This window comes from Phoca vitulina, unplaced genomic scaffold (genome assembly GCF_004348235.1).
Source record: "Phoca vitulina isolate PV1807 unplaced genomic scaffold, GSC_HSeal_1.0 scaffold3, whole genome shotgun sequence".
Classification (NCBI taxonomy): Eukaryota; Metazoa; Chordata; class Mammalia; order Carnivora; family Phocidae; genus Phoca; species Phoca vitulina.
In genome coordinates, this window is record NW_022589706.1 from 75,733,364 (window position 1) to 75,805,452 (window position 72,089).

Genomic DNA, 72,089 nt, shown 5'->3' on the forward strand with positions numbered 1-72,089 from the left:
CTGCTTAAAAATAAAACAGGGTCCATTATCAACGTATTTGATTCAAGCTTTTTCAATGTTTACAGGCCTAAAATATAATAGGTCTTATTGCTTGTCTTTGGGAAAACATACAATCTAGCAAAGAAACTATTTATGACTTGTATTTATAACAATGTTGGCTCATGAGAAAGTAAAGCAATTAAAAACCAATCAAAAAAATATCACAAGGCCCAAAACTGCAAAATTTGCAAAGGAGCACTATAGAACAGTTACAGAACTGATGATGATTCATGTATGTGGATTAGAACAGTCTGGATGGGGAAGGGGTAGAGAATAAGTGCCACTGCTAAAGAACAGAAAACAATTTCCTTTACCCAAACCCAAAAAACTCCAGTATACAAAGGTAAGACTACAATTTACACAGGGGACTATAAAGGCAAAAATGACTAGGAAAGCAGGCAGGCAGTCCTCCAACAGAGCACACATTCATACAATGGATCACTAGACCATGAACAAAAATAATGTTCTATGTGCGCAATGACAGCTAAAAATGTCCAAAATTACTAAATGAGAAAACGCCAGCAAAATGATTTGTGTCCAAAGTTACACACACATGCACACACATATATCTGGTGTGTGCACAGAATATTCAGACATTTACAACAGATGTGAGTGGTACCCTGAAAAAGAAGAGTGGGACTGAACAAGAAAGGAAATTTTTACCTTCTACCTTTCTGTAGTGAAAATAAAATAAGCATGCATTATGTTTGATCAAACATTAAAGGAAAAAACATTATCAGTATTTTGGGAAGGTAGCTATAGGACTGCTGTCTATAAAACCACACCAATGTAGACACAATCACATTTAAAATGCTTCACCATACTCAGTATGTTAAATGGAAGTTGTAATTTTTAAAAAGTACAATCACATAACCAAAAAAGAACTACCAAATTTCTCTTGGACAATCTTACAGACTTCAGTAATATAGAGTAAAAATTACATCTTGCAAAAGCTGTAATTCGCATTTGAGGGTTTAGTCCAGTCTTCCTATATAGTGTGATCTGTTCATTCAATGTTAAACAGCCTCATTTTATATGTACCTTCAGATTAATTCCTAGTAATAGAGACGCAAGGAGTTCTATTTCAATAATAAAAACTGTAGAACTTTATGGATTTTTAAGACGTCTGCTTTTAAAAGTTTACAGCAGGAGCTTTTTATTCTATTCACTCTATTTTCTGCTGTATGCCCATTACCTAGAACGTAATAAAAAGAAGTATTCAATACATATTTTTTGGGGGGTATGAAAGGTAGGAACAGAACCTCTGTGAAAAACTATGAGGCATTACAAGTTCTGAATTAAAAGAAAATGGGACAAGATTAAAAGGTGAAAATTGGGGGCACCTAGGTGGCTCAGTCGTTAAGCATCTGCCTCCGGCTCAGGTCATGATCCCGGGGTCCTGGGATCGAGCCCCACATAGGGCTCCCTGCTCGGTGGGAAGCCTGCTTCTCCCTCTCCCACTCCCCCTGCTTGTGTTCCCTCTCTCGCTCTGTCAAATAAATAAAATTAAAAAATAAAGTGAAAATTTGTTCCTCTGAATTAAAAAAAACCATAGTACCACATGTGACCACATGACTGCAATTTCATTTCTGGCTTCTAGCAATGGAATACTAACAGCAACATTAAAGTCTAAACTACTCAAAGTACTAGGAAGGCTGCCTGATGTCTACTTTGGAATTCACAGTAAGCAGGATACCACACAGTATTAAAGATGTTACAGTTTAGGACTGAAATTTTGACATCAAGTCCAATAGTTGTGAGGAGATGAGGCATAGAGAAATAACAAACCTAGTTGTTTCAGGGAAGGATGGGCAAAGGAGCTGGTCTTGGCTCCTGAGGAAAACTACCTAAGAGTAGTGTTTCTCAAATTATATGTGAAGGACCAGTTTTAACCCTTAAATTGCACTCTGTCAAAAACATACTTTTGTAAAATATGTTTTCAAAAATTACTAGAAAAATTACTGATCATATACTTTAATGCGACAGTAATATCAAACTGCTATAGAATGTAGACATTCTCAATTTCTACACTGGTCCACAGAGATAACAATGACCTAGCATTTTGTTTTCTAATGTCAATCTGACCTAAAATCTTGCATTCGTCTAGAGTCTGACTCTGAGTGAGAAAATTTAGTTGTTCCCCACACCCCCACTAAATAATGAAGACAACCCCTAACAATTAGAGATAAAAAGTAGCATAGAGACTTGACATTAACTCATTTTAATTTTAAAATATAAAACATTGCATTATCATACTACCTTAGAAAATTAAAATTATCCTTTTAAATGCAAGCTACAGAATTTAAGAATGTTGACTCCTATCAACTTGAAAATTTTGCTTTATTTTACCATTTATTTTAGAAGATAACAGGATATAGACACTTAAAAGTTGTATATGAAAATATCTGCTTGACTTATATTTATGTAACTCATGTATCTGTAAACTCCTGTTATCTTTGTTTCCATGTTCTCAAAACTCCCCCAAATGATTAATTTAGTTGATTGCTAACAGGATGAGCCTAGGGGGCCTATTTTAAGTTCCATTACCAAAGGAAGTAAAATGAAAATAAAATGCCTGGCCTATAAAATGACTACAATCTGATGTGATTTACTATAGTCTGTAAGATAGGCTCTACACTATTGAGAGAGTATAATGTGATTTATAGGGTCTCTGGAACCAAATCCATTTTGCAACTTACAAGCTGTAAAGTGACTTACATCCTCACTGCTTCTGTTTCATCTATAAAATGGGGATAATAGCACCTACATCAAAGGATAATTGTGCAAGTTAAAGTGCATGTAAAGTGCCTGGAACACTGCCTGCCACATAATAAGTACTATGTAAGTATTGTAATTATTTAATTCTTACACAGTATGTCTCAAATCCTTCTCTATAACTGGATTAACAATTAAATTGGTTAAATATGTCACATCCCTATAATTAATTACAATTCTTCTATTAAAAGATTTTAATTCTCTATTATGAAAATATATTTATTTATAATCTCCTATTGGACAGGGAGAAAAAAAGTAAGATAGAAAATCATGTACAGTCTAATCTTATATTTAGAAAAGATGCTAATGAAGTTATGAAAAGTTGCAAGTCACTGTAATACTTATGTGGCATCTGCCAAAAGTGACTCAGTAATTTATCATTCTCTCCACCCACTGGGAAAAGACTTAAAATAAAACTGATTATGATTCTAAAATGGTAATAATAAGGATAATCAAATGCATATTATAAATCAGGTTTTTAAAAAAATTTAGAAATGTGTGCATTTAATTAATTATTCCTCCCTCCACTCCTGAAAGCCGATGCTTCTTAAAATGGACTACATCTTAGAATTAAGGAAATAGAGCACTGATTTCTAATAGATATATTACTCCAATCCCACCCATTGCCAACACACCACCACCACCACCACCACTTCCAAGCAGCTCTTGTAGTGCTCACAACTACACATATCAACAGACAATAAATCACCTTATCCAACCACCCAAGCTTAAAAAGCAGGTATCAGGTACAGTCTATTGAGATTATCAACACAAAAGATTCAGTATTTCTAGAATACTGAACAAGAGGTGTTTGTGGTATTGAGAGTACTCAGATGATAGCCTGTGGCACCCTTTAAACGGTTTTAAAATTCTTCAATGAAATCAATACTATTAATTTCATGTTTACTTTATATAGGATTTTTGTCAAACTTATCAGTCTTTAAATTAATTCATAATCACCATTTAAAGACAAATTTTCCTCTTATCTAATGATTTTCATTCTATCTATAAGTCCAGCTTACCCTTTTGTCTATAATAGCCATATTTCATTTTCTCTCATCTGAAACACACAATTATTATGTACAAAGTTTTTCACATGTGCTTTCAAATGCCTACAAAGAGTAGATCAAGTTTTCAAATTTACATAAAACCATACTATACCAATTTACCAATATAAATATGTCTTCATACCTATTTATTCCATTCTATTTAGACAGTAACACTAACAAATTCTTAATGAATATGCCCCCACCACCTGAACTCTTTCCCTATGCTATTATCATGTTGACACTTACAAAAGAACATCTCAATTCAGCAACCAAGTTTTACAACTACCATTCCTACCAATCAAATGGTAACGCACCAAGATAACAACTCTCTGGAGTTTTACCACATTAAGAGTACATTATTTACCTAAGACCGAAGGACTGTGCCTTCCTGTATAAAAAACAAAGATAGCCACATCAATTTAATTCCATATATATGGTGCTACCTATTCAATTTATTAAAATTTGTAATAAACATAATAATCAAACTAGTGCTCCAAACTTATGCTGTTCATGTGGAAGACACTACAAGAAGACACAATAGAGACTGCCTGGCAATAAGAGGTACAAATTCCTTCTACAGAGATGGAGAAATAAAAGGACAAATCTAGTTGTCTAAAAGACAATTCACTGTACACATTTTATTTACAGTTTTGTACACTGTCTTATTAATACGAATGGGACCGCTTTTCTACTTGAGCCATTTTTTAACCAAAGCAAAATAACCTAAGTAATACAAAGTGTTAAAATACAGCATAAAGATACAAAAACAGACATACTAATTCTAATTAGGAATGTAATTATGATGTTACATTTTTTATAATCCACAATTATGTTTAGGAAATCACACAAACATAGATCACTGATTTGAATGAAATGCATAAATTTGTAGCAAAGCTTTGTAGTTACAAAAAAACAAAAATATTACCAAAGAATGCACAAAATTAATGTTTATTCCACCTTTGTGTCATATTCCTGGATCCTTCACCAATGTTACATGAGGAAAAAAACAAAAGCAAAACAAATGAAAAACTGAAATCAGAATCACTAATGTTATCAAGTAGGGAAACAAATAAATTAAAATCTAGCAGCCATCAGCAAGAGTACAGCAAAGACAATGCTGTAAAAGGAAACAAAGAAAATTGCTAGAAAACTGTATGCTTCATACTCTTCCAAACCAGCAAAATATGCTCCTGCATACAATGGAACATAAACAGAATTTTTTTCCTGTAAGGTATAGAAATGCAAGTTCTTTTTTGAATATTGTGGATGGGTAAGATGTGTTTGTAATGGTAATTCTACTAAGCTATTACAGAGTGGGCCAGGAACACATTTATGGATTCTGGGGATGATGTGTACTGTAATTCTTTGATTGGGATAGTGGACACTCTAGCCAAAATTAAAAAAAAAAAAAAAAAAAAACCATGAACACAGAAGTACAAGACAAAGGCGAATGAGACTTCTCTTATATCTTAGCAACATTTAGATGGAAATCAAATTTAAATGCAGTCCACTCTGCTTTTGAAGAGGCTTTGGTTCAGCTCCCAAATCTCGATTGCTTGACGCAGTCTCCTATGAGAATACTCAGAAGGTGTCTTCTTAAACAACAAACCTATTTTTAGTGGTGGAGCCGCTCTTAGTAGCTGTGTCTGCATGGGACTGATAACCAATCACTATCTTTGGAGGAAGTCCTAACCTTTCCTTGTATACCCTCCTAGAAGAAGAAAAAGAAAAACAGTAGCCATTAATTTTTATTCACACACACCAAATTTGATATTACTTTACATTAAAAACAAAGTCCAGAGAGTGAAACACCCTTTTCCTTTTAGCAAAATTTACTCTTCATTTTTCACAACAATCTCAGTTAATCACTTAACCAATATTTAGACTCTACTATGTTATCAGGTACTGTGTAATTACTAATAAATCAATAATAAGCAAAGCATGGACAGTCCCTGGGTGTTTAGAGTATTTGATTATTTATAAACAAATAATCACAAATACATATACTGGAGCTGTATCACATGCATTAACTCATTTATACAAAATTAATTGTCTACATGTCTACTTTAATTTTCTGATACAAAATGCTACAATTATATTTTACATATAAATCATAATAAATATTGTCTATTACTGCAAATTATTTACTGTAATTATTACTTTATATTTTCAGAGTAATTTAGAACATACATGATTTCTGCTTTATATACTAGCTCTGCAACCTAATTTTCAAATAACATTTGACTCTATTTTAAGAACAAACTATGATGACTGCCAAAGTGGGTAAGTACAGGGGCTGTGATATTGTATAACAAGGATGACCTAATCTTGTCTGTGAAATCAGAGAAATCTCCCCTTTAAAAGTCATGAGGTTAAAAGTAAAATGCTGAGAGAAAGAAGCACATCTGAAGGCTGGGGAACAAAATAAGGCTGTGTGGCTACAGCTCATAAGGAAAAGGAGTATGAGCAAAAAGGATGACAAAGTAAAATTGGGGACAGATCATAGCATCACAGGTAAAGTAGGAATCCAGACATTTATTCTCAAGAAAAAATAGCAACACTTCAAAAATAAACACCAAAATAAAGAGATATACATTTATACATATTGGAGCTAAATTCTCCAATATGATACCAGGACAGTTTTATCCATACTCCACCTTCCAGAAGATTCTACTACCTTCCTTCAAATAGTTTCTAAAAATAATTTTATGATAACTAAAACAACTATTATCAGATTTATATTATGATACAATGTATTCCCTTCCATTATACTTAACCATTAAAAATGCCAGAAAGCCAGAGCACTGAGCCATGTAACTTGGAAGGGTTAAAAAAAAAAAGAAAGAAACCCTCCCTTGAAAAACTGAAGTCAAATATTTCACAAAGATTTCAATAATTTTTAATACTGACACAAATACAAGATTTTCAGAGGAAAGAAATTCACACTTATTTTTAAACTGTTTTCAAATATGAAATCCCCACAACTAATAAGTTTTGATGCTGACAGAAAGATTAGAATACGACCACAAATCAACAGTCAACTTTTCTTTTCTTTTAGAGAAAACCTCTGTAGCATGAAACCTGGAGAATCTCCATACCTTTTAGTCCAGAAAGGACTAAAGGGGAATTCATAATGTTTGAAAAAAATCACAAAGGGCAAACCAAACATTTTGTTACCGATAAGCAATACTTAATTTTAACACAAAATTTAAAGTCAAATTTTACTAATTTAAATGTAATAAAAAGAAAATCCCAGTTAACAATGACCAATGTATGGGGTGGGAGGGGGGCGGGAATGATAGGCAATTTTTGCAAGGAGTAATATTCACACACACAAAAATTTAAAAACATACACATGTGGGTTTTAAAAATATGTACAGAACTAAGACACATGTCACTGAAAATTTTATGTACAGTGTACACACATGTGCACAGAATACACATATACTATTTGCCAACACTCATTGAATTACTAAGAGTATTATAATATTAATGTTATGATTTTAAAGTAGAAAAAAGACAATATTGTCATATGATAAATGAATAAAATGCTACATGCCAAAATAGAGTGCTCTGGTGATTATATACTCCATTGTGAGGAAAAAGAAATTTTTTTTTTTTTTTTTTAAGGAAAAAGAAATTTTACAGAAATTAAAAAAAAAAAAGAAAATGAAAACCAACAGAACAGTTAAGGATTATAAGTTTTCATGAAAACATTACAAGGAAAATAATGATCTACAAATCCAAGTATTTTTAAAGCTATAAATAACAGTACTTCTGCTTTTAGTTATCTTAATATTTTATTTTCTTATCTTAATATTTTAAAGGAAGTATACAAACAGCAAAACTTACCCTATATGTGTAACAGCCTCTCTGTTTTCACATTCAGTAGTCCATATTGCTATCTTATCACCTTTAGTTCTAACATTAACAACAGCTCCACATACATCATCACTGTAGTCATCAAAAGATTCTCCAATAAGGCACAGCAGCTTTAAAAAAAAAAAAATCAATCCCAAATTACATGAAATAAATTATACACTGCTTATCGAACTACAAATGTCTCTTATATTTGTATATATACAAAACTGAAACAGTTTTTAAATCAAAAGTTGACTTTTTGAATGTCTAAATTATATTTATGTATATAGTTCTTTGTCCTGACTTTTTAAAAATTCATTTGTTTCTTTGCTATCAAGAACATTAACAGTTGTTTTAGCATTTTTAGCAAATGGGGCAATTGATGTCAGGGCAAATATAAAAGGCAAATCATCTTAATATTCATCTGTTCTGCTGCTGCTTCTACTTGCCAGCAAACAAATATTAATGGAATAACTGAATAGTTGCTCATGCTGCCTCTTGTTCTTGCTGTTTTTCATGAACACAATTTTTCTTTATTGTGGCAAATACACATAAATTTTACCCATTTTGACCATTAAAAAAATTATTTTTGAGTATAGACAACACATGCCATTAAATCACTTTAACCATTTTTAAGGGTATGGTTCAGTGGCATTAAGTATATTGACAACATTGTATAACTATCACAACCATCCATCTCCAGAACTTTTGTCATCTTACAAAACTGAAATAACTTTTTAAAGTGGAATTCTAAAATGTATTTACTGATAACCTCCCCCAAAGCAAAATTAAGTCTCTTCATTTAAAAACAAAAAAAACAAAAAAACCCCAAACAACATTCATTCAAATACTAACTGCTTAACTTAGTAAGTGCTAACTATAAATGAGACACTGTGACAAGTGCTAAGAATCCAAAAGAGACTATTATCCCTACTTCTGATAGCTTGGGGTTTAGAACTTCTCACTAGAGAAAATGACAGTTACCTCATATTTAATATAGGTTTTATAAAGCCAAAAGTTCCAGGTTATATCACAATACATAAGGTAAATAATATCAAGCTACAATTTCATTGTTTGTTCACTGATCTAAAAAATTTAGTATACAAAGTAATACTCTAAGAGGGCTGTAAAAACTTACATCATACAAAACGCGAGGTCCTGTAATTTTTAAGTTAATGAAATGACCGGGATGAGCTCTCTCATGGAAGATGAGAGTCAACTGCCAATCACTTTTTATCTGATTTGTACTATGATATGGGGTTTCACTGTACCAGTATGTAAAATATAGGGTATTCACATGATAGAACAAAATTGCTGGCTTAGATTTTATAGGGTGGGCATCCTTATCTCTTGAATTAAGTAACCGATGTAGAATGTAATCCAAATTAAGTTTTAGTATTCCAAAACTGCTTTATAATTTTAAAACCTTACTGTCTCTAGCCAAAAGCGATCCAGGTCACTTCGTCTCTGCTGCTTGTTCAATGTAATTAGCCATCGTCCTCCTCGTTTGTTTTTCTCATCTTCCCACATAGGCTCAATACCATCCTACAAGGTTAGTAGATAATAATATTAGACAAAATTGTTACTTTAATTGGGGAGATCACTAGAAAGAGGAAGCAACAACTCTATCAACTTCTTATTTTATTCTCCATAAAGCTGTTATTGATGTAGTGGGGAAAAAAGCAGGCAGGACTTAAAGCCAGAGGCATGGGACTGCAGAATTAGAGTCCTGACAGATATTTATTAGCTATCAAACCTTGGGTTTCCTTTAATTTGAGGTTCTTAAACACTGAGAAACGGATACCCTTGAGAAGCTACATACATTTTGATATCTAGAAAATATATGCAAAAATTATGCAATTTTAGAGTTAATGAATGCCCCACCCCCTACCACTTGACAAACCGATTTATAAATATACATATCCCAAAGACCAATGCATCCCAGGTTAAGAATTCCTGACACACTCTAGACCTCAGTCTACTCAAATGTATAAGAGAGACTGGACTGGATGATCAAAGCTCTCTTCAAAAATCAATCACAGTGTGTGCCCATAGAGTAAGACTCTCAATTTCAATTATTTATACCAATAGGGTAAAATTTGTTTATGCTAAAGCCCAGTAAAACTAATTTAATTATTCTCCAAACCTCAGAGCATTAACTATTCCTAAGTTTCTGACAAGATTTCTTAATGTGTAACTGAACGGTCCAGTCTTATAATAAATATATGAAATCACCAGTTAAGCATACCTTAAAAAGTGAGTAGTCACAGCCTGGCATTAAATTACTAGACAACTGGATGTGGTTGTACAGACTAGGTAAAAGAAAAGGACAATTATAAACATAGAATATGTAATGCAGAGTTTAGGTACTTACATATATATTTAGAGAATATGATAAAAATAAAAAGATAAAAGTTCATGTTTACTTGTTTGTCTACTGAGTCAATTTCTGTAAGAGACCAAACAGGTATCTTAATAATGGTCAGTTCAAGAATCAGCATTTGATAGGATTTTTAAGAAAGTATTTTTAATGATTTTATTCTGACAAAAGTATATTTTGATATATTAGTTAACTCAGTGCATACATATGTATATATAAGAAACTGATAATAGGAGGTATGAGGCGGCTTTAAGTACATGAAAGAATTCATGAGGCTAATGAGCAGTTTTAAACACACAAAAAAACAAATCAAGGGAAAGTCAGGACTGCATGACTAAAAGACAACACTAATATCCTTGAAGGCATCCTAGAACAGACCAATGGGTCTCAAATACTGCAGTCATTACTAGTCAGTCAGCATAGCAATCATTTGGAAAGCCTTGGAAAAAACAAACCAGCAAGCAAACAAAAACCACCCCAGGCCCTACTCCTTGTGATTTCAATCCCTTTATAGATAGGGTGGAACCCTGGAATCTGTATTTCTAAACTTTCCCCCAAATATCAATGTAACAGAATAACACTTGGGATGACTTAGATATTCACTAGCCTGAAGGTAGAAGGCTAAATCATTTGATCTCCTAAAGTTTCTTCTTGCAAAATTATTATAAAATTGGCAACAGAGTAAGAATGCTTTGCCTGTCTCCAATATTAGTTGCAGAAACAGATCTTTACTACATCTGTAGACCATAGCCAATGCTATTAACCTTAGTCAGATTCTCTTGATGCTATTTTAACCCAGTCTAGAAATATTTCAAGTAGAGTTTTAAGAAAGATTCTGGATCACATTCCACAGGATGACATACAAATCCAATTTAGGGGAAGGTAGCCTAAGGCTGAATAAGATCTGTAGAGTTACTCAATGGTCACTCTTTCCAAACTACATTATCACTGGCAGCTTCCACTAGGCAACAAAAGAGGCCTGGATAGTAACAGTAACTACAGAATTAGCACTACCACTTTATGAAATTCACGGACAGGGTGGAAATGCTTTCTTCAATTGCATTCAAGGTAGAAATAACCAATGCTTCTTTATGCTGTCTCCTTTCTCCTTCATGATGCTCTAAGGTCTATTAAGCTTATAGTAATGAGAATTTGTAATGACACATTTAAATAGAATCAGAGCACTACAGACAAGACTGGATAAATCCCAAAGGGCTCAAAAGCTGTTTACTACTAAATCTGCCAGGAAAAAAGAAATTAAGAAATGCTTAGGTATTTAGAGAAAGCTACAGAACTCCTGCATATGTCTAAGTGTAAAAGTCCACTATGCAACGACACTGCTTACACATAACTAAAGTATGGGGCCATGTTCTAATTAGAGGCCCACTTAGAAACCCAATTATGTAAACTGGTGAAAAGCCAAACAAACCAGATAAATGCAGATCTGGTTCAGTGGGGGAAATGGTTCAAGACTCTTGCTCTTCCTCCTCCATAGGAGACTGGAGACTTTTTGGTTTAGAGGACTCAAACAAATACAAAGAAGAAAATCACTTGATGTTTTGATGAAGGGCAAAACAGAGCAACACTAGTCTAACTAGACAAATAAGCCTATGAATTACTGGGGATTTAAATACAGTTACATTACTTTAAAAAAAGATAATGATTTCAGTATAAAGTGACCACTCTTAAAGTGCATAGCTTAAAATTTAAGAGTTTTCTCTAATTATTCTATGCTTTTTTGTTTTCCATGATTCAAATGCATACTAAATGCCTATTACGGACAAAGCACTGCAAAGATACAGAAGAATACTGTTTCTGCCCTGGAAGAAGTATACATATATGAATCTTCTGACAATCTGTTCTTTTGTGTGGGCAAAATAAACTCAGGGGTTATGTTAATACATAAGAGTTGCATCACTGATTCAACATATATAGGATCCAAAAATATACTAGACGTACAAATTAGAATTTTTAGGTAACTGCTAATTAATTTACACCTCTTAAAAATGTTTTAACAAGTTTTATCTTTGAAATGAAAATTATTTTTCAAATAAATTACATATTAACTTTTTTTTTGAGAATCACTACTACAAAACGTCTTGAAAACAGTTTTGACCCCCAAATCTTAACTTTTTGCTAAATCTGAAACAAAATCTCAAAGAGTATCTTTAAGTTGATCAACTACCATCACAGATACTTGGACAAACCTTTCAGCCTTTGAAAAATCTCAGAATCCCTATCACAGGAAATCCCAGGTGTTACACCAAAAAGAATTTGCACAAATGGGAACCTAACAAAGCTCTGGAGTATTAGGCAAATGTATCTAGGCAACCAAGAAAAGGGATAGATTCCAACAAATTGTCAAAAGTTCTAGAAGCAAGAAAGGACTCTCAAGGGAAGGATCTCTTAGGACAAGGAATATAGAATATACACAGGGCTAAAGGATGACAAGACTGAAGCTTTCTAAATGATGAGATATAATCAATTCAAACAGTTGTGAGGAGACGGACAAACAAAAAGGTAGGTCTATAGATGCACATTTATTAGTTGTTCACCTTAGCCTTCATTTTGTGAATGTGACTCAAAATGAAAAATTACACAATTAATAAAACAAACATCCTAAAATGGTTACTTACGCCCAAAAGTCTTCAACAGTATCAAACTTAGAGATCAGCCGAAGGTTTGCTTGCCAAGTTTTGCTTTTATCATTTTTAAAAAACCAGAGTGCCCATCTAAAAGTAAAAAGTCAGTGTCAAACATGGTAGTTTTTAATTTACATTCCTAGCAGCATTCTTCACAATAGCCAAAGGGAGGAAGCAGCCCACCTCCTCACTGACAGATGAATAGATAAATAAAATGTGGTTTAAACATACAGTGGAATATGTGTCAGACTTAAAAAAGAAAGTCTGAGGATGAACCTTAAGGACATTATGTTAAGTGAAATAAGCCAATCAAAAAAGACAGTATAAATCTACTTGTATGAAGTATCTAAAGTAATCAAATTCATAGAGACAGAAAGTAAAATGGCAGGGGCTAGAAGGAAAGGGAATGGACAACTGTTTAATGGATACAGAGTTTCAGTTTTGCAAGATGAAAAGAGTTCTGGAGACTGGTTGCACAACAGTATGGATGTACTTAACACTACTGAACCGTACTTAAAAAATGGCTAAGATGGTGAATTTTATGTTATGGTGTATTTTACCACAATTAAAAATTTATTTTATTTTAAAAATAATTTTAAATGGTAGGTACTATTACAGTGGAAAATAATGAGTAGTTTTCGCTCTTTCATTTAGAAAGTATGTATTTTGTACCTATTTCCTAACAGATTCTCTGCTATACTTTAGAGAGCCATTGAGGCTCATCCCCCAGAGTAATTCACAGATGTAGTAGACAATTACAGTGTGGTAAGTGCTATGATAGAGATAATCAAGCAGTTACTTAAGAAAAACAGCAGAAGCACTTAACCAGAAAAGAAAGCAGGGAGCAAGAAAGCTGAATTTTCAGAGAAATGAAAAGGTATTAGCCAAGAGTGGAAAATGAGAGACTCCTAAAAAAGGGGGAACAACTATGAAATGCAATTCTCTGTTTACTCAAGCACACAAATGGGAAAATAACAAAATAAAGAGATTCACTGGGGAATGCTATCACAGATATGTTCTGGAAAAAAAAAAAAAAAAGAAATGTATACTAGTTTCTACACATCTATTAAAAAGTTTTATTCTAATACCTGGAAGATAAACTCATGTCACATCAAAGCTACACTTAAATATCCCAAGATAACATCTTTATTACAATTCTATTATCTGAATTACAATACCAAAGGTAACTCAAAAGGGAAATTTCATTTTCTCATTTAAAATAATGTTGTCTGAAGACAGGTTTCCAAACACATATATACATTTCATAACTCCATGATTAATGCTTGGATAATCTGACATAAAAATAAGATGCATTTCAACATCCACTTGATAATGTGAATTTGCCAAGCCACTATCAAGGACAAAAAAGAAAAAAGCAAAGGCATAGAAATTATTAAACACACATGTAATAAGGTCAAGTACTATACTCTGGTTTTCCAAAATTAATTAAACCTTTCCTCAAAAAGTTAAAAATAGAACTACCATATCATCCAGCAATTCCACTTCTGGGTATTTATCTGAAGAAAATGAAAACACTAACTCAAATACATATATATGCACCACCCTCATGTTCATGCAGCATTATTTACAATAGCCAAGATGTGGAAACAACCTCAGTGCCCATCAATGAATGAATGGATAAAGAAAATGTTGTATGTACACAATGGAATATTATTCACCCACAAAAAAAAGAGGAAGAAATCTGTCATTTGAGACATTGGATGGACCTTGAGGGCATATGCTAACTGACAAAGACAGACAAATACCATATGTTCTCATTTATATGGGGAATCTTAAAACAAAAAACAAACTAAAAAACCAAGGTCATAAACACAGAAAACAGAGTGGTGGCTGCCAGAGGTAGGGGCTGGGTGAAAAGGGGTGAAGAGGGTCAAAAGGTACAAACTTCCAGTTATAAAATAAATAAGTCATTAACTATATACAACATGGTGACTACAGTTAATAACAATGTATTATATATATGAAAGTTGCTAAGAGAGTAAATCTTAAAAGTTCTCATTACAAGGAAAAAAAAACTTTATAACTACATATGGTGACAGATATTAAGTACACTTACTATAGTGATCATTTCACAATATACACAAATACTGAGTCATGATTTACACCTGAAACTAACGTTATATGTCAATTATACCTCCCAATTAAAAATGATAATAAAATTGTTTTTCTTTTTATTTTTTACTGCATCCAGCTACTGAACATATAAAAATTTATCCTAAGAAAATAATTAGATGATTAGGCAAAAATTTTGTACAGGAATGTTCTTAATGTTGGAAAATTTGGAAACATCTTATGTGCTTTCAACAAGGGATCATTTAAATCCAGTTATCAAAATGTGGTTTGCAAATGCTTAGGGGACTCCAGGACCCTTTCAGGAGCTCTGATAAGAACTATTTTCATAATAATCCTAAGACATTATTTTATTTTTCACTGTGTTGACATTTGTACTAATGGTGCAAAAGCAATGGTGGGATAAATCTCCTGGTGTCTTAGCAAGTTCCATACAATGGGACCAAATTGTACTAGCAGTCATTGTACCCTTTACCTTCACCACCTCTCACAGTAACAACATCAGTTGCAGTTAAGAATGCCACTGATGAAGCAATAATTATTGGTTTCATTAAATTTCAATCTATGTACATCTTTTTCATATTCTGCAAAAAATCAAAAACAACAAAGAAAACATTTCTGCATACCAAAGTACAATCAATGCTTAACGAATTGAACTGTGACATGAACTAGCCACTTTTTTCATAGAACTCCATTTTAACCATGACTGATAGATAAACCAGGTTATTGCTTGAAAATAAGGAGAGTAAGCCTGATGCTTGTAATGTGAGCTTTCAGGAGAAAATCAGAATTTTGGAAAGCCTGCATGTGCCACTGAGACAAACTTACTAAAACTTAAAGACATTTCTGATGAGTTTAGTAGTGATATTCATGAATGTTACGGTTTTCATACTGTATCATTAATGAGAAGTATCAATATCCAGAAGATCTGCATAACTCACTGAACCAGTGTTTTCCAAATGACCACTGGTGTGGCAAAATCATGCATGGGTAAAAGATCCATGCCAAATGCAAGACAGGCCAATAGATATTAATGTAACAGAGAAGGAAAGGTTCTTGGATATGGTTGCAGATTCTACATTGCAGCTGACCTATAAAAAACCTATTATCAAAGGAGAGTATCTATAATTAACTTACAAGGCTATTAAAAAATCCTCCTTTTCCAACCATGTACTTGTATGAGGTCATATATTCTTATACTTCCTATGAAACAACTTATCTCCTTCACAGACTGAATGCAAAAGCAGCTATGAAATACATACCACTAACTTCTGTTAAGTCAGGCACTTAAAGAGATTTATAAAAATGCAAAAATGCTATTCTTCCCACTATATTTTTGAATATTTTTTCATAAAAAATATTTATGTTAACATGCAATGGATTTTCTAAAGGAATATATAATTTTACATTTTCTCAGGTTTATATACTAAATGGAAATAGATAAAAATCTACATAACCAAAGCTCTGTGGGGTCCTCAATAAAAAGGTCATGAGACCAAAAATTTGAGAACTGCTGACTTAAATAAAATATACACCAATAAAATAGACCACTATGCAGTTATTAAATAGAATAATTATGTGGATAAAGTTATTCCTAAGATGGACATGAAACCCAGAAGCCATGGAGAAAAGGTGGTACTGGACTACATAAAAATCAAAAACCTGGAAATAAAAAAAAAAATCAAAATCCTGTAGAAAAAAAACCATGTAATTCCACAGACAAAGTTAAAAGACAAATGATTTGGCTAATTCACTTTCAACCTAATGTCATACATGGATAAGTTAGCATCCTTAATTACAATGCTTGGAAATAAACTTTTTTTTTTTTAAAGATTTATTTATTTTAGAAAGATGGGGGCGAAGATCTCAAGCAGACTCCCCGCTGAGCACAGACCCAAGGCAGGGCTTGCTCTCACAACCCTGAGATCATGACCCGAGTCAAAATCAGAAGAGGGACACTTAACCAACTGAGCCACCCAGGCACCCTGGAAATAAAAGAATACCTGCCCCCCACCCCTAGACAAAATAACTGAGCGGACTGTCCACAGATAAAAACAAAAATGTTCAATATATATAAAACAGCTTTGCAACATCAATAAAAGAAATATAAATTTAGGGACGCCTGGGTGGCTCAGTTAAGTGCCTGCCTTCGGCTCAGGTCATGATCCCAGGGTCCTGGAATCAAGTCCCACATCAGGTTCCCTGCTCAGCAGGTAGCCTGCTTCTCCCTTCCCCTGCTTGTGCGCTCGCTCACTGTCTCTCTCTCTCGGACAAATAAATAAATAAAATCTTTTAAAAACAAAGCAAATTTAAAATGAGAAGACATTTTTTTTTTTTAATAAATCAGACTAGGACCAACCAACTGGCAAAAATGTAGAAACCAGGAACTCTCAAACTGCTAAGAGCCTAAGCTGATAAAGGAGGATAATTTAGCAATTAAGGTTGTTAAAGCATAGTCTTTCACCTAAGAAATCTGAAATTTTGGGCCTCCTGGGTGGCTCAGTTAGTTAAGTATCTGCCTTTGGCTTGGGTCATGATCTCAGGGTCCTGGGATCAAGCCCTACATCAGGCTCCCTGCTCAGGGGGGAACCTGCTTCTCCCTCGCCCTCTGCTCCTCCCCATCACTCTCTCTCTCTCAAATAAATAAATAAAATCTTTCTAAAAAATGTGAAATTTTATCTTATAAATATATTCACACAAGTGCACAAAAACATACAGGAATGCATACAACACTGTAAAAAGGAAACAAAAAAGTCTATATACCCATTAATACAAGCCTGACAAAATACATGACTATTCATTTAATACAAAGCACCAGTTTAAAACAACGAGGCAAATCTGAACAAACAAAAATGTCAACAGTATTATCACCTGTATTTAAAAAAAAGATAGATATGCACATTGAAAAGCTATGGAATACTACAAACCAAATTTAACACTGACTACTCCAGGGAGCGAAGAAAAGTAAAATGGAGAAGAGAATATGTGAGGAAAACAGAAGTTTTACTTTATATACTTGTACCCTGATGATTTATTCTTTCTTATAATTATTATATATTTTTTAACAATGCATAATTATACATATTTACAAAAAGTAAATAATGAGGAAACTACCAAGATCTGACATAAAACATCTTAGAATATTTTTCTAAATGATATTATTATTGAAGTAGAATTCACAGAGAAATTGAAATCCTCAGAGACTTCATTTCAGTTTATCTACTAATGACATTTTCCAAGCTCTTCTCAAATTTTATTCAAGCTGTGAGGGATATATGCCTTGATTACTTCTCCCAACAATCAATAACAACAATACCAAAAATTGGGTTCACAGACAAAAGGCACACAGTTAGCTTTTTGTAAGATAACACTAAAAATGTGGAAAAAAAAAAATAGGGGTGCCTGGGTGGCTCAGTTGGTTGAGCTTCCAGCTTTTAGTGGGGAGTATGCTTGAGATTCTCTCCCTCTGCCCCTTCCCCTGCTGTGCATGCATGCACGGTCTCTCTCTAAAATCAATAAATCTTAAAAAAAAAAAAAAAAGATTAAAAAATACCTTAAGGGTTTTGGTGCTATTCTTATGTTGAATTATATGAAATTGCCACTGATCAATCGTTCAACTTTGGTACAATGCTTTCCTAAGGAAGGATTTTACCCTTTATGGACTATTTGACCTTTGATGGCTCACTCATTAGCTGACAATCCCCACTGTGTAGAGAATTAATTTCTTCCTCACTACAGGATATGCTGAACCACAGTTCTCTTATGAAAAAACTACATAAAAAATGTTTGGACTTTTATTTCAGTAAGTCTACCATGATAATGAAGAAATTATAAAAAATATTCAGGCCATAAAGGGAAAATGTATTTTTTGGGTAAGTGAAACTATAGGTATACCTCAGAGATACTGCAGATGCAGTTCTAAACCACCATACTAAAAGCAAGTTTACAAAAAAGTAAGTCAGACTATTGAAGTTTTTGGTTTCCCAATACACATAAAAGTTATGTTTATACTATACTGTACTTTAGTAAGGGTGCAACATCGTTGTCTAAAAAACTAATATATGTACCTTAATTTAAAAATACATTATTGCTAAAAACCATCATCTAAGCTTTTAGTGAGTCATAATCCTTTTGCTGGTGGAAGGTCCTGTTTTGATGATGCTGGCTGCTAACTGATCAGGGGGTGGTTACTGAAGGATGGGATAGCTGTGGTAAGACAGACAACAGTGAAGTTTGCCACATTAATTGACTCTTCCTTTCACAAACGACTTATCTGCAGCACGTCATGCTGTTTGGATATTTTATCTGCAAAACTTCTTTCAAAATTGGAGTCAATCCTCTCAAACTCTGCTGCTGCTTTATCAACTAAGTTTATGTAATATTCTAAATCCTTTGTTGTTATTTCAACAATCTTCACAGCATCTTCATTTCAAGAAACCATTTTCTTTGCTCATCCACAACAAGCAACTCCTTATCCAATCAACTTTTATGATGAGTTGCAGCAATTCAGTCATATGTTCAGGCTCCACTTCTCATTCTAGTTCTTAGCTATTTTTACCACATCTGCAGTTACTTCCTCCACCAAAGTCTTGAAGCCCTCAAAACCATCCAGGAGGGCTGGAATCAACTTCTTCCAAACACCTATTCATGTTGATACTTTGACCTCTACCCATGGAATCACAAATGTTCTTACTGGCGTCTTAGAATGGTGAATCCTTTCCAGAAGGTTTTCAGTGTACTTTGTCCAGATCAATCAGAGGAATCCCTACCGATGGCAGCTATAGTCTAACAAAATGTATTCTTAAATAGTAAGACTTCAAAGTCAAAATTACTTCTTTATTCAGATGTTGTATAAACTGCAAAATAGATGTATTAGCAGGCATGAAAACAACATGTACCTTGTACATCAGAACTCTTGGGTGACCAAGCACATTGTTCAATGAGCAGTAGTATTTTAAAAGGAATTTTTTGTTCTGAGCAGGTTTGAACAGTGGGCTTAAAATATTCAGTAAACCATTTTGTAAACAAAAGTGCTGTCATTCAGACTTTACTCTTCCATTTATAAAGCATAGGAGAGTAGATTTAGCATAATTCTTTAGGACCCTAGGATTTTCAGGACAGTAAATAAGCATTGGCTTCAACCTAAAGTCACCGGCTATATTAGACCCTAACAGGAGTCAGCCTGTCCTTGGAAGCTAGGCACTGACTTCTCCTCTCTAGCTGTGGAAGTCCATCCAGATGGCATCTTCTTCCACTAGAAGGCTGTTTCATTTACACTGAAAACCTACTGTTTAGTGTAGACAGCTTCATAATATTCTTAGCTAAATCTTCTGGATAACTTGCAGCAGCTTCTACATCAGCACTTGCTGCCTCACCTTGCACTTTGATGTTACAGAGACAGTTTCTTTCCTTAAACCTCATGAACCAAACCATGTTAGCTTTAAACTTTTCTTCTGAAGCTTCCTCACCTCTCTCAGCCTTCATAGAATTGAAGAGAATTAGGTCCTTGCTCTGGATTAGGTTTTGGCTTAAGGGAACGTTGTGGTTGATCTCCTCTCCAGACCACTTAAACTTTCTCCCTATCAGCAATAAGGCTGTTTCACTTTCTCATTATTCATGTGCTCACTGGAGTAGCACTTTTAATTTCCTTCAAGAACTTTTCCTTTGCCTTCACAAGTTGTCTATTTAGTGCAAGAGGCTTATTTTTTGGCCCATCTCGGCTTTCAACATGCCTTCCTCACTAAGCTTAATCATTTCTAGCTTTTGATTTAAAGTGAGATGTGTATGACTCTTCCTTTCACTTGAATACTTACAGGCCACTATAGGGTTATTAATTGGCCTAATTTCAATATTGTTGTGTCTCAGGGGAGAGGGAGAGAGATGGGGAACAACCAGTGAATAAAGCAATTAGAACAAAACACAGTATTTATTTAGTATGTCATCTTACACGGGCACAGTTCATGGTGCCCCAAAATAATTGTAATAGTTACATCAAAGATCACTGATTGCAGATTACCATAACAAACATAATGAAAAAGTTTTCAGATATTGCAAGAATTGCCAAAATGTGACAAAGAGACACAAAATTAGCAAATGCTGTTGGAAAAAATGGCACCAAAAGACTTGCTCAAAGCAGGGTCACCACAAACCTCCAATTTGTAAAAAATGAAGTATCTGCAAAATGCAATGAAACAAGGGATGCCTGTGAAACATACACAGGCTTATGGTTTTTTAAAGTAGATAGGGTAAAAAAGTCTTGGGGTAGGGGAATGAAAGGAATTGAAATGCTTAAATATCCTCAAATAATTCTAATTTACTTTCTTCTAGAGTCTTAAAATATTTCTGCATTGCCTTTTTCTTCTATAAGCTCTCAGAGCATTAATGTTAATTTTCATCATATAAACCATAAAAACACAAATATACTGGGAAGGTGTGGGGTGGAATTGGGAAAACTATATAATGAGCTACTACTCACCTACTACACTTAACTATGAAACTTAACTCATCTTTTTTTTTTTTTAAAGTAGGCTCCACCCCAACATGGAGCTTGAACTCACGACCCCTGAGATCAAGAGTTGCATGCTCTACCAACTGAGGCAGCTAGGTGTCTTGAAACTTAATTCATCTTAACCTCTCCTCTTTCCTCTCATAACTTGTCTTAAAAAGAAACCAACCAAGCTCCAGACTCCATATCCCCCAGCCTTTTCTCCTTCACAGCACAACTTCAATTTGCTTATTCTTGCTCTATAATACATTTATATTCACTATACAAACTACTCCAATCTTTTTCCATCATCTACATTCTACTAAACTTTCTCCTACATTAGCAAGGAGTTTATCATTCAATCCAATGGCCATTTTGAGCCTTTTTCAATTGTTTAATCCAATGGATATTTGACCTTTTTGTGGAACATATGCTATTGACCACCTGGCCTTAAACCATTTTCTTTGTTTCCCTGACCACCACTCTATCGTAGTTTATACAGTTTATGTCTAAACCCTTCATAGGCATTATCCCTCCAAAAAAATCCCTTATAAGCTGGTATCCCAAGCCTCTCTGTCTTGAGTCAAGTTCACTTTAAAGAGAATTCATTTACGATTATAGTTTCACTTCCACCAATTACTGATGAATTTCAAACCCAATGTCTCAACCGGTTCTCTTTTCTGAGCTCAAGATTTACACATAAAACTGCTTGCTAGAAACAGGTTATCCAAGTGAAAATGGAATCTTCAACCTGATATAACTAAAACTAGTCTCGCCTTATTGTTCCCCCCCAAACCTGTCCTATTTTACTATTTACCTCAATGCCTGAGTCAGAAGAACCTATGTATCAGAAGGCTTACCTGTTCTGTAAAGGATGTTTAATATAGTGTTCTGGGTTAGCAACCTCCTGATTAGATTCTGTTTTCTCTTCTTCTGTAGGCGGGGGATTAGGAGTAGGGGTGGTTTCCTAATGGAAAATAATAAAACATTATTTTAAATTTCTTAACATAACTATGATAGCAATACTCTAAATCAAATACTGCCACTATTCTTTTTTTAAGAAGAATTATAAAAGCATTTCATAAAACAGACCAAAGACGAAGCGCTAAGAAAAGCACCAGATTCTCCATTCTAGCAACTCTTCACTAAGAGCAAAAGGCTTCTCAATAAAAATACAGTCCATATACAGTTATCTGTGACACATTCTGGTATCAGAAAGATTGTTAGACACCATGCAACAAAGCTAAGAAAATCAGCTGTCTTTCCTAACATACCATTAAAGTACTATGTACAGTTTGGAGGGTGGGGGAAATATGACTAAAGTTTGGAGAGAATAATAACTATATTACAATGACAAAAGAGAGCTTTATAAACTGATCAAGCCAATACTACATAGGTCCTTCCCTCTTGTCACACTATTATATGGTAACTTAGAAGTTCAGCAACTTCTGTCATTTTCAAATGGCCCCAGGCAAAAAAGCTCAATGCTGGCTTGAACTTAAATCTTCTTCTAGGTTAGACATAATTAATATTGTCATCTAAAAATGTCAGGAAAAGGGGCACCTGGGTGGCTCAGTCAGTTAAGTGTCTGCCTTTGGCTCAGGTCATGATCCCAGGGTCCTGGGATGGAGCCCTGCATCAGGCTCCCTGCTCAGTAGAGAGCCTGCTTCTCCCTCTGCCTGCCAGTACCCCTGCTTGTGCTCTCTTTCCCTGTCAAATAAATAAATAAAATCTTAAAAAAAAAAAAATCCTTTAAAAATGTCAGGAAAAAACAGAGCTTGGGGATAATCTGTGTTCTCCACATTGCTCCATGTAGCTCTTCACCCAATTATAAACTATTTCAACAAAACTGAATGCTAAGGCAAGGCACCAGAAGCTAAAACAAAAGCTGATTTTTTTCAAAAAGGGCACCACAAGTCTGGGGATAAATTGAACCAGCAAAACAACAGAGATGTATGCTCACATTAACAGGATTATGCAAATCAGAGATGTAGGATCTAAAGGTATCCTAGTGGATAGGTAGTATTCATTTTACAAAATACATTTTTCTTAATAACATGACATGTCTAGGAGCTAATTTCTACTAGCCTATGAAGTCACTCATAACAGAGGCTATGTCTTGATTTTGCTCACAACTGTAATGCCAATGAGCAAAGTGCTATACTCAATAGGAACTTATTGTCTTGATTTCTTAAGTAATAAATGTAAATGTTTACAAAGCAATTAAGACTCTAAAATTTACAGAGTAGTCAATGCCCTAAATTCACCATTTTTTACCAGCATTTTTTGATCAGTCAATTTACATCATCATATAGATAATTACAAAATGCCATTCCTTACCCCACTAGATTAAAATTAATGATAGTTTTCAGACAGAGGCAATCTCAATGGATCAAGAAAATAGGGAACAGTTAGGGACTAAGTGGGCCTAGGGAGACAGGGTACTAGAGAAAAGTGGGCTACAGAGGAGTAAGCCTCAAAAATCTATGTAAAAGTCCCTCAGAGGTCCTTGGCTAGTTGCTAAGCTGTGATGTTCAGAGTACAGCTCTGGGTAGTCTAGCAGAGAACAGCTGAGCCAAGGCTTCAGAGGCTGTATACCATTAGGAAGACTGGGTTCAGACCCAGCTCAGAGTGGGTGGGTGAAAATCCTCAGCTTTCAGATGAAATCCTAGAAAGGCCATGCCCTAGGAATCAGGTGAAATACGTCTAACAAATCCTAAAACCAATCTTCTGACAGGATCAATGTAATCTACCTATAAATTAAGTGCCTCCAAGAACCAAACTCTACATTCTTCAGAAGAGAACATAAGTCTGTCTTTATGAATGTTATTTACTATATCCTACCAAACAATCAAACATTACTAGACATGCAAAGAAATTTTTTTTTTTTAAGATTTTATTTATTTATGGGGTGCCTGGGTGGCTCAGTTAAGTATCTGCCTTTGGCTCAGGTCACTATCCCAGGGTCCTAGAATCGAGTCCCACATCGGGCTCCTTGCTCAGCAGGGAGCCTGCTTCTCCCTCTCCCTCTGCCTGCCGCTCCCCTTGCTTGTGCTCTCTCTCACTCTGTCAAATAAATAAAAAATCTTAAGATTTTATTTATTCAGAGAGAGCAAGAATGAGAGACTACAAGCAGGGGTGGGGGGGAAGTAGAGGGAAAGGGAGAAGCAGGCTCCTCGCTAAGCAAGGAGCCCGATGCTGGGCTCAATTCCAGGACCCTGAGATCATGATCCGAGCCGAAGGCGGATGCTTAACCGACTAAGCCATTCAGGCACCCCGGCAAAGAATTTTTTTTAAAGTCACTAATGATCAAGAGATTCACCTGTCCACAGAAAGACATCCAGACATGACCCAGGTAATGGAGTTAATAACTATGATTACTATGGTAAAACAGCAGACAAAGACATAATAACCAAGATTACTATAGTAAAATAGAGAAGATAGGGGAAAGGATGAAAAAAAAAATGGGGAGTGTTTGAAAAGAAAACTGAAATCTATTTTTAAAAAGAACCAAATAGACATAATTATGGAACTGCCAAATACAATGTCTGAAATTAAGAGTTCACTGAATGGGGGCACCACGGTGGCACAGTCGGTTAAGCGTCCGACTCTGATTCAGCTCAGGTCATGATCTCATGGTCATGAAATCAAGCCCCACGTGGAGCTCCACACTCAGTGTGGAGTGATGCCTGAGATTCTCTCTCCCTCTGCCCCTCCCCCTGCTTGTTCTCTCTCCCTCTCAAATAAATAAATAAAGCTTAAAGAGTTCACCGAATGATTAACAACAAATTCAACTCTGCAGAGTGTGAGATTGGTGAACTCAAACATAGGTCAACAGAAGATATCCAAATAAATAGAGAGAGAAAAATAGATGGTAAGAAACATTATGGAAGACAGTTAAAAAGTTCAAGGACAAGATGAGAGAATGGGACAGAAGCATACACAATGACCAAAATTTACCAAATCTCATCAGAAACTCAAGTCACAGATTCAAAAAGCTCAAGGAACTCCAAGCAGTAAAATACAAACAAAACTATACCTGGGCATATCAGCTTCGAACTACTGAAAACTTAAAGAAGTCACATTAAAAGCAGTTAGGAAAGGGGACACACACACACACACCATTCACAAGAATAATAAGATTAACAGCTAACTCCCCAACAGAAACTCTGGAAGCCATTAAGACAACAGAATGACATCTCCACACTGAAAGAAAAATGGTCAACCTAGAATTCAGTGCCTAGGAAAAATATCCTTCAGAACTGGATAAATACACAGATGCACAAAAACAGACACAACCCCTTCTCCCCCAACACATACACACAGGTCCAAAACAAAAAGGAACAAACACCAAAGGAAAAGTCTTCAGACTAGAGGGGAAAAAAAAAGAGCGCAGGTAGGAACATGAAAATGCAAAAAAGAATGAAAAGCACTGGAAAATGTAAATAGGTGGATCAATTTGTCAAAGACTATGAACAGTTTAAAAGAACAATAATAATGATGTCTTACAGAGTTTAAAATAATAATGATGGTTCTAGCAAAGGATTAGGTATATATAAATTTGTAAGGCTAGGTGTATAGCACATTCTTCCTCCAGAAGTTAAGTACTATAAATTCTCTTATTTATCTAAATTAAAAGACAAGTAAAATTTACTCATAAGTTCCAAATCCTCAATACAAACCATACTTTCACAACATTTATTTAAACAGTTTATGTCAGCAGTGCATAAAAACAATGAATTAATTATAGTATGAATAATTATACATTTCACGAGATCCAAAATATCACCTGCTAACTAACTCAGTATTTTACTTTCTTTTAGATTACTCAACTCTTTTCACAATTAGGGGAATGATGACTTAGATGGTATCAAAAATCTCTGGATACATAGGAACTAAAAGCAGGTAGTAACTCAGTAAAAAGTACATTAAGTTCCTAGAATTTAAAAGTCTCTTTTGAATTAAAAGTCCTACCTTAACTAATGTTTTAGTCTTTACATTAAGAATTTATAATTTTGAATTTTTCTTATAACTAAAATTAAAATAACTACAACTTTAAATAAATGTGTGTGGGGCGCCTGGGTGGCTCAGTTGGTTAAGCGACTGCCTTCGGCTCAGGTCATGATCCTGGAGTCCCTGGATCGAGTCCCGCATCGGGCTCCCTGCTCGGCAGGGAGTCTGCTTCTCCCTCTGACCCTCCCCCCTCTCATGTACTCGCTCTCTCTCATTCTCTCTCTCTCAAATAAATAAATAAAATCTTAAAAAATAAATAAATAAATAAATAAATAAATAAATAAATAAATGTGTGTGGATGTATAAAAATGTAAAACCTTTCAGCCTTCACTTTTAATATTATACAAATATGCTAGATGTTAAGACAAATACTCTAAAACACTCCGAAAAAAATATTAAACAATCATCTTTCAGTATTTAAAACTTTTTTTTACGATTTTATTTATTTGACAGAGACAGAGCAAAAGAGCACAAGCAGGGAAGGCAGCAGAGGGAGAGGGAGAAGCATGCTCCCGGCTGAGCAAGGAGCCTGACTTGGAGCTCAATCCCAGGACCCTGGGATCATGACCTGAGCCAAAGGCAGATGCTTAACCAACTGAGCCACCCAGGCACCCTCCCCGCTTTTTAAAAAGATTTTACAAAACTTTTTTTTTAAATATAAGCATAGACTGACATTTATTTAGCCTTTTAAGTTACCATCTGCAGTTTTAATAGTCTCATGTTCAAATTTTTTTTAAAGATTTTATTTATTTAGAGAGGGAGCTTACATGCCTGCGTGGAGGGGAGGGGCAGAGGGACAGAGAGCCTTAAACAGGGCTCACTCTCATGATCCTAAGATCACGACCTGAGCCAAAACCAAGAGTCAGACAATCAACCGACTGCACCACCCAGGCGCCCCTCATGTTCAAATTTTTACCTTAAGAATTTCTCAAACTCTTTTAATAAAGAAACAATGGTTTTAATAGCCATTTCCAAGATAGAATATAAAATACTCAAATACTCTACGAAAATATTCATTAACAGGGCACAAACCAAATCTAATAAAAGTTAGAAATCACTTCATGATGGAATTTACTTATGAAAACATTAATATTAAAAACCACATATAAAAGGGCACATTAAAAAAGGAAAAGTCATATTTTCTTATTTAGGCCATATTTTGTTATGATCATCTACTTGTCTCACCAATTCATTCTTAATCAGGAGAAATTTAAACCAAAATCTAAACCAAAAATTTATTAATCATTCACCTTTTAAGTTGCTTGCAACTATATTGTAAATTATTGCAAACAAATAAAAAAAACTTGTTTGAGACTGTTGAGACATGCCTCTCTGTTAATTTCTTTCAACTTATTTAGTTATAAAACCCCTCAACTTTGATTCAAATAATCAAAATGCTTTTTTTAAAAAACTTAGATAAAACAAAAGAAAAAATATTATCAAAATATTTAAGACTTCCAGGCTAATTCTGTAAGGGTAGTCCTCTATGGAGAAAGTCCAATTCCTACACAAACGTTTGAATCTATAGCAACATACACAATGAGAAACGATGTCCAGAATGATGGCCATACTATATTAAATTCTTTGATCAAAAAATGATTTAAAAAATGATTTATAATTATGAGCATATGCCAAATCAGAAGAAATATAATTTATTTTTTAAAGAACTGGGACAAAACTGATTTCAGTTCACTCATCAGTTAAGCATAAACCTCATATAACAAATCTCCATATTATCCATTTTTTGTTCTAATTTACTAAGTACTTCTAATATAAACTGAATTTGAAAATAAAATTATCTTGGAATTTTATCTCCTCTTAAAATTATTTGGAAAGCCATCTAAGACTTAAGATTACCATGAAATAGGTACAGGAAGGCTATGTGTTATTTGTTAACACCAACTTCACAAAATTCTCCCTGAAAACTCCACAGCAGGTACTTTCACGGTATCTTTAACAACTGATTCAGTTATTTATTTTTAGCAAGATCATCAAAGTAGCAAGTAAAGCAAACAAGATTATTGTATGATCTGTATAAGAACTAAAAAATGTATTTTATAACGTCATTTTATGGTTGCTTTATATATAGAGCAGACAATAAGTTTTAAATTTACATTCAATTTAAAAACAAAATTCTTTACTGCAAAGTTCCACAACATCCCTCTACCTACCCTCTAAGCTCCTCTGTAAACAAATTTCATTGAGAATTACAACTTAAATATCCATATTTGCCAGTGTTTCTAAATTTATTTATTTATTTATTTATTTTTAAGATTTTATTTATTTATTTGACAGAGAGAGACACAGCGAGAGAGGGAACACAAGCAGGGGGAGTGGGAGAGGGAGAAGCAGGCTTCCCACGGAGCAGGGAGCCCAATGTGGGGCTCGATCCCAGGACTCTGGGATCATGACCTGAGCTGAAGGCAGATGCTTAACGACTGAGCCACCCAGGCGCCCCACCAGTGTTTCTAAATTTAAAAATTATGCAAATAAAACACAAAAGGCTAGTTTAACAGATTATTATACTCTCAAAGTAATCAAATACACTTTTTTCTTTCCAAGTTTTTATTTAAATTCTAGTTAACATACAGTGGAATATTAGTTTCAGGTGTAGAATTTAGTGATTTAACACTCACATACAACACCTGGTGCTCATCACAAGTGCACTCCTTAATCCCTATCACCTATTTAACCCATCCTCCTACCCACCTCCCCTCCAGTAATCCTCAGTTTGTTGTCTATAGTTAACAGTCTATTTCTTGGTTTGCCTTTTATTTAACTCCTGTGTTCATTTGTTTTATTTTGTTTTTAAAGATCTTATTTATTTTTTGACAGAGAGACAGCGAGAGAGGGAACACAAGCAGGTGGAGTGGGGGAGGGAGAAGCAGGCTTCCCGCTGAGCAAGGAGCCCTATGTGGGGCTAGATCCCAGGACTCTGGGATCATGACCTGAGCAGAAGGCAGATGCTTAACAACTGAGCCACCCAGGCACCCGTTTTGTTTCTTAAATTCCCCATATGAGTGAAATCATATGGCATTTGTCTTTCTCTGACTTAGCTTATTTTGTTCCACATATGAGTGAAATCATATAGTATTTGTCCTTCTCTGACTTATTTAGCTTAGCATAATACTCTTTAGCTCCATCCATGTTGTTGCAAATGGCAAGATTTCATTCTTTTTGATGGCTGAGTAATATTTCTGTGTGTGTGTGTGTTTGTGTGTGTGTATACCACATCTTCTTTACCCATTTATCAGTTGACAGACACTTGGGCTCTTTCCATAATTTGGCTATTACTGATAATGCTGCTATAAACATCAGGGTGCATGTATCCCTTTGAATTAGTATTTTTGTATCCTTTGGGTAAATACCTAGTAGTGCAATTGCTGGATCATAGGGCAGTTCTATTTTTAACTTTCTGAGGAACCTCCATACTGTTCTCCAGAGTGGCTGCACCAGCTTGCATTCCCACCAACAGTGCAAGAGGGTTCCCCTTTCTCCGCATCCATACCAACACCTGTTGTTTCCTGTGTTAATTTTAGTCTAAGTGAATTATCAAATACATTTTTTAACCTAAAACACAAACTACACTTGAAAAACTCTTGTATAACCTATTTCAGGTGGGTAGAATGGAGAGTACAAAGCAATGAGATGGTACCAGTTTAACTAGAAGATGGTAAGGAATCAATGAGACTGAAAGAGAGGGCTCATGAAACCAAAGACAGACTAGAACGGTGGGCTGAAGGGAGACTGAAAGGCCTCAAAGGTCAAGCTAAAAGTATACCTTTCATTTTGTGAGCAATGGAAGCCATTCATCGACAGATCAAATTGATTAAATACTGATGACAAGTAAGGGAATAGAAAAGACAACGAGTTTAAGTGCAAAATATTAAACATAGTTTTGGATTTGCTGAGTTTGAGATTCAAATAAAAATGTAGTCTTATAATTTAGTGGTCCCGTAGCTCAGTAACTGTCATAACAAGAGAAGAAAGTTGGGAAAAAAAAAAAAAGTAGAGCAAGGTTGGGCAAGTTTAACAGTCAGCTGCAAAGAATCTCAGGCAGCATTTGAACGTTGCTACATCTCAGAATGCAATAACATTCTGCAAAAACCAGCACATGTATCAAACACAATATTAACTTTGTTGGACAATCCTAGTATTATAAAGCTAAATACTTCCCAGATACAGTATCATTTCTCTAATCTGACTAAAGTTTAGATTCTTACTTCTAGCCATGTTCAAATCTACAGTGCTTCAACTCCAAAACCGTGGTATGCTTTTCCACGGTTGTGAACACCCAAGATTTTTCATTAACTCTCAACTCAAACACACTTACAAACTATCTCTTCTAGAAATAACATTAAACCTTCCCCTCAGGACACTCAATTAGTGTCCTCCATTACTTCACTCAACAAATATTACTACTAAGAACTTCCAGGGCCCCCTCCCCCAACACACATATAGCTTTAGGACATCACCTAAACCTTAATTTGAAGTAAGCAAAAAGCACTAGTTCCCCTGGCAGTAATACGGGTTTAAAGCAGTAACACAAAATGCAGTCCACAGATTTCTGCTGGTTATAGCCTACAACCACGGTAGGTATAGAATGGAAAGTAAGGACTTAGAAAACTTTACAACAATCTGACAGTATTTTTGCACCTGTCAAAACTAGTAATAGCAAATGCAGGCTTACATTTTTGTGGGTTTTTTTTCATTTTTCTTTCTCCTATTTTTATGATTTACAAAAACATTACATGAGAAATTGTTTAAAAAGAAAATAAAAGGGGTGCCTGGCTGATTCAGTTGGTCTAGCATGTGACTCTTCATCTTGGGGCTGTAAGTTCGAGTCCCAAATTGGATGTAGAGATTACTTAAAAAAAAAATAAAGTCTTTAAAAACAAGTAAGTAAATAAACAACCCACTTCCACCAGAATATGGGAGACACTGGTTTAGATCACATACTCTGGAGCCAGACTACCCAGGTTAGAATCCCAGCTCTGCCATTCACAGTTGTATAATTTCAGCCAAGTTTAACAGAGCACCGAATAATGGATAATAATATCCAATTTTCAATAGCACTTCCTTATATATACCCCCTTCCTTGCTTCACTGTTTTTTCAGGTGAGTTAGAAAAGACCATTTGTGGCCTTAAGAGAAATGTAAATGCTATTATGGCAAAGATAGTTGCAATTATCTCTACAAGTTACTCACCCCCCAACATTTCAGTAAACTGAAGGCACTACACACATTAAATAAAAATATGAAATAATGAGAAGAGTAAGCAAATAAGAACAGAAAAGAATGGTGCTTTATGACTTTTCAAATGGTAACACCCACCCTCACACTTCATCCAAACTATGAGTTTTTACTAGATAGGTAACATTTACCAAGCAGTTACTATCAAATAATATGCTACATATTTTTATATACATTATTTCAATATTTATATAATCTCAATATATTCAATCTTCACAATACTGTGAAACTCTCTGGTCTTTAAATTTAAGGGCTGGAAGTTAACGTGGCCTAGCTGTATTCCACATTTGAATCCAGAACTATCACTATCAGGATTCACAGCTAGGGATACAGTATGTCCTGGTTTTACCTGTTTTATTGTTCCAGCGTATCGGTAGAATCTTCATTCACTCCCAAAAGTGCCCAGAATTGGATAATAAATTATATAACGTTACCGAGGTACTCTTTCCAGGCCTCACAACCCTACAGTATGTACTATGCCTTGTGCCACAGCCTCAGACTCAATACCTTCACTATCTTGCAAATGTATGCCACTGCCAATAAACTAGAAAAAAAGGCCATGAATGGTACACCTCACTCCCAACACACACACAAAATCCCACTATGAAAAAAAGCAAGCAAATGCCAATGATCAATTATAGTGAGTTTATATTATGTAAGACAGCATACTAAATGCCTATATGGCCAAATACCTCAGAAATACAGGGAAGTATAAATAAAATCCTCTCTTTATGGATACAAATAACTGGAAAGAGAATTCTATCATTTCATACAAGTAAGATACGTAAACAGACCTCAAGATATATTACTCTTCCCTTTAGTCTCCAAACATTCAGTTCCCAGGTCTCTTTTTAGCAAACAATGCATTTCCCCCAGCACCCTCCATACGTAAATTAGTGTAATTAATTAACTAGTACATAAGAACAAGTAGTCTTACCACTTGCCTTGTAAGGAATAAAAAAAATTGGTGTAAACACTGAAAATTACCACAAATAATTAAATCAATTGTTTTGGTTGTTAAAGTAGTATCAGCTAATCTGGCATCACTCATCACAAAAGTGGGAGGCTGTGGATTTTGCAGGTCTTCTTCCTTGTCTGTAATAAAGAATCAAAATAGTGACCTTCATGCTCTAAACTAAAACACTGAAGGGGAAAAATAACATACGCAGATTTAGCAAAATACAACCCTTTTCTTAAAACACTGCTAAAATGGAGACATTTTTTTCATGTTTTTCATTCCTTTGCATTAGTGACCATTGATTATGGTCACTAATCAATATACCCTGTATGTCAATTCTGATTCAAAAGACAGTAACTTTTTAATATTCTTTTCAAATGATGTAAAATGGCATCTATACAACAAAAAAATACTGGAAGCTGAGGTACAGAAGGGAAGAGCTGTGATTTGTACAAATTGTGTCTTATCTATAAGTACTGCAAAATTTAATAGCTGTTCGATCTATTTAAGGAAAAATAACCTAATTACCTGACTAAAATTAATGACTAGCAACCACTACACTTTTCAGTGAACACAGGTGATTAAGTTTGCTGCTCTATAGCTAAAAATGGTTATTTCTGGATAGACAGCAAGATAGACTTAACCACATTTTACTAATATTAAAAAAAAAAAAAATCCCTACAGGCCACACTTGAATTTTTGACCTTTTGGAATACAATTTTTAAAACTTGGATGCGTGTATCTTTAACTCTTTACTAGAAAGATCTGTAGGCATCTTGTTTCATTCGAAATCTGTCAACCAAATTACTCTCCACATCTTACATAGCTCAGAGGATCCCAAATTCAGAAAGGAAAATGTGATGATAGACATAAGAAATAAACATGTGTGATCTAGAATGATAACAAGGCTAATGATAAAATTTAAATATCAATGCTACTTAAACCAAAGATTACCAAAATACTCATATTTTATAACAACTAAGGAAATTTATAGAAGTTAAACATTATATACAAAATTAAAAAGTGCTCCAAATAACATTAAAGTGATGTTAGGACAAGCATTTTCACTGCACAAAATTACACTGGTTTCAGTAGCAAAGCAATTTCAATTATTCTTTAAAGCTTCATAATTAGAATTTGAAAGGCAAATATTTTGCCTACTGATTCTTTTTAAGTTTATTCCTTTTAAAATTATAACTAAAATTTAATGACACTGATTGAAATCTTTACAGTCCCAGTTAAACAAGTAAGCAGCTGCTTTTTTTTTACAGCTGAATTTTCTAAATTCTACATGTTTTTTCAAAGTTCTACAACGTTAAAAGTTAAAGATTAAAATTGTGATATAAACTATAGTTTCTTTAAAAGTAATCTCCACACCCAATGTGGGGCTCAAACTCATGACTCCGAGATCAAGAGTTGTATGCTCTACCAACTGAGCCAGCCAGGCACCCCAAAACAATAATTTTAATAAGAAAATTAGAGTTGTCCTTTCATATTTCAAATATTTAAATTATCTTCCGAAAGAAATCAACCTATTTTTTTTTTAATATTTTTATTTATTTATTTGAGAGAGAGAATGAGAGATAGAGAGCATGAGAGGGGGGAGGGTCAGAGGGAGAAGCAGACTCCCTGCCGAGCAGGGAGCCCGATGTGGGACTCGATCCCGGGACTCCAGGATCATGACCTGAGCTGAAGGCAGTCGCTTAACCAACTGAGCCACCCAGGCGTCCCAACCTATATTTCTTTAAAAAATTAGAAAACTAGGGACAGTCACAGTTTCAAATGTCCCCAGGTTTATAGAGTAGATTATATCCCTCCACTTACTGAGCTTAAGTTAATGAAATACAAGCTTCCAAATATAAAAAGAGCTATGTTCTTTAACTCAGTAATTATACTTCTAAGAGATTTCTTAAAAAAAAAAGTACCAGGACACTAACAGTTTTGTGTATTTTATGTTAGTAAATAAAAAGTACAGTCAACATGTATCAAAAGATACAACCAAAAAATAAAATATATTATGGCATTCACAATATAGGCACTAAATGTGATGCTTAGAAAATTATTTTAAAATGCTAATGTAAATGTGGGAAAAGGCAGATTACAGAACTGTACAAACAAGGAGCACTTTACTTTTCTGGTGGAGGGGAGGCACTTTTTAAGAAGTCCTAAATAAACTATGGTACATCCACACAATGCAATATTGTTCTGCACAAAAAGAAATGAGCTATCAAACCGTGAAAAGACATGGAGGAATGATAAATGTATATCACCAAGTGAAAGAAGTCAATCTGAAAAAACCACATGCTGTACAATTCCAACTATATGACATTCTGGAAAAGGCAGTAAACATGGGGGTAGTAAAAAGATTAGTGGTTGCCGGGGTTAGAAAGGAGGGATAAATAAGCAGAAAACAGAAGATTTTAGGCAGTGAAACTCCTTCTGTATGATACTACAATGTGGTAAATACATGTCATTATTTATTTGTCCAAACCCAAAGACTGTACAACACCAAGAGTGAACCCTAATGTAAACTAGAGACTTGAGATGACGATGAAGTGTCAGTGTAGGTTCATTTGGTATAACAAATGTTCCACTTTGGTATGGGATGTTGACAGTGGGGGGGTGAGGGGGGGCGCGGCGCACCTGTTCATACAGGAACAGGAAGTATACCAGAACCCTCTCTATCTTTCTCTCAATTTTGTAGTGAATCTAAAACTGCTCTAAAAAATACTCTTATAAAAGCAGAAGAGGGGGCGCCCGGGTGGCTGAGTCATTGGGTGTCTGCCTTCGGCTCGGGTCATGGTCCCAGGGTCCTGGGATCGAGCCCCACATTGGGCTCCCTGCTCAGCGGGAAGCCTGCTTCTCCCTCTCCCACTCCCCCTGCTTGTGTTCCCTCTCTCACTGTGTCTCTGTCAAATAAATAACTAAAATCCGTAAAAAAAAAATAAATAAATAAAATAATAAAAGCAAAAGAGACGTCTAGGTGGCGCAGTCGGTTAAGCCTCCAACTCTTGGTTTCAGCTCAGGTCAGGATCTCAGGGTCCTGAGATGGAGCCCCACATCGGGCTCTGGGCTCAGTGTGGAGTCTGCTTGAAATTCTCTCTCTCCCTCTGCCCTTCCCGTTCATATGCCCACTCTCTCTCTGCCTCCCTCCCTCATATGTAAATAAATAAATGGAGAAGAGGTATGTATAAATAAGTAAGTAAATAAATAAATGGAAAAGAGGTATGTATAAATGAATGAATGAATGAAAAAGAAAAGAGGTACAAAGAAGAGATGAGGTAAGAATAAAAGAGTCCACAAACAAGTAAACCAAAATATTACCAAGGAAAACCTAGTTGTTCGGATTATAGATGACTTTTATTTTCTTCACACAGATCTAATGTTCCAAATTTATTACAACAAAATTATACTGAAACCAAATATACACTTGAGTCTACTGGACTGAGCAGTCTGTTTCAGTGATCTGTCAGTCCCATTTACACCAATACCACATTTTTAAAAATTAACTGTTCAATATTTTTTTTCTCATTGTAAGGCAAATTCTCCATTCCCCTTTTCTTCTTCAAAAATTAACTGCCAATTCTCATTTATTTATTCTTTCAAATAAACTTTACAATCATTTTATAAAACAGGAGCTTGCAAACTTTTTCTATAAGGGGTCAGAGAGTAAATATTTTAGGCTGGTGATCTTTCTGTCACTTATTCTCTGCTTTATTTTACAACCCTTTGAAATACAAAACACATTCTTAGCTAGCAGGCCACACAAGAACAGGCCTAAGGCCAGTTTGTGGACCTCAGCATATAGTTCCCCATCCCACTGCAAAGATTTTGGCATTTTGATTCAATACATACTGAATTAATTCAGGAAAAATTAACATCTTCCCAATATCAAATCTTTCCCAAAAGCAAATTATGACTTTGTTTACTAAAGCCCTTCATTGTATTCCTCAGTAGAATTGTAGAGCTTTCATTTATGAATCCTGCAAATGACTTACTAGGTTTGTAATTTCTGGGCACTTGAAGGCTCTGGTACCTGGGTATAGGAAAGCAGCAAATTACTTGCTAGGTTTATTATTCCTGGCACTTTTTGCCTAGTTACAGAAAAACTGTAATACTGTATTCTATGATCAGAATGCAACAATGTTACTTTTTAAATATCATGCTAAGTGTTACTTCTTTACTTTTTTTGCTATTCAGTAATTCAGTAACTTTAAGCTCAAAGGAGAGCAGGGTTAAGCACTCAGAAGTGTCTAGCACATGACAGTACAGTACTCAAATGTTTGAATAAATGAATGATTTTAATTTTGTTCCTTCTCAAAATCCCACTAAAACGATAATAGAGATTTTTTTCTAAGTCCACAACTATGGGAACAGCAAAGAAAAAAAGAAAAGAGCTGGAACACAGATGGACAAATGGTCACTAATCAATATACACAGCTAGATCCTAAAAGTCTCAAAAACTGGCAGAACCTTTAGAACTGAGAGTGAAAGAAGGAGGTAAATTAAAGAGAATATGGTGACAGCTATTGAAAAATAACTAGATCCCTCAATTTCCTCCCTCTACCTTCACAGGAATGCTGCCATGAGTTCAAAAATAAAAAAGAAAATAAGCAACTTGGAGGGAAGAGGCAGGGAAAAGAAAATGCCCTCAAAAATATGTAGCTATATATATATATCCTCAAAAGGTTAAAATGTGGGGTGCCTGGGTGGCTCAGTTGTTAAGCGTCTGCCTTCGGCTCAGGTCATGATTCCAGGATCTTGGGATTGAGCCGAGCCCCGCATCAGGCTCCCTGCTCCGCGGGAAGCCTGCTTCTCCCTCTCCCGCTCCCCTGCTTGTGTTCCCTCTCTTGCTGTGTCTCTCTCTGTCAAATAAATAAATAAAATCTTAAAAAAAAAAGGGGGGGTTAAAATGTTGCATCACAATTATAGGAAGTTATAAAGTGAACACAGGGAAGAGAAGAGAAGTGTCCTGGAAATTAAAATTATGACAGAAAGGCTTGAAAATAAAATTTCCCAGAAAATAAAAGACAGAAAATGAAAGCAAGATTTAAACTTAAAAAAAACAAAACAAAACAAAAATCAGAGACCCATGCTAGGAGATCCAGTATCTCAATAACTGTTTCAAAGAGGGGAAAATCACAAATAAATCTATAAAGTGATGAATAGGAGTTGCCACGTTAAAAAAATGCAATGAGTACCTAGCCCAGTGGAGCATGTCATTGTGAAATGGGGACAAAAAAAATTTCTCGGTTGAAGTAGAACTGGTCACACAAAGAAAAGAAGAGAAAAGAAAAGAAAAAAGAAAAGTAGTCATTAGACTATCTGACTGAACAGCCACAACAGAAGATGACCTGAGATAATGACTTTAAAATTCTGAAGAAAAGAATTCTACACCCAGCCAAACTACAGATATGACATTCTTTAATAGGCAAGGTCTCAAAAATCTTTAACTCTCATGTATCTTTTCTCAAAATATTACTGGAGATGTGATCCACTGAAATGAAACAAGAAACCAAGTAAGACAACAAGGGACACCAAGAAGTCAGATGAGAGGGAATCACGAACATAGTCAAAGACAAGTGTGTACCAGATATAGAGAGCAACATCCAGATTGGACCAATGTGATTCTTCATCTGATGGCTATAATGATCAAGATGCTTATTATTCTACCCTTAAAACAAAACAAAACAAAACACTGATTGCCATGGTTTGTCTGGCCCAGACTTTTATCTTTACTTAACTCAGCTTAACCCTGTGTTAACAAAGCTCCTTTTCTCTCCTTTGTGCCCTTCCCCCTGAAACAGCTACAAATTTCACACCAACTGAGTTCAGCTTTAACCTACACTTTAAAACAACACACAAAGACACAAAGCATCTTACTACCACAAACCACTCTCCTAACTAAAAGTTCTTTGCCTGGCCCACAGCATAACCTGCCAGATAACAACTGTGGAGTCCTATGTTTCCCAGAACATGTTCATGATCTTGCCCACTGGTTTCCCCAAGTGGGGCTTTAGTAGAGATTCGAGGAAGATGAAGCCATCATAAAGACACGATGATGTCTTAGGTGATGAGTACAAAGGTCATCAATTTATTACTCTAAAACTTATGCACATGTGTATCTTTTACGTTTTTTACATATAAATTTTTCACAATTAGAAAGAGGTGTAGTTCTAAAAAAAATTATAGCCTGATAGCCAACTATAGTCACAAAGCGTTTTATCTAACCAGTAGTTTCTAAATTTTCAATTTACTGGCAAAACATTTACCTTTCAACTATACTACCTCATGTATGGAATATGAGAAGGCTATTCACCATAAACTGAATTAGCAAATGGTTGGAATAACCCAAATGTATAGAAATACAATATAGAAATAACTATGTTTAAGACCAAACCGTGCAATACATACCAACAACAAAAAAAAAGTGAAAGGTTTATGTGCTAATATGCAATGCTCTAAAACACCTATTATTAAGTGAAAAACATAATGTGCCAGATTAATGTATACAGTTGACTAACATTTTTAAAAAAAAGAATATACATCCTTGTTGCCTATATATATAAATCTCTATGGAAAGATAGAAGTGACAATACTGGTTGTCTCTAGAAGTGATCTACCTGAATGGGATCAGCCTGAGATACAGACTTCACTATATAGTCTTTTGTACAAAATCAGATTTTCAAACAACATAAAGTACTGCCTACTCACAAATTTTTTTTAAACAGCACAAAAAAGGCTATAGGACAATTCTAATTATCCATACAAGAGCAAATAACTGCCTTTGAAATGCATATGTTTACACCAGGTAGGTCTAGATTCTACAGCTACACTGTCCAATTTGGTAGCCACTAGCAACATATGAAATTAAATTTCAATTAATTAAAATGACATTTAAATTAAAGTTAAATGAAGTTTAAAATTCACTTCCTTGGTTCAATCAGTCACAATTCAAGTGCTCAAAAGCCATGTGGGGCTAGTGCCTACTGTACTGAACAGCACAAATGTAGAACATTTCCACCATCACAGAAAGTTCTCTTGTACAGCCCTTATCTAAAAGAATCCTCAAACTGGTTAACAGTATGGATGCATTGGAAAAGGGAACTAGATGGCTGCAAAAGATAGATAGGAAATAGGTTTTTCACAATAAAAAGACAGGACTGGGGCACCTATGTGGCTTAGTCAGTTGAGCATCCAACTCCTGGTTTCTTGGTTTCAGCTCAGGTCGTGATCTCATGGTCATGGCACTCAGCAGGCAGTCTGCTTGAGATTCTCTCTCCCTCTGCCCCTCTTGCTCATGGGCTCGCTAGCGTGCACTCTCTCTCCCCACAAAATAAATAGATAAATCTTAAAAAAAAAAAAAAAAAAAAGACAGGACTGAGACTGTGCCAGGCAGCATCCTTAAGGCAGCATCCTTAATGCTGCATGTTAACTCAGGTAATCCTTACTGTACTTCAATGTAATTAGCTTCTTTTGTAATCCTAAGTATTTTACTTAATGCATTTAAAAACATTATTCTGACAATGGGGCCATAGACTTCACCGCTAAAGGGATCTATTTGAATTTTGGACCATGAGCATGTATTACTAATTCAAGAAAAAAGTAATTAAAAAAAAATAATAAAAGCTAAATGGTAATTATTTATAAACCAAAATCCAAAAGAGATTTTACAATCCTGAACATTATTAAAAAATACAGCGTACAAGTTCAAATGAATGAATAAGAAAAAAAAAAGAGAAAAACCTGTATTGCTCCACGCCACAGCCTATAAGTCATTTGGTATATCTTTTCAAAGACAGGAATTTTTTTTAAATGTTTATTTGAGAGAGAGTAGAGAGAGAGAGGGCGTGTGCATGCGCGGGGGAAGGGGCAGAGGGAGCGAGAGAAGCAGACCTCCCACTGAGCATGGAGCCTGACCCTGGGCTCAAGCCCAGGACCCTGAGATCACGACCTGAGCCCAAATCAAGAGTCTGCCGCTTAACCAACTGAGCCACCCAGGTGCCCCTTCAAAGACAGGGCTTTATATTTAATTTATTTGTGCATAATGATGATCTATCCAGCAATTTTATGCTTAAGGTAGGAGTTCTACTGAAGATAAGGAGTTAGACTTCTTAGTCTTGAATTTCAGTTTCTTTTTTTGAACAGAATAGTAACAGAGCTTGGGGCCAGGGCCTGGGTTTGAGTTCTAAGCTTGGCAGGAAAAAAAATTACTTGAAATATGAATTTCCCACCTATTATTTATCTCAAAATATTAAGAGAATTAGGGGGGAAAAACTACAAGAAAAATATGTGTTTCATCTTTCCATTAAAATATTACATTTTCTTTCCTTAGTTAATACTTGGAAGTTATCAGACTTTGTAACTGCATAAGCTGTTGCCCTAAAATGACTATGTAAAACCCCATAAAAATTCTTCATAAGAACACTAACATGGGACGCCTGGGTGGGTCAGTCAGTTAAGTGTCCGACTCTTGATTGCAGCTCAGGTCAAGATCTCAGGGTCCTGGGATCAATCCCGCATCAGGCCCCATGCTTAGCACAGAGTCTGCTTGAGATTCTCTCTCCCTCGCCCTCTGCCCCTGCCCCAACTTGCGCTATCTCCCTCTAAATAAATAAAATCTTAAAAGAAAATCCACACTGACATTAGTTCACATAAATATAAAAATCTTATTGACTGTCACTATAATAAACAGAGCACAGATTATAATTTCTGTACAGCATTTTATAGTAACAAGTTTAGAACATATATCTAAAAACATGCAAGTATATGTTTTAGCTCTAACAATTACTGCAAAGCCTTGAGTTGCAGAGAAATGGTCTTACTACTATCTTCCTCAAACAATTGAGCTTTTAAGACTAAGCAACATTAGGGGTGCCTGGGTGCCTCAGTTGGTTAAGCGACTGACTCCTGATTTAGTCTCAGGTCGTAATCTCATGAGATCAAGCCCGGTCTGGCTCCGTGCTCAGTGGGGAGTCGGCTTGAGATTCTCTCTCCCTCTCCTCCCACCCATCCCCCACATGCACTCATGCACCCGAAAAAAAAGAAAAACAAGACTAGCAATATTATACTGAAACTTTTTCAAAACAACTGCTTAACTCTTAGACCTTTCACCAAAATTACTAACAGTACAAAGGTAGTTATGAATAAATTCCATAATCACAAATTTTTAAAAACTTACTGCACTGTTTTTACTCGGAAAATATTTTAATTGGCAAATCATTTGATTTGACAAGGTCCAAAAATCAAATGAGAAGGGGGAGAAGGGAAGTGACCATTTGCTTTCTTCAGAAATCTATCCAAAATGTTCTGGACCAGTTTCTAAAATATAACCTTATGTGTAACAACGTGTTTAGTCCTTGAATTTAGACACCACAGTGCTATTTTCTTACTGTACTTTGGTTATCAGTTATCAAACACTGTAGTAGAAAAGAGCCTAAAATGTCCACACATTTTCTTTTAGAGCTGCAGTAAAATACCTAGTAAGTTTATCAAATTAATCTCCCCAAATCCCATAAGGAAAACACATTACATGGCTACTGGAAAGACGGTGTCATGGTTAAGAACACATCCTCTGGAATTTGGCTGCTTTAGTTTGAACTCCACCCCACCATTTACTAGCTGTGTGATCTTGAGCAAGTTAGTCACACGGTTACTTAATCTCTTTGTGCCTTGGTTTCCTCATCTGAATGAAGGATAATAATACCTACCTCATAGGGCTGCTGTAGGATTAAATGAATTAATATATGTACTTAATGTGGTGCCTGACATACGTACATGCTATATGTTAATTAGTAAGAAATAAAGATCTGCCTACATTAAAAATCACTGTTACAAATAGGTTGTGATTAAAGGTCATTTGTTTTAAAGATTTATTTATTTGACAGAGAAATGGAGCCAGAGAGCACGGGGGGGGGGGGGGGGGGATGGCAAAGGGAGGAGGAGGACCGGGCAGGGGGCCCCAGGCAGGGCTCGATCCCAGGACCCCGGGACCATGACCTGAGCTGAAGATAGACGCTTAACCACCTGAGCCACCCAGGCGCCCCTTAAAGGTCATTTTCAGGGCAGTTGCTTAGAACTCTAAATCCATATCCCTGGAAATTCAATGCTGGTTAGATTTGTCCTAATGCCACTGAAACTTACTGAACAATGTGACAATATATTACAGCCTCCCATTGTTTCTATGGAATGATGTATCAAAAGTTCCAACTGGAGGGAAAAAAACACTTACTTTCTGACCACATACTTGAAAGTCAAAAGTGATCCTTTCTTTTTTCTCCAGACACAAACAGGAACTTTTGAAGGAACACTAGTGATTTTTATGATAGGGATAGGAGTGGGAAGAGTATCTGAGGATTGTAGAGCATAAGCTTTGCATTTCTTGCCAATGACTAAGGACTGATAATCAAAAAGCAGCTATGTGAATTTCTTATCAAAGAGAGGAAAAGATGAGTACACATGAGTATGCATGAATACACCTGCATGCAACACACTCATGGACTATTAACTTGGTATACCTAGTTTTTCATAACGGACAAACTGTCATCTCTGAATACTGAATTTGAAAATCAAAATCACTGTAAGATACCTTATTCCCATTTTCTCAGCTAGACTTAGAAATTTCAGCCAGGGTGACACAGATATTAAAATTAGACTATACCCCATGCTCTTTTCCACTTCTCTAAGAAGTCTCTATAACATAGATGAAAAAATTCATAGGTACCAGAAGAGCAAGAAAATTTCCAGTAGTAGCAGAGAAGGAAAAGTAATTACCATTGCTAAAATAACCATTTCACAAGTTCCTTGTTACAACCAGGTACTCTACATTTTTAACCTTATATAAATTAAACAACGTATTTTAAGTATTGCCTAGAATTTGCTGTCCAAATTGGATTAAGCTTACCTAATTCATTTAATACTATATTCTCTGCAACTTCAGTGTATAAACTAGGACTGCTTTCTAAATTGGATTTCTGAGGGGCGCCTGGGTGGCTCACTCGTTAAGCGTCTGCCTTTGGCTCAGGTCATGATCCCAGAGTCCTGGGATGGAGCCCCACATCCGGCTCCCTGCTCAGCAGGAAGCCTGCTTCTCCCTCTCTCACTTCCCCTGCTTGTGTTCTCTCTCTTGCTATGTCTCTGTCAAATAAATAAATAAAATCTTAAAATAAATAAATAAATTGGATTTCTGAGTTAAATGATTATGCATAGTATTAATTCAGAGTATAAAATGAAATGAAATTTGAAAATATAAACACCAGAACTAAATTTATTTGGTTTATCAATGAACTCTGATACATGTACTGGGTTCTTTCATTAAGGCAAAAACATAATATTAATCTGCAAGGTCTGCTTGTCAATCAACAGTCTTTGATTAACCAAAAAAACTGAGTTACATACAACATATTTGTCCATATATACGTAAGCCTTATTCACTTTTAATAAGCTCTTTGCAGTACAAAACATGTTTCTAAAGGGTAAAAATGGAAACATTAGATCAACCGACTGTCCAAGTTGATTCCAGTTAGCAATTAATGTAGCTTTAAAAATCCAAGAAATACAATGTAAAAACAAATAAAACTGTATACCTTCAGTTTAAACAAACAAAAAAACAAAAAACCTCTTACCTTAAAAAGAACTACAAGTCAAAAAACAGCCCAATAATGAAGAATGCAGAATGAAGATAAAGTTACAAAGAAATGTTTTGCCACTGGAAGCAAGATGGCCTGGGGAAACTGCCTCCCCATCTTCACTACTAATATTAAGTCTAATTTTGATCTAGCCACAAAGGATAATTTTGACCTAGCCACAGTTCAAATGCCAAGAGAATAACAGAAAAGCATTGTTTATCCCAATGTTCAAAATTTGCCATATTACCTATAAAGAGGTAAAATGCTTCCTTTAATTTTCCCTATCAAGCTTCTCAACAAATTTAGTATTTGTAAGCCACATCTTAATGTAACTGATCTCTTACACACACTTGAAAAAATCAAATAATATCGAACTGAAAATGACTGATATTTTATGTAATTTCCATAGATAAAAATTCCCCAAATACCTATGAAAGGTGGGACAATCAGGAAAAGCCATGATTCTTTAAGTGCTTATGATTATGCCCTACAGAAGAGCAATAAGGAAACTCACAAGCTAGCTGAAATAGCAATGAACAAATATAATGGTTTCTGTAGGCTTCAGTAGGAATATCTCAACTACAATCAATACTAATCAGCTGCTGTTTAAAAAATTAAAAAAAAAAAAAAAAACCTCCCAGTATTTAAAATCGTCAAAGAATTCTAAAGACTAACCTGTGAAAAGGGTGCACTGAAAGTGCAAAAATTTGCCATTCTCACTAAAAATGAACACGTCAATGTATTTTACATACATCCTCAAACTACTACTGGCCTTCCACTTTCACACACTTTTAGGTTTTTAGGTTCCCTACTACCCAAATTTAAATGCTGTATCCAAGTTTCCCTGGGTCAGCACTGGAATGAACACTATACTGTATCACCCACCACATCACTGGGAATTAAGCTCCTTAAGAGTTTACATTGAACAAGGTACAGAATCACATTTTGTATAACTTTGTATCCTAAAGAACATTTGATACAACCTCCTAAACATAACAGAGGCTATAAATATTTACTGACTCAAAATAGTCCTTCAACACTTTGTAGTTCTGTTCTGTGCGGTTGAAAGAAAACTGCATAGCTTTACAAAATCCAAAGGACCTAAATGTTACTGAAACTTCACAGAATACATCATTATTTCGCAGCTTAGAGGTTTTAGCCTTGCCCCTATGACCCGCTGTAATGCTTTTTAATGATACTGGTACAGTAGGGAGGAGAGCAGATCCAGTAAAAAGTTGACATGGGAACTTGTTAAAAGGGAGTATTTTTATATTCATCCTTTACCTTTTTATTTATGTAATATTAATGTTCTAAAGTCAGTTAACTGTATCAGCAAATTAAGAGACAGTTTTGCAGAACATAAATGAAAACTGATACCAATAAAAAACAAGTAACCAAAGAGAAGAGCTGCCTTAAATTCCGGCAAGGTAGGATAGTTCACACCAACGTAATGAAAAATAAGTCTTTTTGTAGTCTACAAACCGTCCATGACTAATTTTTGAGCTAGCTATAAAAGTCTCTAAAAAGTTAAAACAAATTGGTTAAGTCCTTATCAAAATCACAAACTATCATTAAAGATAACACAAAAATATCTGGCAACCAAGGTTTAGAATTGGTTCCAAGGTCTTCAGTTGTTAAAATACTCCATTATGCCTCTAAAACAGTTTCACTTAGATGTGACATTCCTAAAACAGCAACACAGGCCTGTAAGTTTCAGTGAGCCAGTGCCGGCAAAACCAAACTATGACAAAGATATCCTCTCCTTTGGGCGGTAACTACCAAATTACTGTTCTGGGATCGGCTTGCTTCAACTAAGTTTAAGATGGTGCCTAAACTGAAAAGAAAGAGGCAGAACGCGTAAAGGAAAAATAAATAGAAAACTAATTTTAAAAGTTAAGTTCCTATTTCCAGTAAACTGTGTCTTAGAAATCTTTCAGACGATAAACGCGCCGAAGAACAGATGGATCAAGACCCATCCGCATTCTCTTGAGACGTGCGCACTGCGCGGAAAAGGATGAATGAATGGAAGACCGGCGCGTGTGAAATGCAGCAGGTCCGGCCGGCAACCAGACCAGCAGCAGCGATCAGTAGGCCTCGCTCCTCCCCCTTCCCTCCTCCATGACAGCCCAATATCAAGCATGGAGGGGAGAGGACAATGTGATCCCCCTTTCTCACCACCACCACCCGTCATCCTACTCTGAGAGCTCTACCGCGCAACACGAGGTTCTCCTCCCCACCCCAAACCTTTCTCGCCTCCCCTGCCGCCAACCCCGGCAACTCTCGGGCGCGCTGGAGAAACATGCGCTTGCCCCTCTCGGCTCCCCTCGGCGAGGTCGAAGCTTCTCCTCGCGTGCCGCGGCACCACTCTCGCCCAACCCACCCTCCGGCAACGCGCGCCCACCGGCTCCCTGGCCCACCCGTCTAAAGAAGACCCGCGCGCGCCTCGCACACGAACCCCTAGGCTGGAGCTCGGGAGGGAAGTAGGGACGGAAAAGCTACCCCGGGGCTCCCTCCTCCAACTCATTCCAGGCCGGCTCGCCGCCCACCCTCCCTGCGGATCCCGGCGCCCCCTCGGAGCCAGTCCTGCGCCCTTCTATCCCGAAGACACAAACCCCACACACCAAGTCCAGGGCCCCGATCACCCTCCACCCTAGCAGACCACCTCGCGGATACGCAGGAGGCGCCGTGCCGCCCCTCCCCCACCCCCTTCCCCCAGCTCTCGGGCCCCCACCAGAACGTGTGCGCTACACGCCGCCGCGGCCAGCCTCCGGGGCGCCCCCAGTTGCCCGCGGAGAGGTCAGGCCCAAGAAGAGGGGGAGGGGGCAGCAAGGGGTAGCGTGCGCGCCGGGAACGCCGTCCCGCGGGGTCCTCCAGTCCGAAGGGAGACGGAGCGCGGGGACCGGTGGGGGTGGGGGCCAAAGGCAATACTCACCGGTTCCACAGTCGCCATCTTAGATCGATCTGATCGCACAACCGCTCCTGAAGGGGGGGTGAGAGGAAAAAAAAGAGATTCAAACCGGATTGGCCGGCTACTGTCCACGTGACGGACGTGTCCGTTTGGCCCCGGCGGCGCCTGCGCAAGACTGCGGCTGCGTGGGTAACAAAAGGCTTCTGGGAAGTGGAGTCTCTCTCGCTCACTGTCCCTCTCCCTCTCTCTTTTTTTAAGGGCAAAGAAGTTAAAAAAAAAAAAAAAAGGACTGGTCGCGTGGTTGGTGGGTAGGGTGCGCAGTTCTCGGCGGCGGACCCTAGCGTGCCGGACGGTGGTTTTTCAGTCCCGTGGTCTTCCGCCTGGTTAGCTGCTGTCGCGTTTACTGCCAGGCATGCCTGCTGCGCCCTTTGTTGCCCTGTCCTCCCATCTTCCCCGGAAAGTTGGGAACTGCAGGCTCAGCACGCACAATGAGGCTTCATTTGCTTAGTTGAGGTCCTAGGACAAGTTGTCTGTTTATTTAAATTTTGTTTGACTTCCCACCATTTTCTCTTGCTTTCAGAAAGAGGCGGCGATGGAGAGTCCTTGTTTAAAGCAATCAACCCTCCCCCGTCCCCCGGCTCTGCTAACGCTGGTGGTCACTCATTGCCATCACTGCGAAAGGGGGTGGCGGAACCGCCCGCAGTACCCACTTGCCACAGGTTGGGGGAGGGGGAGTGCACCCGACAGCTTTTCCTGTCCCAAATCCTGAGATTAAGACCTCAGGGCTAAATCTTGAGTAGAAGTAAAAATTATTTGAAAGTTCTGTCCTCTCGGTTCCCCTACTCTGCTTAACGAGAACGGAAATAGCCTAAGTCCAGGTGCCAGCCAGGGAAGCCACTCCGGGCCCCGCTGACTAAGCCCTGGACTGATCGTCAGAAGTTAGGTCGGTCAACTATGACTCTTGACGTTGACTCATTCTCCTTAGGCGAGTGACTTAATCATTCAGTGCCTCAGCTTTTTCATTTATGAACCACAGATGATAATACACTTACCTCACAAGGGTGTGCTGTGGTAATGATTGTAACCAGCTTTGAAAATGCATCGGACTCTATAAGTGCTTAATAATAAAGCACCTTGTGCCTCCCTAAGGATAAGCTGCTTCCCCTGATGTTTTTTTAAACAATGTTTAAAATTTTTTTTTCTGTTTACTTTGCTACATTATCATGTATACCAAGGAATTTAAATTTTAAAGTTTCAAGATGACTTTTTTCTTTATTACTGTAGCTACCTTCAACAGAGGCTTTATGTCAGGAATATATTGTAATATTCACAACAATCACTGGCAGTTAGAAATTTATCCCCACACTAGCATCCTACATTTCCTTTTCCTCTGAGATACTCTGCTGTTTTCCTTAAGACCGTGTTATTCTGCAGAGTTTGGTCGTTAATAAAACAAATGGAGATAAACCTAACAGACCACTACTATAAAGTTCTAATGAGGAAGACATATCATTACTATTTTCCATACTTCTTAAGAATGTTAACACTAGAAACATCAGTATAAGCAGGCTGTCTGTGCCTGCCTGCTTTAGTGTTGCTGATGTCCAGAGCTGTGTCATACCTATTATTGAGTACATAATGGTTGCTTGAGTTGACTAACACATAATTGAGACTGCATATACAAAACCATTGCCTTTGCATATGTTTTGGTTTCCCTGGATGTCAAAGGTGATTAATGAAAGCTTTTTTTCCAGTCAGCTTAGCTCTAATAGGCTTAAAGTAGATGGAATTGTGAATAAATATATAAATGAATTTCTACTTACAGAAATTACTGTTACTTAAACTATCCAAAGTAATTACAGTTGATCTCAGTGATATCTTCTGTAGTACCTGGTCATCTTCTTTGAGGAGATAGCATAGATGTATTTTCATTGTGCTGCTAGATAGTAGCAAAGAATTAAGGAAATTTCCATCCCCATATGAGACTGAAAGCCAGTGATATTCTTAAAACTTTTTTTAATTATAGCTTCCATTTTATTAACTTTTCTCGATGAAAAAGCTCCCCACTTTTGTCAGTCATCCCAGTACTTCTATAAGACTTATATATGCTCCTATTCTTTGTAGCTTAATGTATCTCCATTTTGTATATACTTTGTTGGATGTGTTTATGGCACATTCATGTGTCTTTGCCTAATATCACCATTAGATTCTACCATGTCATAGATTTGGTGATTAGATTTTTATCTATGTGTTTATGTGATTGTATTGTTTTTGTCAGTCTGAATCATGCAGAGTAGAAATGTTATACTTTATTTTTCTACTAATATACAAAAAAATTACATTTGTTATATTACTACCATATTCATGCTTATACTTAAGGAAAAGAAAGGGCAATAAAGAGATATATGAAATGGGATATGGTATTGAAATACTATTCTACTTCATCATGTTAGTTAATACATAACTAATGGCCCAGCATCGTATCATGGTAACTGTTACTTAAAAACCTGGGATGATTGGTTACCATTTAGCACGTATAAATAGTCATGATCTTTTCCCTACGTAATATATTCCTCAAGCTGCTATATTACTAGCCTTTATAGATTTAACTCATGGTAAAAGATTTTAAATAATTCGATAGAATACATCAGTTTTTATCGTTTATTTACCTCTTTGTCATTGGAACTTTATTTAGGTTTTCTAGATAACCAGAGTCATTGTTTTGCTGGGCATTGTTCAACTATGGTTCAAACTGATCACATCTGTTACAATCAATCCCTCAAAAATATTATTGCTGTACCCTCTGGGATTTTTTTTTTAAGGCCTTGGAATTTTATTTTTTTTTAAGATTTTATTTATTTATTTATTTGACAGAGAGAGAGAGAGAGAGAGAGAGCACAAGCGATGGGGGGGGAGCGGCAGGCAGAGGGAGAAGGAGAAGCAGACTCCCCGCCAAGCAGGGAGCCTGATGTGGGGCTCGATCCCAGGACCCTGGGATCATGACCTGAGCCGAAGGCAGACGCTTAATGACTGAGCCACCCAGGCACCCCGGGCCTTGGAATTTTAGACAATCTGTTCTTATTAGATGCCTTTCTTAGTCTTTCTTAATCTCTGATCAGCATTAAGCAACCATTTTTCTTAAAATGAATAGATCTTCAGACAGAAGATATGAAATTACATAATAAAGTAAATGGTCCTTAATATTACAGTGTTGGCTATTAACTTCAGATATAATCTAAAGCAACCTCTAATTAACATTAACATTGAGGTTTGGTTTTGGGGTTTTTTTTAAATTTTATTTACTCTCTTTTTAAACTTCATCATACCTTAAGCTCTATTTTTTTGTTACTGTCACTTTCTACAGTGATGTTCCTTAAAGAAAGACTTAAGGTGATGGCTTCAGACAGGATAAGTAATCTTTTAAGTCATAATTGCTTAGTTTAATATTTAAGAATGAGCTGTGATTTCAAATTATCTGATATGTAATCCCAATCCTACCACTTACTATATGACCGTATGCAGATTATTTAATCTCTCTGTGTCTCATTTTTAAAATTTTTTTTAAGTAGGCTCCACACCCAACATAATTATTTAATCATAATTATCATGATGTGATATTGTAGTAACATAAGTTTCTTATTTCTACTTTTTAGTTTAGTCTAATATGCTTAAGAATTTTTTTATGCAGGGGCGCCTGGGTGGCTCAGTTGTTTAGCGTCTGCCTTTGGCTCAGGTCACGATCCCAGGGTCCTGGGATTGAGCCCCGCATTGGGCGCCCTGCTCCTCGGGAAGCCTGGTTCTCCCTCTTCCACTCCCTGTGCTTGTGTTCGTCTCTCGCTGTGTCTCTCTCTGTCAAATAAATAAATAAAATCTTAAAAAAAAAAAGAATTATTTTATGCAGAGAACCAACCCCAGCCCATTATCTTTAAGGATACTCTAAGCTTTCAAAGTCAAGTAACATTTATTGATTTCCTATAACTTACCAAGTATTTTTATATCGATTACTTTGTTTGACCTTTACAACAATTATGTGAACTAAGCATTATCATCCCCACTTTATAGATAAAGAACAAATGCATTAAAGTTAGGGGACATATGCAAATCCATACAGCCAATGGTGAGCTGGAATTCAAACCCAATTCTCTTGACTCAAGATTCTTTCCTCCATACCATAGCAACTTTCCTCTGATAGGTTCTTCCAAACACCTGTTCTTTTTCAAAGGACTTCTAATACTAAGTTCATTTACAGAACTGACAAACCAGTCAAGAAGTACTAAGTCAGTAATGGGAAATGTGTAATCACTGGCAGATATTTAAAGCACATGGAAAGCCCATGCACTTCCTTCCTGGACTGTAAAATCTGCTTGGCATCCTAAGTCATAGAAATATAAATAGTTCAGTACCCATATAAAGAAGTGTGACTAAGAACCAAAAGGATGCAGCTAACAAACACCATAACAAGCACTCATTCATCTAATGAATGAGACAGTCACATAGTTCCTTCCCTCGTTTCACTCAGGTCTCTGTTCTAATGCCATCCCTGAGGGAAGACTTCCTTGACCACCCTACCTAAGTTAGCATGCTCATTACTCTTTATTGCCTTACTTTGCTTTATTTTTCTTCAGACCACTTCATTACCCTAGCTCTACACCCAAGAGTATATTAAACATTGTTTAATTAATTATAGGTTGTCTCCACTATTAAAATATTAGCTTCTTGGTGATTTGTAGGTAGATTGCTAACAAATATTTGGGAAAATTCAAATATAATTTTAAAAACTACATAAAATTTCTAGTCTGAAAACTAATAATGTAATAGAAAAATTATTATATGCCAAGCACCATGTTATGGTTTACTTGCCATGGTAATAACCTAATTTTATCTTCAAAACAACATTCTGAGATAGATAAGGAAACTGAGGTTAAATAACTTTCCCAAAAACACAGTTTGGTTTTTAGGGCTCTTAACACTATATAATATTGACTGGATTGTGATTGGACTGCCTAGTAAGTGAGATCATTGTCTGAAATAATGAGAAAGAAATAATCTGCAAAGAATACATGAAAAATTCATATAAGTAGTATATTGGGCAGCTCCCAAAATGATTTACCTTAATTTACCTTTAAAACTGAAATTAAGAAAAATGTAAACATATGAGATGAGATCAATAGTATTCAGAAATAACCTGCAAGATTGTAAACACCCAAAATTCAGAGATTTAAGTGGAACTCCCAGGGAGGCATGACTGAATTGCCACATATGTGAATAAATGCCTACATTGAATTTCTCTAAAGACAGAAATGTATTAAGGGGTGGCAGATGGCCTGCTTGCTATCTATAAAGGAGAAATCTAGAATGACAATATTTGATGATCTGTCTCTAGCATTGTTTTGCTGAGAAGGTGCTCTGGTGCAAAAATATAGATCTCAGGTCCATTGTTCCTCATAGGAGATGGTTTCTTGAGGATACTAAGCATACAACTGATTCACCTTGCTTTGATTCCAGGTTCACAATCATATGGTAAACATATCTTCCCATGTTGATTTGTGCAAGTGTCGAGCTGATATGGAAACACTAATATCCAGGTCCATAATAGTTACATTGCTCAGAGTCCATTTAAAAAAAAATTTTTTTAAGTAAGCTCTGTATCCAACATGGGGCTTGAACTCATGACCTCAAGATCAAGAATCACATACTCTACCAACTGAGCCAGGCAGGCACCCCAGAGTCTGCCCCCCTCTTTTTTTTAAAACAGTACAAAGTTTTATAATTACGGTCTCTGAGCTTGGAAAACAGCTACCCCTGCAGACTGGATTTTCTCTGTGTCCTCAGATTGTAATGATCTGTGAAGAAATGTCAATCTGTAGGAATTGTCTGGATGGCTAATCAGCCTTCTTTAGTACTTGCCACGTGCCTTTTTTTTTTTTTTAAGATTTTATTTATTCATTTGAGACAGAGAGATACAGAGAGAGAGAGAGCATGAGCAGGGGAGAGGCAGAGGGAGAGGGAGAAGCAGGCTCTCAGCCAAGCCAGGAGCCAGACGTGGGGCTCGATCCCAGGATCCTGGGATCATGACCTGAGCCAAAGACAGACGCTTAACCATCTGAGCCACCCAGGCACCCCTTGCCATGCGCCTCTCTATTCCAACTGCATCTTTAGAGACCTGTGAATTAGGAACTTTTGACTTGCCTGCCTCTAAACTCCTTAATTTCAGAGTTTGAGAGATACCAGTCCTCAATCAGGAAGTTGCTTAAAAACAGGAGATGTACTAAAAATTCTGATATGACCCTATGTTTTTCAAGTAGCTAGTGGAAAACCATGATTATTGTTTTATTAATATAAATTATAAAATAATGTTAATAATACTCAAAGAGAGCCATTTGCATCGTGAGAAAAATGAGAAATCGCTATTAAAGGCACGCTCTCTGGGGAGATCTTTTGCCAGCTCTACAGATGCATTTAGTACAAATTCACCAACAGCATCAGAGCTCTGAAATGGAAAGTCAGTAAACAAGGGTCTATGCTTTATCATGTCAGTACCTGAGGTTATCAGGTTTTAAGAAGAGGGAAAGGGTTTGATCCAGATATGGGTATTAGCAGACTGGATATATTTAGCGTGTAAAAACTGACTTCTGGGAAATGACAAAATACCATTTTCAGCTGACCTCTGAAGCTGTTAGTTTAATTGCCAGGCAATTTATGGAACTGGCACCTTAAAAAAATAATCCACCTTGTTTAAAATTCTTCCTTACAGCCCTATATGCATCCTCCCACCCAACCCTGCTAAGTCGAGAGAATTTATTCAGATGAAAGTTAAATGTGGTAACTATTTCATGTTACAATAAAGTAAGATGGCAAGGTGAGTAAACACAATCTTATCATTTTATTAGAGCTAAATTTTTACGTTCTGAAAGGGATTTTTGGAAATATATAGGAAAATATCAGCAGCCTTTGTTAAAATTGAAAAGCCAAGGGGAAAATATTTGTGTTTTGTTAATTACAAAAAATTGGCTAAATGTAATATTTGAAAGGCAGAGCAATCAACAGTACTTGACTGAAAATATTTGAGTGAAAGTTTTAAATATTTTAGCTTATTACTTTTGTTAATTTTTGTTCTGAAAAGCAATGTTACACTGTATGTCAACCATACCACAATAAAGCTGTTTGTTTTTTAAGCTGAAAAGAGAATGTTTAATATAGGAAATTCATGCTATTTTCTAAACCTGCCTAGAGGGTAAAGGTATTTAAAGTACTGACAGGGGCGCCTGGGTGGCTCAGTCCTTAAGCGTCTGCCTTCGGCTCAGGTCATGATCTCAGGGTGCTGGGATCGAGCCCCACATCGGGCTCCCTGCTCGGCAGGAAGCCTGCTTCTCCCTCTCCCACTCCCCCTGCTTGTGTTCCCTCTCTCGCTGTGCCTCCCTCTGTCAAATAAATAAATAAAATCTTTAAAAATAAATAAATAAATAAATAAATAAATAAATAAATAAATAAAATAAAGTACTGACAAAGAGGGGCGCCTGGTGGCTCAGTTGGTTAAGCATCTGATTCTTGGTTTCGGCTCAGGTCATGATCTCAGGGTCCTGGGATCGAGTCCCTCATCGGGCTCCCTGCTCAGCAGGGAGTCTGCTTGTCCCTCTCCCTCTGCTCCTCCCCCACTCGCCTCTCTCTCGATCTCTCTCAAATAAGCACATAAATAAAATCTTAAAAAAAAAATAATAAAGTACTAATTAAGAAACTTGGAATTATGTTGCTAGTTTGGGAAATTAAGTCAGATATATAATAGAAGATAATATTACTTAGAAGTCTTGTGCTTAGCCCATTAAAAAAAATCACACCCACACCCAAAGGTGAATTTGTTTGCTTTTTAACTTAGAGCTGGACTTTAGTAGATTTCATTTTGGGGTTGGAACAACAGCTTAAATCAGTTTGAATCTACAAACTTTTGCTTTTCAAAATGATTAAGGAACCTTGGAGCAGAATTAGAACTTTAAAAATTATTTTATTATTCATGTTATTTTTTATTGTTCTTCCCCTTGGTGATTTTTTAAATGCATTTAATCTTATGTTGGTTTCATTTTAAACACAATATAACAAGCAATATTAAAGAAAAAATTTTTTATTATTTTTTTAAGATTTTATTTATTCATGAGAGACAGAGGGAGAGAGGCAGAGGCAGAGGGAGAAGCAGGCTGCCCTCAGAGCAGGGAGCCCGATGCGGGAGTCGATCCCAGGACCCCGGGATCACAACAAAAAAATTTTTTTAAAGATGTTTTTATTTGAGAGAGAGAGAGAGAGCAAGTGGGGGTGGGGGGCAGAGGGAGAAGGAGAATCTCAAGCAGACTCCCTATTGAGTGTGGAGCCCAAGACAGGGCTCAACCCTGGACTTGAACTGGATCCCACAACCCTGAGATCACAACCTGAGCCAAAACCAAGAGTTGGACGGTGACTCAACTGACTGAGTCACCCAGGAACTCCAAGAAAAAAAAATTTTTTTAAGAAAATCTCTTCTACTCCAGTATATCCAACATGCCAACATTTTATACTTTTACAATTGTAGGGCACATGCAATTTTAAACTTGGCATTGTTTCACATGATATTTTATTGAAAATATTGCATATTGAACATTGGTTACAGACTGGATAACATTTTTAAGCATTTTATTTTGAAATATTATCAAACTTACAGAATTGTTTTAACAGTAAACTCTCACAAATGTTTCTAAATTCACTAATCATTAAAATGTTGCCTTGTCTCTCAATCTTTCTCTCATTATTTCTAAGTCATTCAAGAGCAAGTTGCAGACATAATGACCTATAAATAGTTCAGCATATTCCTAAGTATAAAGACGTTTTCTTATAGAGCCATACAATTAATGAAATCAGGAAATGTAATATTAAGTCAATACTTTTATCTAAAATATATAATCAATATTTGAATTTTGCCAATTGTTCCAATAATTACTTTTATAGAATTGGTTTTTTTTTTTTTCCAGTCCAGGATCATGCATTGCATTAGTTCTCATGTCCCTTTAGTTTTCTTTAATTTGGAAAAATTTCTCAGTTTTTCTTTGTCCTTTGAGATATTGACACTGAGGAATAAAGGACAGTTGTTTTGAAGACTATCCCTTACTTTGGTTTATCTGATTGTTTCCTTACCACGGTTTGACACTCAGTGCTGATAAGGTTACTGTGATCTTATTATGTTGATACAACATTTTTGGATTGTGCATCTTTGGCAGAAATGCTACATAAGTAATATCGTGTCCCCCCTAGTGCATCACAACATTGGTAAATTAGTGGCTTCAGAATATCCCACTGAGTAGGTATATTACAATTCTCTTACCCAATTCCCCAGTTATATATTCAGGTTATTTCCACTTTCTCCTATTATGAATAAGGCTCCAATACATACATTCATGAAAAATTTTTTTTTCATATTTTAGCTGATTCCTTCAGGATGAATTTTCAACAATGGAATTAAACAATTTATAAGGTATAAACAAAATGTTCACTCTTTATATATATTGGAATTCACACGGCTCTCTAAAAGTGTTATATTGACGTAACAGGTCACACAAACTCATCAGCATTGAGTGTTAAAAAAGAATTAAGAGAATATATTGGGGCACCTGGGTAGCTCAGTTGGTTAAGTGTCTGCCTTCGGCTCAGGTCATGATCCCAGGGTCCTGGCATCGAGTCCCGCGCATCGGGCTCCCTGCTCAGCAGGAAGCCTGGTTCTCCCTCTCCCGCTCCCCCTGTTTGTGTTCCCTCTCTCGCCGTGTCTCTCTCTGTCAAAAAAAAAAAAATCTTAAAAAAAAGTATATAAAAGCCAATGGGGCCTGTCCCTCAGAATTATGGAAATAGTTAATAGGACATGAAGTCTCTAGGTGCAAAATAGATGGGCAGCCAACAAGAAAGCTATTTGATTTGTACTATCAAAAAATTATGATGGATGGTAAGAAGGCCAAAGGCAGTCATATCAATAAAACATCATAATTTTTAAAATTCAATTATGATTAACATACAGTATTATATTAGTTTCAGGTGTACAATATAATGATTCAATAATTCCATACATTTCTCTGTGCTCATCAAGATAAATGTACTTATCACAATCTTTTGCCCAATTCCTGGACCTGAGCCAGTTTTCAGACCCATATTCCACTGACTGAAGAAGCTGGGTGCCCCAAAGAAAGGAATCATGGCCAGTAATAGGGAAATGATTTTCCCAGTCCTCTCTCAAATGGATCTAAGGCCATTTATTTGGGTAATTGCACACCTTGGAGAGGGGAATACCTAAATATTTCTAATATCATTGAACTCAGGTCTAACTTTATATTGATACCCAAAGGCCTGAAAAATCATCCTGGCTCCCCCTCTTAGAATGAGGGCATATGGAATTCAAGTAATAAATGGAATCCCCATTAGTGCCTAGTACACAGTCAAGCCACTGTATCAAGAAACCCACTGGGTAGTTATTTTACCATTCCCCGAATGTGTAGCTGGAATAGTCATACTTTGTAGTATACCTTGGCCCTTGGGAGAAAAGGTTACATACTGGTAAAGGCCAAGTGAAAACCTCTGAAACTCTTCCTCCTCGCCCACTGACTCCAGTTAAGGTAATAAGCCAGAAGCAGTATATTTCTGGGGACAATGGTAGTACCACTCCTAAAACTCAAAAAGATGCAGGGATGGTAGTCCCCATTATATCTTGATTTAATCCACAAGTCTTACCCATTTAAAAACTAGATGGATCCCAAAATATGACATTAGATCTTTGAAACTCAAATAAGTGGAAGCTCAAATTGCTGCTACTCTACCAGACATAGTATCTTTGCTATCGCAGATTAACATGGCCTCAGTACATCGTATATGTCCATTAGTTCGGTGAATTTTTTTTTTCCATCCTTATCCAAAATGTGAATTAAAAAGACTGCATTTACATAGACAGGACATATACATTTATAATTTTGCCCTCAGGCTATGTTATAATATGGTATATACGATACACTTCTGTCATAATATAGTTCCATGAGGTTCTCAATGTCTGGACATCCTGCAGAACATCACATTTACTTGCTGTATCAGTGACATCATTCTAATCAAACTGGATGAGCATAAGGCTAGCACATTGGAGACTTTGGTAGGACATATATGCATCAGAATGTAGAAGATAAACACTACTAAGATTCAAGAACCTGACATGTCAATACAATTTTTAGGGATCCAATGGTCAGGGGCATGCCAGGATATCCCATCCAAACTAAAGGACTAATTGCATCTCACACCACCTCCAGCGAAAAAAGAAGCATAACATCAGGATATATGCTTCTTCAGGTTCTGGAGGCAGCATATTCTCCTTCTGGGATAAATAAAGTCATAAAGGCTGCTAGCTTTGAATGGAGCCCAGACGAAAAAGGGCTCTAGAGTAGGACCAGATTAAAGTGCAAATAGCTCTGCCCTTTGAACCATATGAACCAGAAGACCTATGATGTTAGAGGTGTCAATGGTGGTGAAAGATGCCATGTGGAATTTTTGGCAAGCCACGGAAGGATAATCACAATGTAAGCCTCTGGGGTTCCAGGGCAAGGCCATGGCATCTGCAGCAGAGAATTTTACTTCTTTTGAAAAATTATTTTCTGGCATGCTGTTAGACCCTGATAGAAGGGAAATACTTGGCCATGGGACATCAAGTGACCATACGGTTGCAACTACCCATGATGAGCTGGGTTCTGTCAGACCTATTCCACTAAGTCACAAGGCTAGGCAGCCTGGCAACGATTCATTACGAGATGAAAGTTGTACACCTGGAATCTAGCATAAGCAGGACCAGAGGGCACAAGCAGGTTGTAGCAGCACATCTCCTTCACCTTACACTGTGGCCATATGGAGAATTACTCAAGATCACCTGATGGAAGAGGAAAGGTCAAGTTTGAATCATGGCTGGGTCCACTCAATAAGTGGGTGCAAGCTGAAAATAGAAGTTCACTGCAGCTCCACATGGGTGTGGCCTTAAAAAACACTGGTGAGTGCCAAAGACAATGAGATACCTAGGAATAAACCTAACCAAAGAGGTGAAAGACCTGTACTCTGAAAAATACAAAATGCTGATGAGAGAAATCAGAAGATGACACAAAGAAATGGAAAGACATTTCATGCTCATGGATTGGAAGAACAATGTCTATCCTATCCAAAGCATTTTATACATTTAATGCAATTCCTATAAAAATACCAACATCAGGAGTGCCCAGCTGGCTCAGTTGGAAGAGCGTGTGACTCTTGATCTCGGGTCATGAGTTCGAGCCCCATGTTGGGTGTAGAGATTCCTTAAATAAATAAAAAACTTTATAAAAAATACCAACAGCATTTTTCACAGAATTAGAACAAAAAATCCTAAATTCTATATGGAACTATGAAGACCCCGAATAGCCAAAGCAATCTTGAAAAAAGGAAGCAAAGCTGGAGGCATCATAATTCTGGACTTCAAGTTATATTACAAAACTGTAGTAATCAAAACAGTATGTTATTGGTACAAAAAAAAAAAAAAGAAATATAGACTGATAGAACAGAATAGAAAATCCAGAAACAAACCCACAATTATATGGTCAATTAATCTTCAACAAAGCAGGAAAAAATGTCCATTGGGAAAAAGACAGTCTCTTCAACAATGGTGTTGGGTTTTCCCAACTGGACAGCAAAATGCAAAAGAATGAAACTGTACCAAACACAAAATAAATTCAAAATGGATTAAAGATCTAAATGTGAGACCTGAAATTATAAAAATCCTAGAAGAGAGCACAGATAGTAATTTCTCTGTCATTAGCTGTAGCAACTTTTTTCTAGATATGTTTCCTGAAGCAAGGGAAACAAAAGCAAAGATGAACTATTGGGACTGCATCAAAATAAAATCTTCTGTACAGCAAAGGAAACAATCAACAAAACTAAAGGGCAACCTATGGAATGGGAGAAGATATTTGCAAATAACAAGTTTGATAAAGGATTAGTATCTAAAATATATAAAGAACTGATGCAGTTCAACACCCAAAAAGCAAATAATTCAATTAATTCAGAAGACATGAACAGACATTTCTTTAGAGAAGACATACAGATGGCCAACAGACACATGAAAAGATGCTCATCATCACTTATCATCAGGTAAATGCATATTAAAACTACAGTGAGATATCACTTCACACCTGTCAGAATGGCTAAAATCAAAAACACAGGAAACAACAGGTGTTGGTGAGGATGCGGAGAAAAAGGAGACTCTTGCACTGTTGGTGGGAATGCAAACTGGTGCAGCAACTGTGGAAGATAGTATGGGTGTCCCTCAAAAAGTTAAAAGTAGAACTATCTTATGATCCAGCAATCACACTACTGGGGTTATTTGCCTAAAGAATATAAAAACACTGGGGTGTCTAGTTGGCTCAGTTGATACAGCATATGAGTCTTGATCTCAGGGTCATGAGTTCAAGTCCCATGTTGGATGTGGAGCCTACTTAAGAAAAAAAAGGGAAAAAAAGAATACAAAAATATTAATTCAAAGGGATACATGCACCCCTATGTTTATAGCAGCATTATTTACAATAGCTATGATATGGAAGCAGCCCAAGTGTTCATCAATAGATGAATGGATAAAGAAGATGTGGCATATATATATATACACATACATACATTTATATATATATATATATTTTTATATATGGAATATTATTCAGCCAAAAAAAAAGAATGAAATCTTGTCATTTGTAATGACATGGATGGAGCTAGAGCATATAATGCTGAGTGAAATAAATCAATCAAAGCCAAACCACTGGATTTCACTCATATGTGGAACTTAAGGAACAAAACAAACAGGTAAAGGGAAAAAAAAAAGAGTGAGAGAAACAAACCAAGAAACAGACTCTTAACTATGGAGAACAAACTGATGGTTACCAGAGGGGAGGGGGTGGGGGGATAGGTGAAATACCTGATGGGGATTAAGGAGTATACTTGACATGATGAGCACCAGGTGATTAAAATAAAAACTTAAAAAAAAAAATCACTGGTTAGTGAAATTCCTCCAAATGAGTACACTGTGCACTGGGTCCTCACTTTGTATGGAAAGATAAGCGGCCTAGGGTTAGAATGTATAAAAACTCATGTCAGTGGTGAATGGCTCGGCCAGCTAGATAGGGGCCTGAAAGAAGAACTATTAGAAGATTAGAGCCAAGTAGATCTGGGGTAGAACATGTGGATAAACATATGTGAATACAAGTATAAGGATCCGTGTGTCACATGTTCATGTCCACCAAAGAGCATCTACCATGGAAGAGACTCTAAACAACCAAGAAAACAAAATGACTTGACCACTCTACATTAGCCAGCCTCTGTCATCAGCCACCTCAGTGCTTGCACAATGGGTGCATGGACAGAATACCCACGGGGACGGTGAATGGAGGCCACACAAGGCCCCCAAAAGACGAACTCACTCACCAAGGCTAATGTAGCTATGGCCGCTGGCAAGCTCCAACTTGGCAGACAAAAGGAGGACCCATCCTTCCGTCAGAAGTCATTGACCCTGCTGATCAGGATGAGGTAGAACTGCTATTAAGCAGTGGGGGCAGGGAGGATACACTTGGTGCCCAGGAGATCCACTTGGGGGCCTCCTGGTACTTCCTTGCCTAATTTTAAAGGCAAATGGACACAGAAGGGCATGGCACCCTGGGAATCTGACTCTTAGGGTAAGCACCTGGGCCAAACCACGGGGCAAACGACTAAGACCAGCACGGATGCTCTCTGAAGCTGAGGAGAAACGTGAGGGGATCATGGAGGAGGGAGATAATGAGGCTTAGCCCTAGCCCTGACATCAGCTGCTGTGGTGGTGTCTGCTCATCTTCCACTTCCAAATTCCCCTTGGAAAACAGGTCCACTGAGATCTGGGAGGAGGTGTTCCAGAATTTATGTGAAGAAGCGGGTTTGGACACCCGAAACGAAGGTAACATCGTGTGTCAACTGTACTTCAATTAAAAAAAAAATTACTTAAAAAAACAGGAGTAGGTGTGAGCAGCACAGGGGATAAACTACTGTTAACGCAATGGTGACCCACCAAGACTTGCCTTTAATGAGTGACTTGTTGGCCTAGGCTCTGTGTCAGAGTGTACTGCCCGGAGTGTAGAACCAGCAACAACCAATAGACATAATACTATAAAATTCTGAGCAGGTGAAATTTGATATCTAGGTGTAGAAGAACACTTATGTTTAGTACTTTTTAAATGAAATATTTTTAAAAATATGTACCAATAATTGAATAGGCCTAGAAAAATTCATGATTGAGTCATAATTTATGAATAAATTGGAAAATATATAATGGCATAATTTGTCATAAAACCCTCAGTACATCTATTAAGCTGAATATGTAAATCAGAGTGAAAAGTATTAAATTGTCACGTGACACATCTGGCAATTTAAGTTGTGATTTCCAGATTTTTTTCTAAACTGCTATATAAAGAATTCATATGTCCTGACCCAAAGGATTATTATTGCTTTTTAGGGTAATACAGTTTGAGAATGTGGCTGAGTATTATTATACTTAGATGGGTGGCTTACTCACTTCTATATTTGGAAATGCTAAAATCCTGAAACTATACTTTATGTTATTTATAATGTTCCTGCTTATTTATTTACTTATTTATTTATTGGATTGAGAACAGGTAAAAATTCAGCATTTAGACACACTGACCTCATAGTCTCCAATCCCCACAATTAAATTCTAGCTCGGGCTGCTAGGACAAGACCTTCCCACTAAGTGACCTTATGTGACTATATTAGGGTTTTCCAGAGAAACATAACAAAACAGAACAATATCCTGCTATAGGACATTTATATATCTCCTATATACATGACTTATAAGAATTGGCTTATGCAGTTATGGAGGCTAAGAAGACTCACAATCTGTTGTCTGCAGGCTGGAGAACCAGGAAAGCCAGTGGTATGATTCAGTGTGAGTCTGAAGGCCCAAGAACCAGGAGAGCCAATTGCGTAAGCCCTAGTGCAAGTGCAAAGGCTGGAGAACCAGGAACACTGATGTCCAAGGGCAGGAGAAGATAGACGTCCCAGCTCAGGTAGAGAAAAAATTCACCCTTCCCCCACCTTTTTATTCTGGATTGGATGATGCCCACCCACATTGGTGCGGGCAGTATTATTCAGTCTACCATTCAAATGCTAATGTCTTCCAGAAACACCCTCACAGATACCCTCAGAAAAAAATGATTTGCCAGCTATCTGGACATCTCTTAGCCCAGTCAAGTTGACTCATAAAATTAACAAGCACAGTGACACTGGAATAGCTAAAAATACTATCTGGGACTCACCAGCTTAAAGTAGAATTGGACTCTTAATAACCAGCCTCCTCCAATGTTGACCAGATGTTTTATTTTTAAAATAAAATGTTGCAGGGGCGCCTGGGTGGCTCAGTTGGTTAAGCAGCTGACTCTTGATTTTGGCTCAGATCATGATTTCAGGATCATGAGATCAAGCTTGGCGCTGAGCGTGGAGACTGCCTAAGATTCACTCTGCCCCTCCCCTACCCCCCAACCCCACCCTGTTTGCAGGCACGCCCCCCACGCTTTCTCTCTCAGAAAATATTATTTAAATAAATAAATAAATAAAAATAAATGAAGTGTTGCAGGGGCACCTGGCCGGTTCATTCAGTAGAGGGTGTGACTCTTGATCTTGGGTTTGAGCCCCATGTTGGGCATAGAGATTACTTAATAATAATAATAAAAAATTAGACTGTTGCAGATACTGTTGCAACAACCCCTTTTGTATTCCTCCTACATCACACTTCCTTCAACCCTCCCCAGTAGTCCTAGGGCAACCTTCCTCAAGATTGAACCTCTAAAAATACTTTTATATATTGTTGGTCATATATAACTTATAAGGGTTAGTAATCTTTCCTGATTTAAAATGCTTACTGTTTGTCAGCCTCAAGAAAATTTTCAAGAAATTAATATTAAGGTACTTTGTCAGAACTTGTCAAATGGAATTCCTAGTTTGAATGCTAGTAATTAATATGACATTTAATTCATCAAGAGATTGTGAATAGAATTGATGAAAAATGTGCTTTAAACTATGAAAATTATGGTTGTATAAGATGAGGGAGTATGTTTGTGTGACTTTTACATCAGTCTTGGTGATTTCTTTTTTTTTTTTAAGATTTTGTTTTTTTTGTTTTTGTTTTTTTTTTTTTTAAAGATTTTATTTATTTTTATTTATTTGACACAGAGACAGAGATAGTGAGAGAGAGAGCATGAGCAGGGGGAGCGGCAGGCAGGCAGAGGGAGAGGGAGAAGCAGGCTCTCTGCTGAGCAAGGAGCCCAATGTGGGGCTCGATCCCAGGACCTTGGGATCATGGCCTGAGCCGAAGGCAGCCGCTTAACCGACTGAGCCACCCAGGCGCCCAAGATTTTGTTTTTAAACAATCTCTACACCCAACATGGGGCTTGAACTCACAACCCCAAGATCAAGAGTGACACACACATTCCACCGACTGAGCCAGCCACGTACCCCAGTCTTAGTGACTTCTAACTCAAAGACCATGATTTGATCCTGATTGTATGTTTGCTCACTGCTGTTTTCTTTTCTTTTTAAGATTTTATCTATTTATTTGAGAGAGGGACAGAAATAGTGACAGGGAGCATAAGCCTGGGAGGAAAGGGAGAAGCAGGCTCCCCACTGAGCAGGAAGCCTGATACAGGGCCCAATCCTAGGACCCTGGGATTATGACCTGACTCGAAGGCAGACGCTTAACTGACTGAGCCACCCAGGTGCTCCTCACTACATGTTTTCATCCATGCACTGGTAACAAGGAAAAAGTACCGATAGTCTGATCCAGTTGATTCTACATGAGTGCTCCTTGAAGAAATAGCATCTTATATTTACAACTTTTGAGGATCCTATCAGTGAAAATAAAGTTCAGAACATCCTGTGTAACCTTAATGACATATCTCGAAATGTTTTGTTCTGTTGAAACAAAGTGATGCTTCAGAGATGGTAAGAACAAAATGGGAGTGTCCTTAAAATAAACAGAATATGTTATTTGGGGACCTAGCATAAGCAAAAAGAGGGAGATTACTCAAAATCTCTTTTAAATGGAAGAAGTTAAAGAAGAAAAGAATGAAACTAAGTCTCAGGAACAGGGAATTTGAATGACCTCAAAACCTCCTCTGTCTGTAATTTGCGCTCTTCATGTCTGCTTCATTCTCTTTCACTGCAAACTGTCTCCAAATTGTAGGAAAACATGGCTGCCAAAAACTCTGAACTTCACTGTCATACTATAGGCCTTGCCACCATAATGGTATTGACTCCCATGGTCTTGTGCTAAACTAATCGCAGGGAAGGAAGAGTTCTAAGTCATGGGCCCACATCTAGACCACAAACGATGAAGTCCAGCAAGGGTGGGTTGTTATGATTGGCCTGACTTAGGTTATATACTCCTCTTGGACCAGTCAACTCTGCCCGGGAAAGGGGTAGCATTTGTAATAATGTAGTAACTATCGTGTGAGTCAGAGAGTTGAAGGAGAAGGAAGAGTAGTTTATAGAAAGGTGAAAGGAGTGATGGGATCTCAAGAAAGGAGTGTAAATTTAGCATAGAAAAAAAAAAAAGAACAAGACAAAGCCTTCATTAAAATCATACACAGGGGCGCCTGGGTGGCTCAGTCGATTAAGTGTCTACCTTTGGCTCAGGTCATGATCCCGGGCTCTCTCGCTCTGAAATAAATAAAAATCTTAAAAAAAAAAAAAATGGATGGATAATTAACTAGATCAACCAACCTAGATATTATAAGATAAATAAGCTCTAATAGAATAAAAACTGAGCATATTTTGAAAGAACAATAAGATGAAAACATCCAGAGGAATACATATCAATGTATTAGCAATGGTTATTTCTGGGGAATGTGTGGGGGGAAGGGTCGTGCAGATACTTGCATGTTTGACACACCTATAGTGTTTGAAATTTTTATGATCATATGTACTTTTGTAGTGTACCAAAGCTTATGAAGAAATAGCAAACAAAGACAGAAGACCCAAGATTCCTTAAAAGTCTGTTAAGCAACAGTAATAGAGGAATATTATATACTGGGAAACTAAGAGAGGTGTCATGTGTGATGAAAAACACACCAGAACCTATAAAATATAACAGTCATCAATTCTGTGGATTTGAAATGAAGAGCGAGAACAGTTCTCCTGCTCTCTGGGAGAAGAATATCTGCAAAAGAAATAACAGACAAGCTGATGAAATGGGTATGATACTTACATGAGGTCGCAAAGTACGTTCAAGTCTAGATAGATAAAAAAGAAAAATAAGTAATTAGAGGAATCTGAGGCAAGAGAAAGTTAGTTAGGGATAGTTCAAAGATTTCTAAGGCCTAGGTTGTGGAGATAAACCCATAACCAATACTTCCCAAATGAGGTAGAGAGTAAATTTAGTTGGTTCAAGAAGCTAAAAGCATAGTATGACACAAAGTGATGAGTATGCTTCCCCAGTGAGAATGGAACTCAGAAGTGTAATGCATGGTCTGTTTAGGTAGAACTTGTCATTTGTTTTAACAAATTTAAAAATTGCCAGGCACTACTCTCAGCAGAGACAGAATTTCAGTTTAGAGCAGATTATTTTTGGTGGGGGGGTATAGAATCACCCGAGTGGCTGCTTTTGGTTATATAAATGTAAGAACACAGGCACCCCATACCCTTTATTTTGTCTTGACAAAGGCTGTCCTTCCACATGCTTCTTGATATGCAAATTTTCATAGAAAACAAGGAGCCTCCTGGGTGGAAAGGAACCAAGACCCTGACCTCTTCTCTTCTGATATTCCAATATATTACAATCTATTTAGTGGATTGAGATGGTGCCCTCTGGCAGTAAAGGACACCAAAGGCACCAGGAATTAGCCCTGAAGAAAGGGGGCATCTGGCGACAGGGACAAATCCCTATGTCGCATAGCATATGGCTCACAAGCTTTTCTCTTTTCTTTTAATTTTATTTATTTATTTATTTGACAGAGAGAGAGAGAGCAAGCGCACAAGCAGGGGGAGTGGCAGGCAGAAGGAGAGGGAGAAGCAGACTGAGCAGGGAGCCCTACGGGGGGCTGGATCCCAGGACCCCAGGATCATGACCCGAGCCGAAGGCAGATGCTCAACCGACTGAGCCACCCACGTGCCCCACTCTTCTCCTTTCTACCTCACAACTTGTCTTGGAGAGTGTGTTCTTAAATGTGTTAAAATGCTATAGCTTTGGGGGCGCAAACCTACAATGACCGGTGCCCCATGTTGACCAGCGAAGTATTATTGTATTAGTAGACAGAATCATAACCCCAAACTAGAGCTGTTGGTGAACTGGTATGCTTCTTCAATTCTTTTTTCTGTAGCTAAGCAGTTTAGGATTAGAACAGGTCTTCTTGGACTGAATAAGTTTCCAGGCTTTTTTAGTAATTCAGGGGGTAATGCCAAAACAGAGCACACTCCTCCAATAATGAGTAGAAAATAACAAATTCAAGAAAGATGTTCTAGGTATAAATTTAGAGAAGCACAATTGGGTTGTGATTTTAACCAAGAAACTGAAATGAAGTGGTTGCAATATATTCTGCCTGAACAACTGTGCTTTAACAAGGGAGAGGGAGTTAGTGGTAGTCTCCCTGTCATATTTAAAAGGGAAGTTGAGAAAGATAATTTGGGCTGTTCCACCTGCATATTCAGAGCCTTGGAACACAAATATGGTAGCTGACCTGTGAGCCAGGAATCTCTTCCTATTCTAGACTAACGAAGTTGGTGACACTTGTTGTTATTAAGTAGGTTATGAAACTTAAAGGTAGCCCTATAAAATTAATCCTAAAAATTGCTTCCAGATGAATGCTAATGAAAATAAGTGAATCTCTTTTCTACCTAACCAAACATGATTCTTTTCCTGAATTCTTTGTCCTGGTTAATGATAAAAATCACCTTCTAGCCACTCTTTTTTCTTCAAATCTTGTCATCAGCCCTCCAGTGACTCTTTCTCTCATCCTCCATATCTAAATAATCATCAGGAATAAACAATTCTTTTAACATTCCCAAACATCCCCTCATCTCTTCATTCTCACTTACCTTAGTGTAGTGGACATCTTTAGATCCATAGCTCAGCTTCTCCTTCCTCTGGTAACAGTGATTCTCTTTTTCTGATGACCTACTCCTCTCCCACTCTAACCCTGTGGTCCTACTGGGGTCCCTCTCAGACATCTTCTTACTCTAGCCACAAGTAGAGGCACAGGACCCAGGGGAGGAAATTAAAAGGGGAGACAAACTTGAGAGGATGTACTTCAGAAATTTAACCTTCTGCAAGTCAAGGTTATTGTAGTTGTCTTGGTAGATAACTCCTCAGCAGTGGTCTCTCCCCAGATGGTTAGCCTAAGGCAGTAAGTCCCCATACTATTGACATTTGGGGTCAGATAAATCTTGGTTGTGGGGGCTGTTCGGTGCATTGCAGGATGTTTAGCAGTATTCTTGGTTTCTACTCATCAGATGCCAGTAGCACCCTTTCCTGAAGTTGTGACCAAAAAGCCTCCAGATATTGCCAAATGCCCCCTGGAAGGCAAAATCACTTTAGGTTGAGAACTGGTTTAAGCTATTTATGGTGATTCTCTTACTTTTTCCTGTGGTAGATTTAGGACTGAGTTGAGATCCCCAACCTGGCCAATGTGTTATTAAGGAATTGTCCACTAGAGGGCTTCTAGGAAGAGGTCCTCACTCCTAGGAAAGTGAACCTGAAAAGAGACGTTCTTGCCAGAAGTTGTGTCTGCGTGTAAGTACTTAAACTGCCGCAGCTATCTGGTAATCATAGAATAAGCCCTAGGATGAAGCCAATATGGAGGGAGAAATGGAGAAATGTAGAGAAATGCAAGAAATGGGCATCCTTAAGTACTGAGCTGATGATTTCCTTGCACGTTCATGCAATGTAATAATACATACCCATTAAAATAATAAGATGTGTTTCTAGTTATTGACATAGAAAAATATCTATACTATATTATTGACTAAAACAGTACATTATATAAAGGCATGTATAATATAATACTTTTTTTTTAATTGAAGATGATTGGGAAGGATGTTTACCAAAATGTTAACAGTGGTTTTAGCTGGGTAGTAGGTCTCTGGTCAATTTTACATTCTTTATGCTGTTCTGGAATACTTAAGTGTGTTATAACCAGCTTGTATCGTTTTTAAAATCAGAAAATAAATGTTATTTTCATGTCAAAAGCAAAAACCAATAATGGTAAAGTCACCTTTTTTTTTTTAAGATTTTATTTATTTATTTGACAGAGAGAGAGCCCAAGCAGGGGGAGTGGCAGGCAGGGGGAGAGGGAGAAATAGGCTCCTAGCTGAGCAAGGAGCCAGACATGGAGCTCGGTCCCAGGACTCTGGGATCATGACCTGAGCCGAAGGCAGACGCTTAACCGACTGGGCCACCCAGGTGCCCCAATGACAAAGTCACTTTAAAAGAATGGCTTCTAGACCAACTTGACTGGACTGTAAAAGATAGAAAGCATTAACACATCAAAAGAAAGAAAGTGTGAATGTGTCAGCCCCCGAAGGACTGGTCTACTATGGAAGCACTGAATGAGAAGAGAAATTTAGGCAGTACTCATCCAAGTACTATCCAAGAGAGGGAGAATCATGGCCAGTGGAGAGGCTTTACTGACAAGACCATTCTTATTGTGTTGATGAGTTATTTCAGGCACCCTCAGCCTAATGCGTTAAATTATAACAAAAGAGAGAGAAAAACCAAACCTATCATGTTAGGAATGAGAGAGTATTAAAAACCAAAAATTCAGAAAAGATTTTTAAAACTTACATGAACATGTTATATACAACTCTGTTGCAAAAAAAAGTTTTTTAAAGAATTTAGTCAAGGGGGTACCTGGGTGGCTTAGTCGGTTAAGCGTCTGACTTAGGCTCAGCCAAGAAGAGTCATGGCTAAATACACTAGTAAAAACACAAAAAATTGAGAAGATGGTCAAAGTGTTAGCTCTCCCCAAAACAAACGGCCTAAATGGTTTAATTGATAAATTATATCACATTTCAGAGAGCGGATACCATACATTCTATTTAATATTTTGGAGCAAATATAAAAAGATGGGAAACTTCTCAATTAATTTTAAGAGGCTAACATGATTCAGACATCAAAACCAGACAAAGAACGAAACTTAAAATTAAATCTATAGAAACAATCACTTAAAAATAGAGAAAAAAGGAGGGTGGGAGGTGATTGAAATGGGCCAACGGGGTAAAAATACAAACTTTCAGTTATAAAACAAATAAGTCCGGGGATGTAATGTACAACCTGGATACTATAGTTAATAATACTGTATTGCATATTTGGAAGTTGCAAAGGGAGTGTATCTTTAAAGTTCTCATAACAAGAAAAAATGTTTAACTATGTACAGTGATGGATGTTGGCTAGACTTACTGTGGTGATCATTTTTCAATATATACAATTATTGAATCATTATGTTGTATACTTGAAACTAATATAACATTATATATCGATTATACCTTAATAAAATTTAAAAAAAGAGGAAAAAGAATTCCAAATAAAATATTAGACAAATATGCCCATTATGTCTTAAAATGAATCATGGCAAAGTAAGATTTATTCCAGCAATGCAAAATAATGTATTTATTTAAAAGCCTATTATATGTATGCATGTATTATGTATAAAATTGATGGCCTTAAGCCCTTATAGGAAAAAGTTCACAAACTCATCGAGATAAATACTGAAAATATGTTTAATAAAAATTCAGCGGCCATTTCAGATTCAAACTAGAATTGTAATCTACTTCTTTATTATCATAATAATTACTTATCTGAAACAAATAGCCAGTTAGTCATTCTTAACAGTGAAATCTTACAGGCATTCATCTGAAGCCACTCGTGGATATTTTCATTCTTTTTGAAATCTTTACCAAGATAATTGTTGTTAAGGCTTTCTCTACGTATTCACTTAAGCAAAATTTCTGAACATAGCTGAGAAACTTCAATACCTACAAGCCTAGGCAGATGGCATAAATGCATGACACAGACCGGGTATAATAAAGTATTTTTTTGCTGCAAAAAAGAATGCTATCTTCTTTTTTCAAGAAATGTATGACACATGGGTATAAGGACGGTTTCCTGTCCTCTGAACTTTACTATGAGAAACACAGCAATGCAAGTATAATGATAAATGTCAACTGACGACAGCATTAATGTGGGGAAATTCTGTAGAGTGATGATAGCCGTGTGTGTGCTTGCTTGCAGGGAAGCAGAAAAACACACACACAAGGAGAGCTTCAGGTGTGACTCTATCAGTCTGACTCTTACATGTAATTGTGAACAATTAACAAATCAGAGGTGGGCCTCAGGGATGTGATGTGGGTATTATAAGTCTTCTGTTTACACTGTCTATCTATGAAACAGAAGAAATTGTTCCACAGGATAAGAATTCCCCAAAAGATAGTGTTGAAATCTTTTATTGAGACCACATTCATATGGTGACCAGATCCCTGGTGTGTCTTCTGGTAATATTTGGCTTTGGTTTTCCTTAGTCCCTCTGTAATTTGGGATCTCTGACCTCTGCTTGTTGTCTTGCCCCTCAGTACTATCTCCTGCCACCAGGATTTCCCTCAAGCCTCAAAATTTTCTAATTCATGTTCACATCGCCTGGATAGCTTTTTCTCTTCAGTACACGTAACATTTTCTATCTTGAACATGTCTTAATGTTTAGTTTTCAGCGTATGTAAAACAAATTAGTGTAGTTCAAAATTTTTAACTTTTAAAAAAAGATTTTATTTATTTATTTGAGATAGAGCGAGAGCGAGCAAGGGAGAAAGAGAGAGAGAGAGAGAGAGAGAGAGAGAGCACAAGCTGGGGGGGGAGGGGCAAAAGGAGAGGGAGAAGCAGACTTCCCACTGAGCAGGGGGCCTGAGCTGGGGCTCAATCCCAGGACCCTGAGAT

At 36.7% G+C, this 72,089-nt stretch overlaps 1 protein-coding gene across 2 annotated transcripts; it reads right to left on the reverse strand.

Moving 5' to 3' along the window:
- Positions 1 to 5,092: 5,092 nt before the first annotated feature.
- EIF4E (eukaryotic translation initiation factor 4E) lies at positions 5,093 to 47,173 on the reverse strand. 2 transcript variants are annotated; one of them, XM_032400880.1, is made up of 7 exons: positions 47,105 to 47,173; positions 22,182 to 22,288; positions 12,741 to 12,836; positions 9,973 to 10,036; positions 9,156 to 9,269; positions 7,716 to 7,855; positions 5,093 to 5,574 (listed from the first exon to the last, which is right to left on the reverse strand). In XM_032400880.1, the coding sequence occupies exons 1-7, from the start codon at positions 47,120 to 47,122 to the stop codon at positions 5,460 to 5,462; spliced, it is 654 nt and encodes a 217-aa protein (XP_032256771.1). In that variant the 5' UTR covers positions 47,123 to 47,173; the 3' UTR covers positions 5,093 to 5,459. The 2 variants fall into 2 exon arrangements, with proteins under 2 accessions (XP_032256771.1, XP_032256770.1); XM_032400879.1 differs by lacking the exon at positions 47,105 to 47,173 and adding an exon at positions 46,417 to 46,488.
- Positions 47,174 to 72,089: the final 24,916 nt, after the last annotated feature.

Coding starts and splice junctions, on each gene's coding strand:
- EIF4E (XM_032400879.1), bottom strand. CDS start 46,473: ATGTTTCTCCAGCGCGCCCGAGAGTTGCCGGGGTTGGCGGCAGGGGAG. Junction 12,837..22,181: donor AAACATCCTTTACAGAACAG/GTAAGCCTTCTG, acceptor TTTTACTTTTAG/ATGGGCACTCTGGTTTTTTA. Junction 9,270..9,972: donor GTGACTACTCACTTTTTAAG/GTATGCTTAACT, acceptor CTAACCTTGTAG/GATGGTATTGAGCCTATGTG.